General features: G+C 45.2%; 1 protein-coding gene and 1 long non-coding RNA gene across 3 annotated transcripts; both read left to right on the top strand.

The window, feature by feature from the left end:
* The first annotated feature begins 20,743 nt into the window (after positions 1-20,743).
* On the top strand, positions 20,744-21,743 carry LOC122478042. The gene is made up of 3 exons (XR_006295822.1): positions 20,744-20,843; positions 21,235-21,280; positions 21,358-21,743. It is a non-coding gene; the product is annotated as an uncharacterized LOC122478042 (long non-coding RNA).
* A 10,754-nt stretch (positions 21,744-32,497) lies between these two features.
* Positions 32,498-55,055, top strand: ZNF449 (zinc finger protein 449). Of its 2 annotated transcripts, none has more exons than XM_043569754.1 (5): positions 32,498-32,587; positions 34,712-35,160; positions 36,745-36,949; positions 51,828-51,941; positions 52,130-55,055. In XM_043569754.1, the coding sequence occupies exons 2-5, from the start codon at positions 34,807-34,809 to the stop codon at positions 53,011-53,013; spliced, it is 1,557 nt and encodes a 518-aa protein (XP_043425689.1). In that variant the 5' UTR covers positions 32,498-32,587; positions 34,712-34,806; the 3' UTR covers positions 53,014-55,055. The 2 variants fall into 2 exon arrangements, with proteins under 2 accessions (XP_043425689.1, XP_043425690.1); XM_043569755.1 differs by having other exon boundaries at positions 32,575-33,011.
* Positions 55,056-71,705: the final 16,650 nt, after the last annotated feature.

Below are 71,705 nucleotides of genomic sequence, written 5' to 3' on the forward strand. Positions count from 1 at the left end.
TAATGTCTATTTTCTGAGGCCCAAAGGCCCTCCATGTAGACCATACACTTCTCGCTGCCACTTAAAGTCTCTGTGGGAGAGCAAGGGTGCCAGGTGAACCAGTCCTATATTCGCCTTGAGTCCTGAAGGGTGACGGCTCAGAAGACAGAAGTTCCTTCCTAAGTGTATCCCTGGCTTTCTGAGACCATGGCTGCCTCAACTCACACACTCTGTCATATAAAGCCAGCCCAAGGCTTTGCACTTAAGCCTATGCTCTTGGCCAACCTCTCCCATCAGCCGAGTCAGGGGTGGTGGGCAGTGAAGCCAGGCATGGAAGCCATTTGTGAATTCTGACAAAGATTCATTACTGGGTTCTCATTTCTTGTTTAAGGAGGCATTCTGAGGCCATCACTGGCTGTTCAGATTCTGGACAGTTTCTCTGCAGGAACTCTGCTCGGAGTTCCTGGGCAAGTTATGCAACTTTCTCAGACAGCAGATAGTATCTGGCTCCCCAGCTTTCCATAAGCATGCAGGCAGATGATAAGGGCAAATTGCTTAGCACAGAGCCCATCAGAAGCAGGCAACAGTCTTTGTGGGTATTCACAATTGGGAGCTTTAGAATTTTCAGATGTCACTGGTACATTTTGAGTTTCATTCTTGGTCTCATTTGCCCGGAGCTCGGAGGGGTGGGTGTAAAGTTGGCCGTGCTTCCGGACTTCGTGTTTAGCTGTGGAAGGTAACAGCATAGGATGCCTCAGAGGAAAACGTGTTCTTCGAATCTTCCCTGTAGCCCCTGTTGGATGCCGGAACCCCTTGGGAGCTCAACTATTGGCTACTTCCCACTGGATGGTGCGCACTCATTAGAATTATTGTGAGAATTCAACTCAAAGGTGGGTCTCTGATCAACATTGACCTCTCTACTGTGTGAAATATGCCTTTAAAAAGAAGGATGGTGGGGCGCCTGGGTGGCCCAGTCGGTTAAGTGTCCGACTTCAGCTCAGGTCACGATCTCGCAGTCCGTGGGTTTGAGCCCCGCGTCGGGCTCTGGGCTGATGGCTCGGAGCCTGGAGCCTGCTTCCGATTCTGTGTCTCCTTCTCGCTCCGCCCCTACCCCAACTCATGCTCTGTTTCTCTCTGTCTCAAAAATAAATAAACATAAAATTTTTTTTTTTTTAAAGTCATACTCTACTAAAGCCCTATAGGGGCTTCTTTGTAATTAATCACACACCGATGTCATTAGCTCATTGGGGACTTCCTCTAATCAAACACCTGGTGACAAAGCCCTGAATGAAAGTTGATTATGAAAAGAAAAGCAAATGAGAAGTTTGAAGCTAGGGGCACCGTCTGAGGGGGAGAATCACAAGTGTAGGAATCTGCACTGGCATCTTCCTGGGCATCTGGAAGGCAAGGGGGTCAAGGAGTTTACCCAGTTTCCTGCTGGTAAAAACCAGCTGACCTGGCACTCACTTCTCTCAGCTGCCAAGTTGCCCAAAGGTCACGATTTCTCTTCCTGCTGTCGCCGCTTCATTGTCGGAGGGAGCTGATTTCACCGGTTACCATGTGCCAGGCACAGTGTCAGGTTGGACTCTGTATTTGCTGACAGGCCTGGACCGAGGTACCTGGGATAGTATCAGGAACCAACACATGTCTGATGCTTGGGGAAGGCAAGGCCTGGCACATGAAAAGCCTCACTGCATTCAAGAAATCCCCCAGTCCGAAGAGTCACTGGTGTCACCGAAAACAAAGAAAATACCCTTGTCATTTTTTGTGTTTATTGGCATGAAAAAGAAACACACAGGCTGCCTTGTCGACCTACCTCTCTGTCTTTGTGGAAAACTGATGTCAGAAGCACACCCCCATCATCTGGCGGAGTTTTCTTTCAGTTCTCGCCCTGTAGGAGCTACCTTAATGCAATTTAGGGCCGGGATAGGAAACACCTCAGAAAACCTTGTCGCGTTCTAATGTATCCTCATCAGTAAAATGCACACCTTCACGGGTATCCATTGAGCAGCCACAAAGTGCCAGATTTTCGAGTGGTTCCCGCCTGCTGCCAGCCTACAAATATGCCACTCATCCATGTGGCTTCCGAAGATCTGCCTGTCTCACTCCCCAATCAGAACGATTCTCTACTATTAGAAATATTGAAAGGATGCCTTTCAAGGCGACTGCATCACAAAACTTTCTATCACGAAGGAACCTTTTATGTCCCTGAGAAGGTGAAATATCAAACCATACCTGTAAGACACATTATCCGTGCCCCGCTGGCTGGATTTGGGGGCCGGGCAGCCAGTTTGGGGGCAGTTAGACGAGGCGTGCGAGGTGGCCCTGGGAGACTCAGCTGCCGGCCAGGGGGAGCTCAGGGTGGCTGGTGTGACAGGCTCTGACTGCAGCTGTGACGGCCTGTGCGGATGCCCTCTCGAACCAGCCTGGCTGCTGGAATCCCCACTAGTAAAGTGAAATGCTTAAGGTTCTCCAGTACAGACTATGGCTACATTGACCTTCAGTTTAAGAAAAGCCCTTTGAAGATCCCACAGAGGGCCCTTGAGCTTGTTACATGGCTCCTGGCCCCTTTCTCATTATCGTAGGCAGGCAAGGAGGGGGTGTGAAGAGGCCGGACCCATCCTGATCCTTGCTGGTCTGACCTTTGGCATCCCGGTGTTCCGCGGGGGTGGGGGTGGGGGTGGCATTTTACCACTGGGGAGTCACTTTACATCCAAATGCCCCTGGGGTACTCCTGACATTCCAGACTTTGAAGATTAGCACCCACCTTAGCTCTAGCAGAAGAGTCACAGTTGGGCAGGCAGGCAGTTCCTTAAGACACTGAGCAGAGCCAGGGATGATGCAATTCTGGATATTGCAGATAGTTAACAAGCAACAAGTTCACTGTGAAGGTGTCAACTGACCGCAAGTTTACAATTCGCTGGTTACACTCTTTTAAGCTCTATTTTTCACCTCCTGGCCCTGGCAAAGGCTCCTGAGCGGGTTCGGCCATTTAAATACATATCCTAGAATGGGGCTCCTGAGTGGCTCAGTGCTTCAGCTCAGGCCATGATTTCACGGTTCATGGGGGTTCATGGGTTCGAGACCCGCGTCGCGTCAGGCTCTGTGATGACAGCTCAGAGCCTGGAGCCTGTGGAAACATTCTGTGTCTCTCCCTCTCTGCCCCCTCCCCCACTCATGCTCTGTCTCTCTCTCTCAAAAATAAGTAAAACATTAAAAAAAATTTAAATATATATCCTGGAAGAGCAGCCCTATTACCGGTACAGGAAATTTGGAGGTTATTCTGGAGACCACCAATTATAGGTTTGAGTCTTTCTTTTAAATAGTCCTTATTGTCCGTTTGTTGTAGTGGCGAATGGAAGAATGTACTGTGTCACATTTCTTATTACTAAGGAATGTATTTTGAAACTATCTAGGAATCTTATCCCTGGCCCCCACCTCTGTGTTCTGGTGGAAGGCTCTGGCAAAATCCAGTATCAGCGTAGGTGCATCTGAAATATGTTTTACATGCTTTCTTTTTGCTGGTAACTGGGAATTGTTAAAACTCCAGAGCCAGTTTTCCAAACGTAAACACTTTCTGTTCACCAGCCCTTGTCCAGCTCTAACCTGATTAACCAACACATTGGCCGGCATATAATTTGGGTCATTCTGTCCTTTGTCGATCAAGATGTTCTGTGTATCATGCCTTTAATGACTAGACTCCTGAGAGTCTTCTAAGGGGAAAATGTAGGTAAGTGATTATTATTTAAAGATTAGAAACCTGTCCTTAGCACCTTGTATTAGGATGCCACCCCACTGAAGGTGGCAAGCTATGGCCTGGACTCCTAGAAGACTAGACTACCACGGCTTGATTCTATGTCCTAGCTTGCAAAGAGTGATATATTCCAAAGTAACTAAATGGTCAAAATCTAAACCAACCAACCAACAAACAAAAATTCCCACATCTTTTTTTTTTTTAATTTTTTTTCAACGTTTTTTATTTATTTTTGGGACAGAGAGAGACAGAGCATGAACGGGGGAGGGCCAGAGAGAGAGGGAGACACAGAATCGGAAACAGGCTCCAGGCTCCGAGCCATCAGCCCAGAGCCTGACGCGGGGCTCGAACTCACGGACCGCGAGATCGTGACCTGGCTGAAGTCGGACGCTTAACCGACTGCGCCACCCAGGCGCCCCATAAATTCCCACATCTTTAGGCTGAAGGTTTCATGAGAAGTGCAGAGTTTAAACCGTGATGAGCAAATAATGCTGACTAACAGGTCTCCTTGGAAATATTACCATTTTCAACCACCCTTATAATTATTTAGGAGGAGAGCATTGATGGATGCGAAAATCACTGAGTGAAAAATTGTAAGGAAATCAGGCATTTACACACGCTTAGATTCTTTATTATAAAGAGGAAATTCTCCATTAATTCCAATGGAGAAATCTTGAGACGATTTAATGTTTACCTTTGGCCTGATAATGAAGAAAAATCAGACAAATCAAAATTCAGAGGCATTCTACTTAGAATGAACTTTTCAAAAACATCACACTATCTTACAAGAAAAAAAGATACTGGAGAACAGTGGATATTTTCTATATCAAATTAGACTATGGAGATATGACAAGTAAATGTCTTGTCTAGTCTTTGATTAGAAATAAGGTACAAAGAATGATATGGGGGTAATTGGGAATTTTTGATTGTGGACAGATAGTAGAATTCTAACTATAAAGAATATGTCTGTGTAAGAGAGAGACAGAGACAGAGAAACAGAGACAGAGAAACAGAATGAGAGACAGAAGATCAAATATACATTTGGCCCTTGAACAACATGGTGTTTGGGGCACCAACCACCCCTCCCCCAGGCATAGTCAAAAATTCGAGTAAAACTATTGACTCCCCAGTAGTGAAATTATTGGATCATATGGGATTTCTATTTTTAATTTTTTGAGGAAACTCCATAGTGTTTTGAAGAGTGGCTGTGCCAATTTATGTGAACAAGGGTTCCCTTTTCTCGTCATCCTCGGCAACGCTTGTTGTTCCTTGTCTTTTGGATTTTGGCCATTCTGAGAGGTGTAAGGTCATGTCTCGTTGTGGTTTTGACTTGTATTTCCCCGATGATTAATGGTGTGGAGCATCTTTTCATGTGCACATTGGAATATGATGCTGCCATGAAAAGAATGAGATCTTGCCATTTGCTACAGCATAAATGGACCTAGCGGTGATCACGCAAAGTGAAATAAGTCAGTCTGGGAAGTAAATACCATACGATTTCACGCATACGTGGAGCCTAAAACAGCAAAAGAAGTGAAAAACAAACAAAAAGGGGAACCAGACCTATAAATACAGAGAAGAAACTGATGGCTGCCAGAGGTGTGGGGGGGAGGTGAGGGGATGGGCAAAATGGATGACGGGGAGTGGGAGAAACAGGCTTCCAATTATGGAATGACTAGGTCACAGGAATAAAAGGCATGGCATAAGGAATATAGTCAATAATATTATAATAGCACTTGTGGTGAGCACAGCATAACATATAAACTTGTCAAATCACTATGTTGTGCACCTGAAAGTAATGTAACATTGTGTGTCAACTACACTCAAAAAACAAAAAAACTTTTCACACCCCCAGACTCAACTGATAGCCTACTGTTGACCAGAAGCCTTACTGATAGCATAAACAATCAATGAACACGTATTTTATTTTATTTTATCTATTTATTTATTTTTAGAGAGACAGAGAGCAAGTGAGAGCAGGGGAGAGGCAGAGGGAGAGGGAGAATCCCAAGCAGGCTCCAGGCTCAGCACGGAGCCTGACATGGGACTCCATCTCAAGACCCTGAGATCATGACCTGAGCCAAAATCAAGAGTCAGTCACTTACCTGACTGAGCTACCCAGGTGCCCCAACACATATCTTATATGTTTTATGTATTATATACTGTATTCTTACAATAAAGCAAGCTAGAGAAAAGAAAACGTTATTAAGAAAGTCATAAGGAAGAGAGAGTACATTTACACACCACTGCACTGTATTTATTTTTTAAAAAAAATCTGCGGGGCGCCTGGGCGGCTCAGTCAGTTAAGCGTCCAACTTCAGCTCAGGTCGTGATCTCGCAGTTCATGGGTTCGAGCCTCACGTCGGGCCCTGCACTGACAGTTCAGAGCCTGGAGCCTGCTTCAGACTCTGTCTCTCTCTCTCTCTGCCCCTCCCCTGCTCATGCTCTCTCTCTCTCTCAAAAATAAATAAAAACATTAAAAAATAAAAATAAATTTAAAAATCTGCTTCTGTGTGGACCTACACAGTTCAAACCCACACTGTTCGAGGATCAATAAGCTTGGAACAATTGCCGAGTCTAGGTAAATGATCTATGGGTGTTCACTGTGCTACACTCTCAACTCTTCCATAGGTTTGGAAGCTTTAAAACCTAAAAGTTGGAAGAAAAATCAGGGTATGCAGAAAGACACAGGCAGAAGGTAACAGTAGGCTCATCCGCGGTGCGCCTGGGTGGCGCAGTCGGTTAGGCGTCCGACTTCAGCCAGGTCACGATCTCGCGGTCCGGGAGTTCGAGCCCCGCGTCAGGCTCTGGGCTGATGGCTCGGAGCCTGGAGCTTGTTTCCGATTCTGTGTCTCCCTCTCTCTCTGCCCCTCCCCCGCTCATGCTCTGTCTCTCTCTGTCCCAAAAATAAATAAAAATGTTGAAAAAAAAAATTAAAAAAAAAAAAAGTAGGCTCATCCTGCATATAACTTTCATTAGTTTCAGAACCACCTCTGGAGCTCCACCCTGGGTTGTGAGCTCTGGAGAATGACTCATGTCCTTTCCAAAATTGCGTCTCGAGTATCCTGGCATGGTCTTCAGAATGTATGTCAGCTATCGAGTGTGGGAGAGTGACTTCTTTCCAGGATACGCTCCAGAAGAGCAAGGGTAGAGGCATCTCTAGAGACAAACAAACCAAATGGTGTTCCCAGGCATCACGTCTTGAGGCCTTTGGGTTTCTAGAAGAACCAGATGACTGGAACTGCATCAACATAGATGTTACCGTAGAGCTGAATATCTGTGGCTGGATATTGTTCCCTGGCAATGCCCTTTGAGCCTCACCTGCCTTCTTCAGCAGGAAATAGCAGAGCTTTGCAGGTCGTCTTTGCTGTCTTTCTTCCTCTTGCAGTTGGCCCTAAAGAGTCCATGAAACCCAAACTTGGCTAAAGGGCTTGACTCTCTTCATTGTACCCCCCAGTATGGGACCAGGTTTTCCGTTGCCACCCCCCTCCTTGATGTTATCAGGACTACACGAGTCAATCTTCAAATGTTGAATGAGTGTTGCATACCCGAAGTAGGTTTTTGACATCGGTGAGCCAAGACATTCCCGGAGCTCTTTACCCCAATGTCACAAACCCTAGATAAGAACTTTTTGTTGCTGCCATTGGCTGGACCAGATGGCCAGACCATTGTCAACGGCCGAAGAGTCTGTCATTGCAGATTCAGGAGATTGTTGGCAAGGGCATCTGGTCCCAGGGAAACTATCTGAAATGCAATCACATGGGTTGATCCTTGAGTCCCATCCTTTTTAGAAACTTCTTGGTCAAGCTCCATTGCATAGGATGGTGGTGATAAGGTAGAAATATGCCTTTGCTTTTCAGTCAGTTGATCCCATGGGCTTCCCCATTAGGTCAAGGGTTCCAGGATAAAGATGACCTACTTCAGCACTATGACATCGGGCAAGATAGTGAAGGCAGAGAATGCTACCCTGTCCTGCAGGTAGGATATGCCAGAGGGGCCAGGTTTGGCTTTACCATGTAGCAAGGAGATCTTGGTATCCATACCCAGTTTGTAGGGGGCTGCTTCCATGACCCAAGGCATAATTGGTACCTGGGTATGGAGAGTCACAGGCTCACGGCCTATTTCCAGGACAGCCAGGGTGTGGCCACCGATTGCCTCCCTTATGGCATTGAGCATGTGGCCAAGTGCTTGCATCAGAAGATCATGGACTCACCGATGGTCCAGAGACTCCCAGCAATAAAGAAAGAAAAGAAGTATTCTAAAGCTTCCACAGTGAAAGGGCTTCTGGGGGAGGCATTAATAGGAATGCCTGTTATATTACAATTATATTAACCCTGATTCCAATTGGGGTTAAAAGTGGGTTTAAAGCTCAACTTTATAACAGTGCCTCATACTGCATTAATAAAAGTGTATTTTCTTGTCTGAGGACCCACATGTACCTCTCTGCCACCAGTGACACTGTAGATGAAGGGTGAAGTTTGGTGTGTCTGTAGGCTATGGAATCTCACGGTCTTGTCCCTGACTTGGGGTCATGACTCCCTAAGCACCATCAGTATCACCGGCATCAGCTGGTGCTTCACCTACCAGACTGGTACCCGTCTGGGTCACAGGCAGACCTCGGGATCCCCAGTCGCCATAACTGGAATTGGGCTCATGCATGGCTTCAAGGGTAGGTAGGTTCCTAGCTCTCTGGGAACATGGCACATGCTGAGTTGTCCAGCTCAGTTTCTCAATGGCAGATGCTGGCAGAACTTTCAGGGACACAGATAGAATGTTCTGTCTCGTGAACACGAATAACTGCATAGCCAAAGACATGACCATCAGCCATGGCGTAGAGACCAGTTTAAGACTCAGGAGCCCTGTGTCTTCCGATACTGTGAGGATCATGAGCATTGTCTTACCCCAAGCCCTCTTCTTTGGAAATGGGATGAAGGAGTGGAACCGGGCCACTTGGGTGGTGAACTTTGCAGGGACTGAATATACCTCCACCTGAGACCGTTCAAATGAGAGAGTCGACCGAGATGGCGGCACTGGTAAATGTTGTCACCCGAGCACTTCCTACCTGGGAAATCAAACAACCACTGTATTCCTTGTCGTTCAGGTTTACGGACACTCGTTGCCACTGTGGAAAATCACTTGTTCCGAGTGTTTTACTACTACCATTGTCAGTTCATCCTCACAGACTCCTAAGGGAGGAAGTCTGGTTGTCATCCCCACTTTCACAGGGCGGTGGGGAGCCTGCGGATCAGAGAGGCTAAAGGACTTGCCCAAGGTCACACTAACTGGGACCGCGAATCAAACTGCCTGTCCCTTGAGCTCATGCTCCTAACCACTCCGTGCAGCAGCAGTTTACTACCATGGGCAAATGTGAGTCCTCCTCACATTTTACAACTATTACCCAGCGGGGTTGAGGCTCATCAAGTCAATTCACTTTATGATGGCAGATGAAGATGTGACATTAACTAGCTGTGTTTTACCCGGGCCACAGGAGCTATTTGGGCTAGCCATGATGAGGTTTTTGGGGTGATGGTAGGGGTCCGGAGCCGACGGCCAAGAAAGAATTCTTGAAGACGTCTTTTGTGCAAAAAAGGTGATTTCATTAAAGCACGGGGAGGGGACCCGTGGACTGGAAGAGCTGCTCTGGGGTTGTGAAAAATGGTTGTATACTCCGGAGTTGGGGAGGTAAAGTCAAATGGGAGGCTTCCAGAGGGACTTTGATATGCTGAAGAGGACTCAGCTATACCAGAGGCCTGGCTATTGTCAATCAAGACTGTGTTCCCTCCAGTAAGGCATTAACATTAGAACGGTAGGGGGGTTCCTGGAGAAAGGTTGCACTCTGTATGTGCCTGAAGGATGTGTCAATGGGCTGCAGGTTACAAGGAAATTTAATTTGACGGCCACTTCCTTCTTGCCTTTGTTCCCCACATCACTATGGAGGGGAAGGTAATGTTGGGGCTTGAGGGGGCAGCTAATAACAGATATTTGGGTACCATCTCCATATCTGCTCCCTGTAAATTCAGCTATCTTGTCTTAGAGCCCTTTGCTGGATGATGCAAAATCTCGCCGTTCAAACTTTCCCTGTGCGGGTCACCAAAATGTCCTGATGGTGTTCATTGCGTTTCAACAGGTCCACTGAGCAATGGTCAGTGACTCTGGCCTCAAGATACAATCACCCAGTGAAAGCTGCAAGGGAACTCAGTCCCAGGTAGGATTCTCTACTCTTTCCCAAACTCTGGATCCAGCCTTGGCCATGACTCTTGGCTGCCTACTTTTTAAATCCCAGCTCACAGAGGGGCGCCTGGGTGGCTCAGTCGGTTAAACATCTGTTCAGGTCATGATCTCACAGTTCGTGAGTTCAAGCCCCGAGTTGGGCTCTGTGCTAACAGTTCAGAGCCTGGAGCCTGCTTCCAATTCTGTGTCTCCTTCTCTCTCTGCCCCCTGCCCTGATCACACTCTGTCTCTCTCAAAAAGTGAATAAACGTTAAAAAAAATAAAAAAAAATTAATCCCAGTTCACAGAAATGGCTGAAAATGATTTCAGCTGAGTAGGTTATATAGCTATATCATTAACATGAAAGTGTGACCCGTGTGGTTATTGTCTAGAGGTATGATGTGGATTTTCACAGGATGTTGGAGGTCTAACGGTGAGGACGGGGTTTTAGGTGAGTTATAGTGCTACTCTCCTGAGGAACAAAAAGGACTATCATATCATGAGATATGATTTGCCCCCACACCGGCTACCCCGCTCAGTCTCCCATGACAACTGAGGAAACTGAGGCACAGATGCCTGTAAGGGGGACCCCGTCACACACTGCTTTTCTTGAGTGGCAGGAAATGCTCAGTCGTCTGGGTTTCTCCCCTTCCCGGATAGAACCACGTAAAGACACAAAAATACTGTGTGCCATGACCAAAACCAATAGAAGGGTGAGAACTGTCTCCTTGACTTCCACAAGGATCAAGGGGAAGAATCCTGAATGGCCGTGACCATTGTCAACGGCCAAAGAGTCTGTCATTGCAGATTCAGGAGATTGTTGGCAAGGGCATCTGGTCCCAGGGAAACTATCTGAAATGCAATCACATGGGTTGATCCTTCTGTCCTGGAAGCAGACAAGTTGGGTTCATATCCTGGTTGTGCCACATACTAGCTATGTGACCTTGGGTCAGTTACATACCTCTCCTGTGCCTCAGTTCCCTGACCTGGATAAATGGGTGTGACAGTGGCACCCACCACAGTTGTGAGAAGCGAAATGAGCTATTGTATGTAAAGCCCTTGGTGAGGTACCTAGCAGGCAGATAACCCTGAGCCCCTTATAATCTGTGAGAGACCAGAGAGTGGGTGTCAGCACATCCTTTTTCCCTCCTACGAACCCCTTAAAGTCACAGACAAGGGTAGAGAATCTTTTCTGGCCAAGTTGGCTCTCCTGCCTTGAGCTCCATTTACAGGTCGGCTCGCTGTTGGTTTGACTTGGGTTTTGGTGCCTTGTTTCTGAGCTCCGGTGCCCTTCCCTTGGAGGAAACAGGTTGAGCAGATGAGACTGAGTCAACCCGCCTTGGGGTCTGCACCTCTCTCTGTCTCAAATTTATGCTTCTGAGCAATCTTGTTGCTTAGTACCTAAAGACTTTTACAGAATTTGCTTCCATGCATTTTTGCATTCTTGTTGGAAAAAAAATACAAGACTTACATTCGTAGAGATCATATGACCCCCTCCTCTCCTATACTCCACCGTCTCACACCCCCGACCAGAAGAACTGGCATCTGCAGTTTGCGGTAAACTTTTCAGATCTTACCCTTCGCATTTATCTGTATAGACGACTCTGTGAAGAAAAGACAGAGGGGATAAGATACATACTGTTTTTCAAGTTTCTTCAATTGCCACTTCTTGGAAGTCATTTCCATGTTGGTACATAGAGGATATTTCTCCAAGAATAAAATATGAAATAATAGAAATAATATATCCGGTTCACACTGGCCACAAAACACACATGAATTTCTTTCTCTTTCTTTCTTTCTTTCTTTCCTTCCTATTATTTTAAATAGTTTTTTTAATGTTTATTTTATTGTGAGAGAGAGAGCACAAGTAGAGGAAGGGGCAGAGAGGGGGGAGAGAGAGAATCCCAAGCAGGCTCCGTGCTGCCAGCGCAGAGCCCGACGCGGGGCTCGATCCCACGAACCATGAGATCATGACCTGAGGGACAGAACCCTGCTTCAGGCTCTGCACTGGCAATGAAGGGCCTGCTTGGGATTCTCTCGCTCGCTTTCTGCCCCTCCCCCACTGGCGTCCACACACTCTCAAAATAAATAAACATTTAGAGGTTAGAGTGGGAGAGAGCCAAAGCATAAGAGACTCTGAAAAACTGAGAACAAACTGAAGGTTGATGGGGGGGGTGGGTGGGAAGGAGGGAAGGGGAGGTGATGGGCATTGAAGAGGGCATCTTTTGGGATGAGCACTGGGTGTTGTATGGAAACCAATTTGACAATAAATTTCATATATTAAAAAAATAAAATAAAGTACATTTCTTACTGTGTATAGCACTTTAAAGAAAAAGGAAATAAATACTGAAGAGTGCCTACTATCATAAAAAATATATATAAATAAATAAACATTTAAACAAAATAGAGGGAAATACGCATGAAACTGTTTTAGGAGTCGACTGTTTTGATGCTAAAAATACCATTTCTTGTCGGATAGGAAAATTAGTTATTGTGATCCTATGAATTCTTCCCAAGATAAATCTATGAATTCAGTGCAAGCACAGTCATGAACCTTAACAGGATTTCGCCATGAAATGAAACGAGCTGATTGTTCAATTAAATGGGAGAGAACCTATGTGGGAGTAGCCGTGATGGTGAGCTGGCCACACGAGATATGAAAATCTACACTGCAGACTTAGCGATTAAAACAGGAACAGACAATCTGTCAATGGGAGCAGATTAGAGATTCTAGACACAGACCTGTGTACATGACAGAACGGAAAAAATGATAAGGCTGGCATTTCAAAACGCATGATTCTACAAAGCAACATCCTCTGGCTACCCTGGAAACGGGTGCATGTGGTGTGGGGGGTGGGGGGAAGAGGCCCCCCGGGTCCACTGGCTCAACTGGGTTTCATCATCTTTTTCAGGCTTCTTCAGTTGTGCTCCTTCCGAAGCCATCTGTAGTGTTAGCCAGTCATGGACAAGGACACTCGGAAGTCAGTCCCAGCATACCCATACTGAGCATCAAGAAGAAGGCAGATGAATACTCAAAATCCAACCAGGCCTCCAAAAATGTGCTGAGCTTTTTCCTGGGTAGGCAACTAGGGAGCCACGGAAATGATCTGGATCTGTCAAAGTGGCTGTGGACGCTGACATGAGCCACACCAGGGTGGAGGTGGCCCTTGACAAAAAAATCACATAACTTCCCTGCTTATGCCTACCCCCAGTTTTGGAAAAGGCAGAAAGAATGCTTTAGAATAACAAACTCCTGCCTTGTTTCAGCTGTTAAAATAAAAGCTGCATTTTCACTCCTACGGTGTGATACGTTTTTTTTTTGTGCCCGAGCAGCTTTCTTGGGTTAGTTACACTGGACAATGGAATGGAACGGAGCCAGTGCTAACGTCATGTGCAGGAGCTCTCACGTACTGGGGGATGGTGAGCTCACACTGCGAGGCATGTCTCTCGCGACGCTAACCTGGAACAAAAGCAAGGGAACAGTGATGTAGAAACAGGTCCCTCCAGGAACTGAGACTCCTCTCCCTAGCGTTTGCAAAGACACCCACTGTGTTCCCCTGGAAAACCCAGTTGCTACCCTGGTGAAAGACACTGGTTTAAGAACAGGCCTTGGGCTGGTTGGGAAATTTAGGATACGCACTTTTTAAAATTCTGATGCTCATGAGAATATCCTGTAGACACTACAGCCTTGTGTCTTTGTTGGTTCTATTTCATATAGAAAATCAGAGCACGAGGCGTTTTAATATGGGAACATCATACCGAAACAGCACTCCAACCGGTCTTAAGGGTTAACGTGCGTGAAGCTTATGCACTCCTTACTTACTGACCTAAGTCCCTTGGTCTGTAGTGGAACTAACGTACTTGCCTTGAGATTTGCAGACCAGTGGCCTCGAGGAGTGAAGGGCCAGACTTTCTCAGAAGATAAGGCCTGACTGCATTCGAAAACAGCCATTGCAAACGCAAATCTGTTCAAGGACGTGTCAACACCCGACTGACCACCCGGGCACCTGCTTCTCCTGTGCACAGCCCCCCCTCCCTTTTCCCAAGCCTTCCCCTTTAAAACCCTCAGGCTGCCCCTGGATGGGAAGATGGTCATTGAGACGTATGCCCACCATCCTCCCAGGTTGCTGGCCTCCTGAATAAAGCAACCTTTCCTTACCCACCATCACTTGTCTCCCGAGTATTGATTTTTTTTTTTTTTTTTTAATTTTTTTTTCAACGTTTGTTTATTTTGGGGACAGAGAGAGACAGAGCATGAACGGGGGAGGGGCAGAGAGAGAGGGAGACACAGAATCGGAAACAGGCTCCAGGCTCTGAGCCATCAGCCCAGAGCCTGACGCGGGGCTCGAACTCACGGACCGCGAGATCGTGACCTGGCTGAAGTCGGACGCTTAACCGACGGCGCCACCCAGGCGCCCCCCGAGTATTGATTTTTCACTGGTGAGCAGCTGAACTGGAGTTTGGAGCTTGTTCCCTGTCCAGTACCAATACCCTCAAAGCCTCCTGAAGGGAATGGCTCTTCTCACTGTCCCCAGACCCTTATCTGGCCGGGTGGGGAAAACCTGGTAGGCAGTGGCGGCTGGAAGCCGAGAATGTACTGGACTGAAGGCCCCAGCCCATCTTGGCAGTACGGGGCCCCGGATCCCCTGCAAGAGCCTACAGGGCTCGACAGTCCCTCAGGGAAGTCGGATGGGAGTGAGAACATTGGGCATTGAGAAGCAAGCTGAGGCCCAGGGGAGAGCGCCCTGGGTACAAGGCCAGCTCAGGGGACCAGCCAGGGACCAGCGAGAGAAGGTGCAGGAGCAGCGAGGCACGGGCAAGACTGTCCCGGGCAGTGAGGACAGCTGCCTGACCCCAGCCCCACTGCTGGTAGGGGAAGGCCCCCACCTCCCCCCACCTGCCCGCAGGTCGGGGCGCCTGCTGCTCCCCTTGCCTCCGACCTTGGGTTACGCAAGACAACTCAAGCCCTCTGCATCCCACCCCCTCCGCCCCGAGCCTGTGCCCTCCCCGAGTGCAACCTGACTCGGCCTCTAGTGTTCCTGGAGGGCGGCTTCTGGCATCCTACCTCTCACGACTCACAGCAAATGGAGCTGCTATGGGCCGCGAACCTTGGGACGAAGGGGGCCACGTTCCAACAGGGAGGAAACTCACGGATAGCACCTTGAGCGACAGCACGAGCGGCGCAGAGGGACGTCGCAGTGTACCCTCTGGACCGGGTGCAGCAGGTGGCACCGTCGCTCCTGGGACTCGGGACCCCGTGCAGCGGCTGGCACCGCCTACCCTGCATCTCCCGGGGGTGCCTGAGCCAAGCAGCAGCCCAGCTGAGGCTCCACAGAGGCCCAGCCCTGGGCAGTGACACTGCGGTAGCAAATGTGACAGGTCCGCCACTGAGGGGCCTGCTGTGAGGGGGAGGGGGGAAGAGGGGGGGCTTGGAGGTCACAGAGGCCTCCCCATGAGCCCCCATGGTGTGCAGATCGGACTGGAGGGACATCCCTCCACCACAATGTTACTGGAGGGATGCATTTCAGCGTCATTTGTGTCTCCAGAAGTCAGAAGCACAAGTAAGACATCCAAAGGGGTGGCGGCGGGCAGAGAGAGACCGAGACGGAGGAGAGGGAGCCAGAAAGGGGGAAGGAAAGAGAGATTGGCCCCAGAAGTCGATCCTGGGCCCCCTGCACAGGACCAGCCAAGTCCACACCCATCCCCCTTAGGAGCCTCCCGCCTTCTGGTTTGTCCAGGGGCTCAGACCCTCTTCTAGAAGAGTCCTTCCTGGGGAGCTTGACAGCATCCCCTGTCTAGTGCCTGGAGAAGCAGCGCCAAATGGCCAGGGAAGACCCTCCATCGTTCCCAAAGGCTCTGGAAGAGGGGACACAATGCCCACCCCTCCTCTGTCTTCCTGGGGTGGGGACAGGAACAGGAAGTGAAAATGTAACCAGCAAGGGGTGGGCCACCTCTTTTTCCCTCTACTCAATTGGCTGCCCTCCTCCCCTCCCCCCCCCCCCCATTAGAGCGGCCAGAAGGAGAGAGGAGGCAGGGCTCCCTGATGTGTGTAAAGGGGCCTGTGCTCTCAAGGACACCAGAGACCCTTCAACAGAATGGTGCACGGACACGATGCTTGTGCATTACGAATACACTTATAATCGGAAGGAATCTTGCAAAAGAAAACATACATCTGTCCAGGAACAAAAGTTCTATTAGCATCAGACTCTGACACTATGACTTCTCTCTGGAAGCAAAATTGCCATAAAAAGTACTTTGTTCCTTGGGACAGGCAGTTCTCATTGACACAGGTCAACGTGAGGCCATCAGTCAAACAAACAAACGTTGGCAACATACTTTTGCCTGTTCAATCTCCTACACATAGCACACTTAGAGAAACCTTTCAAAAAGTGTCCCTCTTCCCTGAAATAATTCAATTGTGGTTCATGCAATCACATTTACTGTTGTAACATTTTAGAACTGTGGAAGGCTTAGAACGGACTTCCTCTAACCCCTTCATGTTACACGCAAGGAAGCTGAGACCTGAGCAGGGCGTAGTGACTTGGGGCTGTCCCTGGTCTGTGGCTCAAACGTCCTGATGGAAGCACTCAGTCATGCTGCCTAGAGCTGTATACTGTGTTCCTCCATGAGGTTTCAGCAGGTATTTTTAGTTTCCCCAACTTGCCTCCCAGTGGCTTTTTGTAGAATAGGGAGTAGAGACTCATTGTGATAGCTGTGGGCCAAAAGTTAAAATATTGGGAATGAAATTCCATTTGCAATAATAGTAGGAATAGAATCAGACACAAACCACATATAGAGGAAGGATGCGGAGCTCTGACAAGATCTGCAGGTATTATACGACGTACAGATGTCATTAAATGCAAGAAGGGGGCGCCTGGCTGGCGCAGTTGGAGAAGCATGCAAGCCTTGATCTCGGGGCTGGGAGTTCAAGCCCCACGTCGGGTGTAGAGATTACTTAAATAAATAAACTTTGAAAAAAAAACAAGAGAAGGAGACATTAAGGCAGGCAGGCGGGCGGGCAGGGAGCCCTCTAGATTCTAGCGCCAACAAAAGCGAGCAAAATCGGGGGCGCCTGGGTGGCTCAGTCCGTTAAGCGTCCGACTTTGGCTCAGGTCAGGATCTCAGGGTTTGTGAGTTTGAGCCCCTTTGGATCCTGTCTCCCTCTCCCTGCCCCTCCCCCACTCGTGCATGCAAGTACTCTGTCTCTTAAAAATAAAAATAAAAACATAAAGGGGAGTAAAATCAGAAGTGGGAATCACATAAGAACTACCTGTTTAACTACCAGTGACCCTCCCTGTGTTCACACTCCCCGCCCCGCAATCTGTTATTAAGCAGTGTCGGGCTGAGTTAAGGTTGCTGTAATTGAAATCAAGTAGTAAGCAGAAGTTTAAATAAATGAGATGGGGGGTTGATGCTATCAGAAAAAAGGAAGAAAGGAAGAAAGAAGAAAGGGAACAAAGTAACACAACAAAAAAATACAAAAGGCAGAGAAAGTATCATTCTCTACATACCAGGTAGTGTAAGAGAAAGTTACGCATACTCTTTTTTTAATAGCACTAAGAAATTTTAAATAATGGAAAAAATGAAAATAAAGGAGAAATGATAAGATAAAGAAGGAAATAAACAGATAACAATGAGCTGGCAAAGTTCATGTAAAAATAGGAAGAAATAGGGGTTCAGTCCGTTTGAGTGTCTGACTCTTGATTTTGGCTCAGGGCATGATCCCAGGGTCATGGGTCAAACCGTGCCTCTGGACCCCGTGCTGAGCATGGAGCCTGCTTGGGATTCTCTCTCTCTCTCTCTCTCTCTCTCTCTCCCTCCCTCCCTTTCTCTGCCCCTTTCCCCCTCCTGCAATGCTCTCTCTCTAAAATAAAAAATAAATAAATAAATAAAATAAAAAATACTTCTTAAAAAAACAGTAAGAAATAAAGCCATTGCTGAAATGAAGCCACATTAGAAACGTCAGGAATCAGAATGAACTGGTACAAGCAAATAGAATAGGAAAGAAAAAACACCTAAGAGATAACAGCCGCTTTAAAAACGGCCATAAACGTGGAAGAAAAGAACAGTGCGTTAACCTCTGGGTGTTTGTTATCCTCGCAACAATTGGGAACTGGGGAACTCAGTTTTACAAGGGGGAAAGAGCAGGCTGCTTTTTAAATTCTCTTCTGCGACTTGTAGCCACAAACTCAGTGGAGGAAATAGCAGAAACGTATGGAGTCACAGTTCTGGAGACGAGAAGTCAGAGGTCATGAGTGGGCAGCGTTGTTCCTTCTGAGGGCTGGGAGGGAGAACGTGTTCCAGGCCCTTGCCTAGCTTGCTGGCAAGATTTGGCATTTCTTACAGCATTAGTCAGGGTTCTCTGAAGAGACAGACCGAATAGGATGGACAGACAGACAGGTAGGTAGGTAGGTTGATAGAGTCAGATTTATGAGAAAGAATTAGGTCGTGGGGAGCCTTAATAAACAGTATTTATGGGATGCTTGGCTGGCTCAGTCGGTAGAGCGTGCAGCTCTTGATCTCAGGGTCGTGAGTTTGAGCCCCACATTGGGCATGGAGCCTAATTAGAAAAAAGCATAAATTAAAACAGTAAACCAAAAAGCAACAGAAACAGAATTGGCTTGTGTTCTTATGGAGGCTGAGAAGTCCCAAGATCTCCAGTCCGCAGTGAGCCCACGACAATGTAGGTGTAGGTTGTAGTCTGTAAGGCAGCAGGCTTGACACCCCAGAGAAGCCAATGTTTATGCCTCCGCTGCCTCCCAGCTCAGGCCTGGCCCGGGCTGAAGGCCTAAGTAGGAAAGGGGGACCAGGTGTGGCACGTTCATCCCACTGCGACTCAGCCAGAATATGCCTCCCTCCCCGTTTCCAACCATTAGACCCCCACATGGAGAACTGTCCTCATTCCCCCCAGCCCCCCCCTTTCGAAACTTATTTGGATTCTGACTTCTTCCCACTGTCCCCCGCACACTCTGAGACCTCCGAGCGGCCTCCTGCAAGACCCGTCTCCTTAGTAAGTTGGAGGTGTGAGGCCTTTTCGCTCGTAAACTCAGCAGCCTTTCCAGCCTCTCCAAAGGGGGCCCCTCTCGATTCCAAATCCCCCAGACGCTGCCGTGTTAGTTAGGAAATGCCGTCTGAGGGTGAATAGCAGGACTTGACACGTTGGTGGCCTTTGGCTGGCACAGAGTCGGAAGCACGGAGAGCACGAGAACAAGCAACACACGAACCCACGAGAAGTGAAATCAATGTTCCAACTTGAGTGGTTTCCTCAGGGGAAGGATTCGTGGACCCACACCATCTCCTGGGATTTTTCACGACCCCCGAGGATCTTGGGTGGGTCAGTCCCATGGCTTTTTGGCAAAGGCCACGTCCACCCTGGTGACCGTTGTGTGAGTGTCCACGGCCACCGGGTCAGAGCCTCATCCTTCTTGTGCCTCCCCAGCTGCCGCTCCAGTAAAAAGCTCAGCACGTTTTAACAGGCCCAGGTGGGTTTCAGGTATTCGCCTGCCTTCTTGATGCTCTGCGAGGGCGCGCTGGGACCGACTTCTCCGTGCCCTTTCTCCATGACTGGTCGACACCAGAGCCGGCTTCGGGAAGAAGCACGACTGAAAAAGCCCGTAAAAGTTGACGGGATCGAGAATTACCTCTAGGAGAGATAACAAGTGGCCCCAGAAGCTCCTCCGCACTTTAAGAACACACGCAACATGGGTACGCAAGGGCGCGCACGCACGCACACACACACACACCAACTTAGTCATGACATACTGCTTAAAGGTGACACCTGATGTGAAACGCCAGCTTTATCACTTACTTGATCCCCACATCTATATGAAAATATGTCTAGACTCTCCAGTTTGTTCCACTGACGTGTTTGTCAATTCCTGTTTCATTGCTAATCCTATAGAGTAAGTTTTAATATCCAGTAGGGAAAACTCCCCCGTTTGGATAATCCCTCGCATTTTCTCTTCAAGGTCATTGTATACCCCAGGTACTGGTTCCAAGTATACACTCAAATTCCTGTTGTGGTTTATGATTGCGATCACACTGAAATCACACATTTAGAGGGGAATTTAGAGCAGAATCGATAACATTTCAAAGATTAGCCTTCCTTTCCCCCCCCCCAAAATAAATAAAAATGTTATTTCAGTGTCCAAACAGGAAGCTCATGAAAAGGTTCATGGACATTTTCCCTAGGTTTTTTTTTTAAGTTAATTATATTTGTAGGTATTTTACAATGCTCATGACGTGTTTGAATAAGACATTTTCTTTGTATTGTATTTCCTAATAGAAGTGTCTACAAAACTTATTTTCTTATGTGTTTAACTGATGTCAGCCAACCTTTCCTGATCTACTTCCTGGGTGTTTACTTTGGTTCTCCTAAGGAAATCCATTAAGACAAAGGCAGTTTTGCCACTGTCTTGTGTTAGTCGGACACTAATAATAGTTCTCATCCCTTTCTGAGGTCTTTTAGAGACTGAACTCTGGATCTTAGTGTCTTGACGTGGTTCTACTAGGTTTGGGACGATAGCTTGGAGGCTGGGCCCTCCCTGCCTCTCAGGCAAAGGAGGTCTGACCTGGTTCTCATAGTCCTCAACTAATCCAGGTGTCACTGAATGTGGGTGACAACTGACCCCCCCCTCCCCCGGCCCCGGCACCACTGGCCCACTTGCAGTTTTCAGCCGTGAACCGGTAGTAACCAAGGTGATCGTGTCCCGCGCTCGGAACTTGTGTGTGGTCAAAAGGTTCTGAGAGCCATTGTGAGTCACCGTGACACCTCTGGGCTTAGCCAGTCAGGCCCTGGGACTCAGGGCAGGAAGGATAAGACAAGGAGGAGAAGAATCCTCTCTCTCACTCCTTGACCTCTCTTCCAGACGTTCCTGAAGCGAGCTCGGTGGTCTGAGAGGTAAGACGTCCATATCCACCAATAACATGTAATAGTTCTTTGTGACGTTACCTCGCCCACCCACCTGACGACCCCCAACCCTACTGGATAAAACGGGCACTGTGTCGGGTTCAGAAATACAGCACAAAGCTTTTGGGGGGGGGGCAGTCTGGGGGTCGTGGTAGGGATCAGGGGTGTGGGGGTCAAGGTCAGGTATTAGGGGTGAGTGCGGTCTCCAAACGCAGTTTGTCATCACACTCACAGCCCTTGTCCTTTGCTCCTCTGGGTCTTACACAGATCCTTTCCTTAGGAAAGGACCCTTTCCTTAGATTCCTAAGGATCCTTTCCTTAGATCCTTTCCTTCTTGAAATGCTTGGAGTGGATTCTCTTTAACTGTTCTCGCCTGTTGCAGGGAACAAGGCAGATAAAGCGATCTCTGAGGACTACCCTGGAAACAGGTGCATGTGGTGGGGGGGTGGGGGGGGAAGAGCCCCCCGGGTCCCCTGGGTCGATTGACTTTCATCATCTTTTCCAGGAGTCGTGCTCCTTCGTGAAGCCGTCTGTGGCGTCAGCGAGTGATGGAGAAAGAAAAACCTGAAGTGAAACCCAGCACACCCGCACCCAGCAGCGAGGAGAAGACAACTAGACCCTCAAGACGCCCCAGGCCTTCCCAAAATGTCCTGTGCTTTTTACTGAATAGGCAGCTGGGGAGGCACAGAAGTGACGTGGACCTGTCCATGTGGGTGTGGATGCTGGACTGAGCCACGCCCCGGTGCAGGTGGCCCCTTCCAAACAACCATGGGTCTTGCCTGCTCACCCCCACCCCCGCCCCCACCTCTTGAAAATGCGAAAGAAAAATTGATTTAAAATAACAAACACCTCTCTCGTGTCAGCTCTTGAAATAAAAGCTGCGTTTTCCTCCTTTTGGTTCGATGTGTTCTTATTGCCCGAACAGCATTCTTAGGTCAGTTACACTGGACAGGGGATCGTACTCATGGTCACACGGAGTGCAGGAGCTCTCCCACACCGGGGGATGGCGAGGTCACACTGCGGGGCAGGTCTCTTCCACCTTTCACCCGGGACAAAAGGGAACCGCGATGTGGAGGAGGGTCCCTCCAGGAAGGGAGACTCCTCTCCCTAGGCGGTTTTGAGACACCCTCTGGGTTCCCCTGGAAAACCCAGGTACTAGCCTAGGGACACACATTGTTTCAGAACAGGCCACCAGCAGGGCGGGAAGTTGAGGACACTCCTTTGGGGTTTCTTATTCTGATGCTCAGATTATCATTTAGACACGACAGCCTTGTGTCATTGTTGGTTCTATTTCACATTTTAAAAGTCAGAGCACAGGGCATTTTAATAGGGGAATGTCACACCCTCTGGGCCCCCTGAAGGGAATGACTTTTCTCACTGTCCCCAAAGTCTGGACCGGTCAAGCCCTTATCTGGCCGGGTGGGGAAAACCTGGCAGTCGGTGGTGGTGGTGGCTGGAAGCTGAGAATGTACTGGACTGAAGGCCCCAGCCCATCTCGGCAGTTCTGGGATGCGGGGTCCCCTGGAAGAGATGCTGGGGAGAGGGTGCAGGGCGCGACAGTCCCCTGGGTAAGTCGGCATGGGAGTGAGGACTTTGGCATCGAGAAGCAAGCTAAGCGGGGAGGGTGCCCTGGCGACATGGCCAGCCCCGGGGACCAGCCAGGAGACAGGGAGAGAGAGGGCGGAGCCACGAGAGCAGTGCAGCTGCAGGCACGACTGTCCTGGGCAGTGGGGACAGCTGCCTGACCCCAGCCCCGCTTTTGGTCGAGGATGGTCCCCCGTCACCCTCCACCTGCCCGCACATCAGGGCTCCTGCTCCCCACCCCACCCCCAACCTTGGGTTATGCAGGACAACTCTAGCCCTCTGCATCCTGTCACCTCCTCCCCGGGCCTGTCCCCTTGCCATGTGAGTTCTGACTCAGCTTCTCGTGTCCCCGGAGGGGCGATTTCGTGCACCCTCTCCCACGCAGCTCACAGAAAAAGGAGGCAAGACGATCCATAAGTCTTGGGACCTAGAGGCCCATGACAACGGGGAGGAATCTCACAGATAGCACCTTGAGAGACAGCACGAGCAGTGCAGAGGGACCTAACAGGTAGCAGGGGGTACCTCCCAAATCTTCATGTGGGTTCTTGGTCAACTCCCCGGTCTAAGGTATCTCATTGTCGTTTTGATTCGCTTTTTCCTGATGACTAATCACGTTGAACATCTTGTCATCTGGGTGTTGGCCATGGAGACTCCTTGGAGAAATGTCCATTCAAGTCCTTTGACCATTTACAAATATTGCATTGTTTGTCTTTTTGTTGCAATGTAAGAATTCTTTATAGTCTGGACAATACACCTTGTCGTATGATTTGAAGAATTTTTCTTTTATTCTGTGAGTTGTCATTTCCTTCTTATAATAGGGTCCATTGATGGAAAATTTAGAAATTTTTGATAAAGCACAATTTACCTGGCTTTTCCTCTTGTTCGTCGTGCTTTTGGCATCATATCTAAGCCACCACGGCCAAATCCAAAGGTCATGAAAATTCATCTCTACATTTTTTCTAAGAGTTTTATAGTTTTACGACTTACCTTTAGGTCTTTGATCCATTCTGAGATATAATGAACTCTTACAACTAAACAACAAAAAGTCAAACCCCCAATTTACAAATTGGCAAAGGACTTGCATGGAAATGTCTCCAAAAAGATATACACACGGCCAAAAAGCACATGAAAAGATGCTCAACATCGTTAGTTACTAGGGAAATGTAAATAAAAAGCAGACTAAGGTACCACTTCACACTCACTAGGGTAGCCAAAAAAACCCCCAAACAACACGGAAATTAACATGCACTGGAGAGAAATGGAGAAACCGGAATCCTCACGCATTACAGGAATGGAAAATTGTGCAGACACTTTGCAAAACAGCCCCACGGTTTTTCAAACATGTAAACATAACATTACCAATGACCCAGTAATTCGACCTCTAGCATATACCCAAGGAGAAGTGAAAGCATATGGCTACACAAACACTTGCAGACAAATGTGAATTTTACCTTTATTCATACCAGCCAAAAAAGAAACACCCCATACGTCCAACAAATGATTACTGGATAAACAAATTATAGATCCGTGTATGGAATATTATTTGGCCATACCAAGGAATGATGTGACGATACTGCTACAACATGGACAAACGTTGAAAACATTGTGCTAAGTGACAGAAGCCAGAAACAAAGTGCCACATCTTTTATATGGTTCCGTTCATATAAAAGTCCAGAAGAGGGACATCTATAAAATCTTCTTGCCTTGTTTCTGATCATAGGGGTATTTAATCTTTCACCATTAAGTATATTAGCTGTGGGCTTTCAGATGCTCTTTACCAGGTTGAGGAATAAATTGAGGATATTAATGTTTACTGGAAGATTTATCAGGTTTCTTTTTGGTGTAGTATTAGTATTTTTCATCCGCAACCATTTTGCGACACTGTTGAATTTACCTACGTTGTAATGCACATGCTCTGCACACGTCCTTTGTATCACTGTCAGGCAAGGGGTAACCTTAAGCATTTTCTCTCGTGGAGGAAATGTATATAATCCACTCTTAGTAAGAAATAATATTATCAGAAAGAAATGAGATCTCATTTCAAGAATGGAAAGGAATTTTTATTAAAATTGCTTGCAAGTTAGATCGAAAGCTAAATAAATGTTTCAGGGCACCTGGGTGGCTCAGTCAGTTGAGCATCCAACTCGATTTCAGCTGGAGTCATGATCCCAAGGTGGTGGGATAGAGCCCCATGTCAGGCTCCCTGCTGAGGGGCTCTCTTTCAAATAGTAAGATAGGATAGGATAGGGTAAGATAAGATGTTAAATTAAACATGTCTTAAAATATATGCATTTTTTTCCTTCAACTGTTCTTGCTATTTTTTTTTTAATTAAAAATTTTTTTTTCAACGTTTATTTATTTTTGGGACAGAGAGAGACAGAGCATGAACGGGGGAGGGGCAGAGAGAGAGGGAGACACAGAATCGGAAACAGGCTCCAGGCTCTGAGCCATCAGCCCAGAGCCTGACGCGGGGCTCGAACTCCCGGACCGCGAGATCGTGACCTGGCTGAAGTCGGACGCTTAACCGACTGCGCCACCCAGGCGCCCCTATTTTTTTTTTTTTAAGTAGGTGTCAAGCCCAGCGTGGGGCCTGAACTCAGGGCCCTGAGATCCAGACCTGAGCTGAGATCAAGAAGAATAAGTTGGTTACTGGACTGGGCCACCCACGCACCTTGCTATTCTTGAGTCCTGACATTCAGAGTTAGGAATACTTCTAATGTTAAGAAACGTGCTGGTAGGTTTTCCGGTAATACATATCAAGAATTAGTTATCTCAACTCTTATGAAACGTTTAGATAGATTGTAACTCTTACACCAGCAGTGGCGATTTGGGGCATTCTAAAATTGTGTGTTGATGTAGTGATTCGGCAGCAATCTTTCTAACCTCCTCTTAAAAGGCTGCTGAGTCTAAAACCTCAAATTTCTGATTATGACATTCAGATCCATACATTCCTTTACTGCTCCAGTAAAAATTTTTAGATAAAGTGACTTCCTGAAAAAAATCATACAATTCAGGGATTTTTGTCGTTATACAACAATATAACCTCCCTGCCCCAGGTCTGGTACTAGGACTTTGTTTCCATCAGTGTAGAAATGTGGCACTGATTCTCTACCCAGCAGCCTTCCGCCCCTCTCTCACACTACCTCTGCCGCAAAGAGGCATGGCTCCTGCTCAGGGTCGGCCCATGTCTCACAGACACTCTTTTGTGGCCCCTGTGGTCCTTACTGTCCCCAGCATCAACCTCACTTTTGGATAAAACCAGTTGAAATCTGTTCTGGTTTCCTTTACAGACATGTCAGAGCATAACAGCGTGTAGTACGTGATGTAAACGTAGGAACATAAAAGGTATGAACTCAGCTGCCTCTTTGCTGTGCAGTGGTTTGGTATTATCTCAAATCCACTTGCTTCTGACAAGACAAAAGAGTTGTTTTGAGAGAAGAATGGGCAGATTGTGTCGGGACGTCATCATCTGTCTGTTCTCACTGATAAGCACGCAGCAGCTCAGCTGCTGAAAGCCCTCGCTGGGGGCTTATCTATAAAAAACGTACGAAGAAGCAACATGTCCAGATAAGGGGACATTTTGGCTATCATTACGCAGAGTTTGGGAGGGCAATCCAAAAGTGTTTGGCCTGGGCCAGGCCACACTTCGCTGATCTAAACAGTTCTCCAGAGACCTTGGGGGCAATTAGCTACTGCCACAGTAAAGGCGCCTCTTTTTCCAACAGTGATGAAAGCCACCCACTGGCCCTGGGAAGGCCATCCTCTTGCCCAGCAACACCGGTAGCCGCATTGGTTCTCTAGCAACCTGCTCTAGCCACGGGGGCTTTTGCTTTTGCGGTGGTAGCTGCATGCCAGCTGTCAGCTGGCTAAGTCATCTCTGCCTAGTACCAACTCATAGAAAGGTACAGCTCAACTAAATCTGCGCCTGGTTCCTCTCATCTCCCTTACCTGGAACAACAGTGTGATCGATTTGGATCATGATGCTTCTGTATTCATTTATTAAGAGACATTACCCTGGGGGCACCTGGGGGCCTCCGTTGGTTCAGCGTCTGACTTCGGCTCGGGTCGTGATTTCGTGGTCAGTGAGTTCGAGCCCGGCGTCCGGCTCTGTGCTGCCAGCCCAGAGCCTGGGGCCTGCTTCAGAGTCTGTGGCTCCTCTCTCTCTGCCTCTCCCTCACTTGTGTTCTCTCTCTCTCTCAAAAATAAATTTAAAAACTTTTTAAAAGACATTACCCTGTATGCGAGCGGCTTATGAAATTCCCAAGCGAACCTGTGTTAAATACATTGCTCAGTCTCTGAGCACAATTTGCTTCCCAAAACAAAACACCGTCGCAGGGACCTCATGGGGTCCTCCAGGAAGGGGCTTGGGCCTGCTGTATGAAATACCACTACGAGAGCATGGGGCCCATCGATCCTGCCTTCCCATAGCTGGTTATCACCACAAAGTCCGGCCAGTGTTATCTGACATTGACCCCAGGGCCAGGGACTAATAAGAAAGGAAATCAATCGGCCAGCTTACTTGTCCCCGGTCAGCACAGACACACGTGTGCACCTGGCCCATGTTTTACGTGTGATGTTTTGTAGTGACATCATCTCATGAAAACAGCAGAGAATAGCTATGCCGGTGACGTTTGCCAGTAACGGCACAAGATTGGGGCTGGGTGAGGCCTCTCATCCGGGTGACTTTCTAGTGCCTCTCAAGTATCTGGGGCTCCTCACTGTTCTAGGTTCAAGACACAAGGCCTCAAGGAAGAGCCACATCAGTTTGATGACAGGGGAAGGTCTGCCTGGGGGAGGCGACAGTGGGGAGAGACGGTACGTTCCTTGAAGCGTGGGTTTAATGTGATAAAAGAGCCTTAACTCTCATGTGTCGATATCAACCAAAACTGTATGTGACTGGGAAACTCCAGAAGGAGAAAAAAAGATGGGTAACCAGAAAAGGACCTGGGGTTCAGAGGAAAATGAGGTCAAGAATCAAAACTCCAACTGGTGTGTGCTATGCTACAAAGAGAAACAGCAAACCTCCCTCCATCGCCTGCAGACAGAGACTTCGGACAAGCCCGATGGCAAGAAGCGGGGATCTGGACTCCCCTCCGTATCTGGTGCTCCCTGAAGGGGCTGGGCTCCACCTTGGGCACCGCAGCGGTTGAAGAGTGACATGGTGACAGTGGAGATGGTCCCAGTAAAAGGAAACAGAAACTGTGACCCCTTTGCAGAATTAGTGTCGATGTTTTCACAGTTGTGACCACTTCGTGTACTTGATGCATGAAAGCAGGTTGAAGGGTGATTCTTCCTTCCCCTGTACTTCAATGTGCTTGTGATCATAAGGTACACGGGTCTTGTTTTATGAGGTTTCCCCTTTTTTGTGTGTGTCCCTGGGTGGGCATGAACCATGGTATTTTTAAAAGACTTTCCCCAACTCTTTCTCATGAGGATTGTCTACACACAGAAAAGTTGGAAAACTTGGACAGTGCACAGTGTATGCCCTCCACCAAAATCCAGGGATGAGCTTTGTGTCATAGTTGATCATGGTGTCCCTTGAAGAGAAGCAAATGGACAGTCTACTAAATTCTTACTTGAGCTATTTAAGTGGAAGTGTTCCCGGTTGAGTGTGCAGAAGTGGAAATTGATTGACCAAAACAGTCACAGCCCCTCAACCGACTGCCAGATTTGAGCCAGTTTTTTAAAAATTCTTTTAAATGTTTATTTATTTTTGACACACAGAGAGACAGAGACAGAGCATGAACGGGGGAGGGTCTGAGCGAGAGGGAGACACAGAATCCGAGGCAGGCTCCAGTCTCTGAGCTGTCAGCACAGAGCCCGACGCGGGGCTCGAACTCACAGACCGTGGGATCAAGACCTGAGCCGAAGTCGGACACTCAACCGACTGAGCCACTCAGGTGCCCTGAGCCAGTTTTTATACCCAGCTCCCTTTGAATGAAGGGGACACAGGCTCCTAAGGAAAGACCTCACTACACTGCCAAAAATATAGAATGTTAATCTTTCTGCCAGCCTTCCCCCGAAGGGACCTACGGCCTATTACCAGGGTGACTGTGCATTAGGGAAAAGGAGATGAGCAGACCTTTGGGGGAGTAATGAACACTGCTTCTGAGCTGACACTAATTCCAGCAGACCCGAAGCATTGCTGTGGCCCACCAGTCAGAGTGGGGGCTCATGGAGGTCAGGTGATTAATGCAGTTTTAGCTTAGTACTGTCTCACAGAGGGCCCATTAAGTCCCCAAATGCACCCTATGATTATTTCCCCCGTTTCAGACTATAACTGGAACAGGTATACCCACACTTCTTCCCTGACCTATGGAGTGACAGCTATTATGGTGAGAAAGGCCAAGTGGAAACCACTAGAACTTCCTTTATTTACGAAAAGTAGTAATCCAGAAGCAATGCCACATTCTTAGAGGGATTTCAGGGGTGAGTGCCACCACCAAGGACCTGAAACACGTAGGAATGGCAATTCCCACTGCGCCCCAATTCACTTTGCTGATTTAGCCTGTGTAGACACCAGATGCATCCTGGAGGATGACAGTGCCTTCCTTACCGTAAACTCGCCCAGGTGGGGGCCACAGTTACAGATACTATTTCAGATGTGGTTTCATTGCTGGTACCTGGTATGCAGCTCCTGGCAAATGTGTTTCCTCGATAACTGTTAGTAAATACCACCAGAAGCCATTTGATTTCAGCCAGCAAGGCCAGCAATACATTTTCATTGTCCCACCTCGGGCATTTGTCAACTTCTAAATCTGTGTCCTCATTTAGTCCCTGGAACTTTTTTTTAAATTTATTTTTTTTAAGCTTTTAAAAAAAGTTTATATATTTTTATTTTTTTTTCAACGTTTATTTATTTTTGGGACAGAGAGAGACAGAGCATGAACGGGGGAGGGGCAGAGAGAGAGGGAGACACAGAATCGGAAGCGGGCTCCAGGCTCTGAGCCATCAGCCCAGAGCCCGACGCGGGGCTCAAACTCACGGACCGCGAGACCGTGACCTGGCTGAAGTCGGACGCTTAACCGACTGCGCCATCCAGGCGCCCCAAAAAGTTTATATATTAGAGAGAGAGAGTGCATGAGCGAGCAGGGGAGGGGCAGAGAGACAGGGAGAGAGAATCTTAAGCAGGCTCCAAAGTCTCAATGCAGAGCCCGACACGGGACTCGAACCCATGAACCGCGAGACCGGGACCTGAGCCAAAATCAAGAGCTGGACGTTCAATCGACTAAGTCACCGAGGCACCTCTAGTTCCGGGAATCTTGATCAACCTTCCCTTCCACAAGACATCACCAAGAACTACTATATTGATGATGATAAGCTGATTAGACCTAACGAACCAGAAGTAGCAACTACTCTAGGCTTCAGGGCTTCCCTGAGTGTCCACTGGCCACAGCTTGAAGCTCAGTGATGTTAACGCTGTTCCCTGAGGCAAAGTTTCCCTGGAAAGCATGTCTGTTCCCAGCCCATTGTTTGTGACCTAAAAGCCAACCTGCCATCACTTATCATAAAAGGGCCAAACAGCAAGGGAAATTCTTACAGGGATCTGAGGACAAACTTTCATAACAGACGACCGGTTTGTCACTTTGGACCCCACGAGAGCTTCAAATGGCTTCAAGAGTGGAAATGTGTGCATGTGATTGTATGTGGAGCGTGTGGGGAGACGTTCCCAGTGCACACCTTCCCCCCATACATCTTCCGATGTACTCCACTCCCTCTTTCCTTCCCCCACCAGTTCTCCCATTCCTCACTGCTGGATAACCTGACTTGGGGGGGGGGTGTGGGGGTAATGACTTCAGCGCCTCAAGCCAAACTGCTTTTCTGGGCTCACCGTCAACTGAGACCCAGCTCTGCGGACGGGACCGGACTGCTGACCCTAAGGTAACAACGGCTAACCGTTGTGTTTGTCTAGAGACGGGTCTCCCTATGTTGCCCAGGATGGAGGGCGGAGGTCATTCACAGGCACAAGTCCACTGCTGGTCCACCTGTGAATTTTCACCTGCTCAGTTTCCGGCCTGGGTGGGTTCGCCTCTCCTCGGGTAACCTGGTGGTCTCTCGCTTCTGAGAGATTAACCAAAGAGATGGCGACCTTGGCCCACGCACCCCGCCAGCATAGCTCTCTCCAGCCCAGAACTCCTGCGCTCCAGTGATCCTCCTTGGCTCAGCCTCCGGGGCAGCTGGACCTACAGGTTTGGCCACCAGGCCAGGCCAGCTAACAGTTTTAAGCACCAACATGCCAGCAGTGCCGTCAAATGTACACGGTGCTCCCCCTTTAGTCCTCAAAACCACCACATAAGCCTTTGAGCCACGCGGGAAGCGAGGCCCAAGGGGCAACGGTCACCTGCCCAAAGTCACATCGTCAGTGGGCAGTGAGCAGAGCCAGGACCTGAACCCCTAGGATCTACCTCGAGTGGACACTGACCATTGTAGCAGCAACGCTGCCTCCCTGTGGAACAAGCCCTCTTCCCCGTTCACTCTGCGCCTGGGGAAAATCTGGAGGATCACAGTTCCAGACGAAAGGAGAAAAAGTCACTTGCCCAAGTAAGCTCTACTCCGGGGAATCAAGAAAATCCGAATGGGGAAGTAAGTCTCCGTGGTGTCCCAGTCTTCGGGGCCAACCACACCAGATAAAAGCACTCTCTCTGTCCCTCTCTCTCACCTATTCCCTCATCTCTCAAGCTCTCTGCATAGACGCTGCAAGAGGCAGAAACAGCTTCTGCACCTGGCTGTGGATGTCCGGGGACAGGAGGGCCAGGGACCGCTCGGACACCAACAGATCTAGGGCCTGCTCCAGGGTGCGCGTCTCAGGCCAAAGCCACCCACGAGTGACACAGCTCCAGGAGCCGCCTGACGGTTTCCAGGGACCTAGCGCCAGGAGCCACAGAAACGCAAGTGGGAGGCCACCAGTCTGGGCCATCAGGTGCGGGGGGCAAGCGGGTGGGTGGGCAGGGCAGGTCCTCACTGTAGGCACAGTAACTCCTGGGGTGTCACAACAGGGGCCCTTTTTGCTCCTGGGAGCCTGGGCCAGATGCCATGGTCAGGTTCCTAGACATCCTGACCCCGAAACCAGCCGCGACCTCCGGCAAAGGTGTCCGGAGCCCCGTGCGACAATAAACAGCATGTGCAGGATCCGCATGCCCCTGGCCCCCAGTCCCAGCCCACCAGCCCAACTCTGACCCGGGGGGAGCTGTCTCCAGTGCCCGGGCCTCTGCGTGTTCGGGGCGGTGGGGCGCCTGGCCCCTCATCTCACTTCCGCCCAGGTCTGGGAGGCACAATCACAGGAGGCTCTCCGTCCAGGGCCCACGCAGGACTAGGCCCTGGTCCCACGAGGGAAGTACCAGCACTAAAGTCTGGCGTCCGAACACCATCAGCACTAACTGAGGACCAATGTGAGGACTAGATCTCCCAGGAACAGCATCCCCTCTGGCCTTGGGCCAACTCACCCAGGAGGGGAAATGTGACCTAAGCGCGGGGCTCGGGAGGCACGAATCAGAAGACAAGAGGCAGGGCCACTGGGCGAACCCAAAGTCCCAGAAGCCCGTGGGTGGCGGCGGTAGGCAGAGAGGAGCACACAGGGTAGCGAGGTTGAAGCTCGGGTGTTCAAGAGAAGAAACTAGAAAGGTAGCCCAAGGCCACTGCGATCTGTGAGAGCCTGACCAGAGTCATAAGCCCAGGAAAGGTTGTTAAAATGCGAATTCTCGAGCTCATGCAAGCTGCGGTGCTTCAGGGTGTTGGGAAGGGGCCCAGAAATCTGAAGTTTTCCCAGGCTCTCCCAAGAAATTCTTCCTGCACAGAGAGGTTTGGGAATCAGTGACCCAGTCCTAACAGAGTTAACGGAGGTCCCTACCGCTCTGATTTCTGTAGGGTTACGGGGAGCGAAGCCCTCCCTAGAATAGGAACCGGGAACGTCCCACCCAAGCCCCTGGGCTCCAGAGGCACTTAAGACCGGAAACGGGAAGGCTTCCATAGCGGCTGGAGGCCCAGGGGAGGCCAAGGAAGTGGCGACCCCTCCCACGTCAGCTTGCTAAGGGGCCCAGACGGCTGGCGGGTGTTTCGGGGCCTGCCGGGAAATGTAGTCCAAAAGGCGGGCGCGCGCCTGCGCCCTGCGCAGCTGCCCCGGGGAGCCTGGGAGAGCCGTGGGCGCCGAGGCGGTGAGTCCCCGAGCGGCCAGAGGGCGTGGCCGTCCCTGGGGCGCGGGCGCGGGCGGAGGTGCTCGGGTGCTGCTGGGGCTACGGCAACCGTCCATCGCCAGCTCTGACCCCGCGGCGTGTGCAGGGGCGAGCGACGGGCGGCGGGCCGCTGTCCGGCCGGGACCGTACCACCGCTCCCTGCGACCGGGCCGGGCCTTCCCGAGGTTGTCCGAGACCGGGATCGCCCCTCGAGGCGGCGGGACATCGTGGGCGGGAGCGCGCTGGGGCCATGCTCGCGCCCCAGGCAGCCGATTTGTGACTGGCTTTTAGACGTTCCCACGACGTGTCCCCCCTCGCCTTTCTCCGAGTGCCCGCTCTGCAAACACCTCTCTATCCGTGGGCCGGGCGAGAGCAGGCTCGCTCTGGCGGCTTTTGGGGAGAAGCCGTGAGTCCCGGGGTGCAGTGACGTTTCTTTGCGGAAGGGCGGATGGGGGGACAGCGGGAGGGTCAGGGCCCTGGTGGACGTGGTGGAGGGTTCGGCGCGTCTGGGGAGGGCTGCGGGCTGCGAGGCTGAGCGCGGTAAGGGCGGGTCCACAGCCCCAGCCGGCCGAGTTCCTGGATGCCCTCCAGCGACGGTTAGGTGCCTAGGCGGGAGATGGGGAAGCTTTCTAGGAATCAGTGCTCGGGACAATAACCTTTCCTGAGTGCTTCCTCTGTGCCCCGCGTGCTGTCGTTCGCTTCCGTGCAGTTGCATCCGACACAGGAAATTTTGTGAAATCGACGCTATCATCATTTTCATGTTACAGACAGAAGCGCTGGGTGTCAGGCTCACAAAGCGAGCAGGTTATCCCGCCTGGATGGTCTGCCGCTGAAGTCCAGGTTACCATCGAGATAAGGGGTGATAGGATCACAGTGTACATTTGGGATGACTAGGTAGGAAGATCATGAGTAGTTTTTTCTTTGTCCCACTCCAGGGAAGAGGACAGGTACCTGAAGCATCTTGGCAAATGCGGAGAGAGAGAGAGAGGACCCATAGCTTAGGGTGGGTGCTGGTATTGAGACACGTCTGTGACCTCAGGCATTGCCCTAAGAACATTTGGATGTTTTTAGACATGAGCGTTGCAGGAATCTGTTCATTCTAACCTTGTCACCATTTCTGTCTGGCATTTACTGGGTGACATGGGACAAGTTATTCAGTCCTCTTGAGCCTCAACTTTCAGTTCCCTCATCTGAATTCATGGCACAATACTAGTCCCCACCTCCTCTCTTTGGGTGAGGGCTACCTGACCTAATAAATGCAGGAAGCCGAGAACAGCACTTGGACTTAGCAACATGAATGCCATCAGTGGTCTTCGGAATTAATGCAGCCCAGATGGCTGATGGCCTGCCCTGATGTAGTGTATTTTTCTCATGAGAAAGCCAGCAGGCATGCCATAGCAGGATGAGGGTCACGCTGATGTGGGCTGAAGTACACACGCCTTGAGTGGAGAAGAATGAAAGGTTGCAGATTTGGAACCTTTGGAGGTGTGGTTCTCCTAAGATGCCTGTTATTTAAGGCAACCAAGCGTTCCTCAATAGCACAGGGACTTTCAGGGTGGTTCACCACTGCTCCCCTATTTCTTTTGTGGCCTGTATATATTCAGAGACAGAAAATAGCTTGTATTAGCTTGGGAGTATAGTCACAGGGCAGCACATCTAGGGTGGTTCATTTAAGGGAAGAGGTTCTTAGCCTTGGGTCAATGGAATTCTAGAGTCGCACTATCGAGTAGAACTTTCTACAGCAATGTCTGTGGAGCACTTGAAATGTGACTAGTATGAATGAGAGACTGCATTTTTAATTTCAATGACTTTGAACTGAATCTACCACATGGGACTTGTGACTACCATATTGGGCAGCACAGTTCTAGAGGGTCCGTGTAGGGCGTAGAACATTTTGTAAATGTTTGGAAAATGGATGCAGCATTAGATGTGTATGTGTCTTTTTCTAGGAAGTGATTCCCTGGCCTTCGTTAGAGTCTCAGAATCACCAGAAAAGATTAAGGTCTGCTGCTTTAGGGCTTTGGCGGAATGTAAACAAGTTAAGGGAAGTAAGTATGGCTTCTGGTAATCACTGCTGTTTCTCCTTTCCTTTTGTCCTGTCCTCAGCTGTGGGTGGCTCCCCCTTGACACACGTACACAAAGAAATACTGGAATCTGAGACTTCAGGCCCCAGAGAAATTGCACACGGCCAGAAGGGGGCGATGGCTGTGGCCCTGGGTTGTGCAATCCAGGCTTCCTTGAATCAGGGCTCTGTGTTTCAAGACTATGACGCGGACTGTGAAGTCTTCCGCCAGCGCTTCAGGCAGTTCCAGTACAAAGAAGCAGCCGGGCCTCATGAAGCCTTCAACAAACTCTGGGAGCTTTGCTGTCAATGGCTCAAGCCAAAGATGCGCTCTAAGGAACAAATCCTGGAGCTGTTGGTGTTGGAGCAGTTCCTAACCATCCTGCCCACAGAGATCGAGACCTGGGTGAGGGAACATTGCCCAGAGAATAGAGAAAGAGTTGTGTCGCTGATAGAAGACTTACAGAGAGAACTTGAGATTCCAGATCAGCAGGTGAGAAGAGTTTGGGATCTTGGTAATTAGACGGAAGTAGCAGAGACGTCTGATACTAGATCAGACATTTCAATTCCAACCCTGTGCTTTCCCTGAAATGATTTTCATTTTTTCCTTCTGCTGGAATTGGCATATGGTTCCGTGATTCTCAACTATTAAACCCAGCTTCTATTCTGTAACAAATACTTAGTAATGTCTCTTCTGCTGTCCTGAAATGAAATTTACATATAATGTAACCTTACATACACACAAAATCAAAAACAATACTACAATAAGTGGTCTGTGGGCCAAATGCAGCGCCAGGCCTGTTGTTATGCAGGCCATGAGCTAATAATGGTTATTGCCTTTTTAAAAGGTTGTTAAATACAAGAAGTGTAGGTGATAGACCAACATGACCCATAAAGTGTAAATTATTTAATATATGACTATAAGAAAATGTTGCCAGCCCGGGTCAGGTGGAGTCTAGAAAGGATATCAAGGAAAGGGGACATAGTTTGCCATAACCGAATCAGCATTTGAACACACTCCCTTTTCGGGCTTGACTGCACAGAAGACTTGAAGTTGTCAGATGCCCGCATCTGTGCATAAAGTCACCGGGAAGGCGACAGGCACCAGTTCAGACTGGGACAGCTCAAACACTGGGTGGCACCGCTGGTCGTGTGATTTTCCACAGTGGCGACGAGTGTCAGTCAATCTGAACAACAAGGAATACAGTGGTTGTCTGATTTCCCAGGTAGGGCTTTCCTAGAAAATTCAGGTCACGCTACCATATGCAAAACTGTTTGGTGTGTATATGAGCCACAGTGTGAAGTCCTTGACAGGTTCTTTTTACCTGGATGGAAGTTTGAGGGGGAACTACAGAGTTGGCGGGGACCCGGAGCAGTGCCGCACCGTGAACGGTATATACTCCCGTCTCTGCCCACTGAATGCCGCCGGCCACCTGCCTTCATGCCACGTCACCCTGTGGTGGTGGCGCTGCTGTCCCCTGCTCAGAAGGGCACAGGGCAGAACCTGTGGCAGGAGGGAGAAAGGGCTTCGAGTTGGGCCTTAGGTGCCCGGTGTTGTGTGTTGACGGGGCTGTGCAGTGAGCCTCACTGAACCGGAGCCTTGCAAAATTTCCTGCGCCCGCCCCAGGGCGCAAGGAATTTATGGTTTCCCTTCCTCTCTCTGTCCTCTGGGTTTGGCTTACGATAGCAGATTTGACGTGCCTGCGGCCTAATCGTGCACTGCCCAGTACGGCCGCCACCAGCCAAGTGTGGGTGGCCCTTGAGCGCTAGCGATGTGACCAGGGCAAACTGAGATGCGCTCTAAGTGGAAAATGCTGGCCACATTCAGAAGACTGAGCATGAGAAATCAAGTGGGTGAGATATCTCCCTAGTAATGGTTGGCGTTGATTACGTTCTGAACTTAGGGTATTTTAGCGGTACTGGGTTAACCGAGGCATGTTATTAAGATTGACTTCATCGCTTTCTTCTTTGTTTATGCGGGTACTGCAAACGCAAAATGACGTACACGGGTCACACTGTCGCTACCGGGCATTGCTGGTCTAGACTTTAGAGTGATGGGTTCTGCCATTTGCCCCAGATCGATAGGCAGGAAATGCTCTTGGAAGAACTGGCACCGGTGGGAACGGCACACGTACCACCAAACATCCACCTGGAGTCACCCCCACTCCAAGTAATGGGACCTGCCCCGGAGGGCCCAGTGGCAGAGCCTTGGATCCCACAGGCAGGGCTGCAGGAGCTGAGCTATGGTGCCGCTGAGGAGTGCCAGCCCTTCCTGGACCCCGGTAAGGCAGGGGTTTTATTTCCTTTCTGAGGTTTGTACTTTGAGAGCTGAAGCGCTCTCCAGGTCTGGGGGTGGGTCAGAAACACCCACTGCTGGATGGAAGGGGACCACTGTGATGAAGCGTGGGAGGAGGGACGCCTCTCTGGGAGGAGCCGAGAACAAAGCACGGTACATCAGATGGGATTAAAAACCCTGTAAGCTAATGACCCTGCTCAAGAAGCCTGTTTTCCCCTTTTCAGTTGTTTTTATTGTTATAAAATGCACGTAACATAAAATTTACCATCTTAATCATTGTCACGTGTATAGTCCAGTGGTATTGAGTGCATTATTAATGTCAAACCACTACTAACATCCGTTTCTATAACTGTTTTCACCTCGTAAAACTGAAACCCCATACTCATTTAAACAAATAATTGCCCGTGTCTCTAGCCCTGGAAACCACCAGTCAGCTTTCTGTCTCTATGAATTTGACCACTCTGCGTACCTCATCTACATGGACTCATACAGTATTTGTCTTTTTGTGACTGGCTTATTTCACTTAACCCATGTTCTGAGGGTTCCTCCATTTTGTAGCATATGGCAGTATTTCCGTCCAAGTAAAGGCTACATAATATGCCATTGTACGTACCTACTGCATTTTCTCTATTTTCCATAAATGTATGCTTAGTTTTCTCCCATGTTTTAGCTACTATGCCAATATCTCTTTGAGACCCTGATTTTACTTCTTTTGGGTATACAACTAGAGGTGGAAATGCCGAATCATACGGCAATTCTGTTTTTAATTTTTTGAGGAACAGCCGCACCGGTTTCCACAGTAGTTGTACCATTTTGCTTTCCCGCCAATGGTGCGTAACTTTTCTAGTTTGTCCACAGCCTCATCAACACTTGTTATTTTCTGTTGCTTATTGGATGTGAGGTGGTATCTCACTGTAATTTGGAATTGTGTTTCCCAAATGTTAGTGACATGGAACATCTTTTCAAGTGCTTATTGGCCATTTGTATATCTTCTTTGGAGAATGTGTATTCAAATCCTTGAGCATTTCCTTTTCTTTAAGGTTTATTTGTTTATTTTGAGAGAGGGAGCGTGAGCCTGAGCATGAGTGGGGGAGGGGCAGAGAGAGGGAGAGACAGAGAATCCCAAGCAGGCTTCATGCTGTCAGCATAGAGCCTGCCACTGGGCTCGAACTCACAAACCACGGGATCATGACCTGAGCCCACACCAAGAGTTGGATACTTAACCGACTGAGCCACCCGGGTGCCCCATTTTTTTTTTTTAAAGTTTATTTCTCTTTGTACATTTCAAACACGGAATGTGCTTTGTTGTTGAATTTTAGAATTCTCTGTATATTCTAGATATTAATCCCTTATCAGATATGATTTGCAGATATTCTTCCCATTTGTGGGTTGCCTTTTTACTCTGTTGAAACTGTCTTTTGATGGATAAATTTTTAAATTTTTCATGAGCTACTCTGTGTCTACCTTTTCTTTTGTTGCCTATACTTTAGGTGTCATATCCAAGAAATAATTGCCAAATCCAGTGTCATGAAGCTTTCCCCTATGTTTTCTTCTAAGAGTTTCATAATTTTAGGTCCTGACTTTAGGTTTTTGATCTGTTTTGTGTTAATTTTTTTTTCAACGTTTATTTATTTTTGGGACAGAGAGAGACAGAGCATGAACGGGGGAGGGGCAGAGAGAGAGGGAGACACAGAATCGGAAACAGGCTCCAGGCTCCGAGCCGTCAGCCCAGAGCCTGATGCGGGGCTCGAACTCACGGACCGCGAGATCGTGACCTGGCTGAAGTCGGACGCTTAACCGACTGCGCCACCCAGGCGCCCCTGTTTTGTGTTAATTTTTGCACGTGCTGTTATGTAAGGTTCTAACTTCATTCATTTGCACACACATATCCAGTTTTTCCAGCACCATTTGTTGAAAAGTATTGTTTCTCCATTGAATAATCTTGGTATCATTGTTAAAAATCATTTCACCATATATATTAAGGTTTATGTATGGGCTGTCTGTTCTATTCCATTAGTCTATATGCTAGTAAGTTTTGAAATCAGGAAGTGTGAGTCCTGTAGCTTTGTTCTTCCTTTCCGCGAATTTTTGTCTGTTTGGGCGTCCCTGTAGAGTCCATATCATTTTAGGTATGGGTTTTGCTATTAATGCAAACAAAGTACCATTGGGATTTTCATAGAGATTGTATTGAATCTGTAGATCACTTTTGGTAGTATTGACATCTTAATAGTATCAAGTCTTCCAATCCATGAACATGGGATGTGATCTTCTTTCTTTATTTTTTTTTTGTTTTAAAAAATATTTATTTATTTTTGAGAGAGAGAGAGACACACAGAGTGAGAGCAGGGGAGGGGCAGAGAGAGAGGGAGACACAGAATCAAAGCAGGCTCCAGGCTCTGAGCTGTCAGCACAGAGCCCGATGTGGGGCTCAAACTCACAGACCACGAGATCATGACCTGAACCAAAGTCAGATGCTCAACCAACTGAGCCACCCAGGCGCTCCTATTTATATCTTCTTTAATTTATTCTACCAATGCTTTGTCATTTTTGTGGTACAAGTCTTTGATGTACTTAATTCCTAAGTATTTTATTCTTTCTGATGCTATTGTAAATGGCACTGTTTTCATAATTTCTGGAATTGTTCATTGTTCATCGTTAGTATATAGAAATGGAACTGATGTTTGCAGGTTCATTTTGTATCCTGGTACTTTGATGAATTCATTTATTTATGTTAACAGTTTTTTAATGGAATCTTCAAGGTTTCTACATACTAGATCATATAATCTGCCAATAGAGATCATTTTACTTTTTCCTTTTCAATTTCAATTCCTTTTACTTCTTTTTCTTGCCTAATTTCTCTGGCTAGAACTTTCAGTACTGTGTCGAACAGAGTGGCCAAAGCAGGCATCCTCGCCTTCTACCTCAACTTAGAGGGAAAGTTTTCGGCCTTTTACCACTGAGTGTGATGTTCCCGGTGGGTTTTTCATATATGGCTTTTATTTATGTGGAGGTAATTTCCTTCTGTTCCTATTGTGTTGAGTGTTTTTTTTTTTTTTTTCATCATGAAAGGATGTTGAATTTTGTCAAAATGCTTTTTCCACATCATTTGAAATGGTGTGTTTTTTTTCCCTTCATTCTGTTAAGGTGGTATATTACATTGACCGATTTTCATATGTTGAAGCAGCCTTGCATTCTAGAAGCAAATATCACTTGGTCATGTTATATAATCCTTTTAATATGTTGCTGAATTCAGTTTGCTAATATTTTGTTCAGGGTTTTTTGTATCAATGTTCATAAGGGATATTGTTGTGTCATTTTCTTATAGTGTCTTTTCTGGCTTTGGTATCAGGGTAATGTTAGCCTCAGAGGATGAGGAAAGTGCTTCCCCCCCTTCATTTTTTTTTTTGGAAAAGTTTGAGAAAGATTTATATTAGTTCTTCCCTAAATGTTTGGTAGAATCCACCAGTGAAGCCATCAGGTCTAGGGCTTTTCTTTGTCAGGAGATTTTTGATTACTGCTTCACTCTCTCTACTAGTTTACTGAATAGGTCTATTCAGATCTTTCTGTTTCTTTGTTATGTAGTCTTGGTAGGTTTTGTGGTTCTGGTAATTTATCCATTTCATCTAGGTTATCCAATTGGTTTGTATACGGTTGTTCATAGTGCTGTCTTGTAATTGTTTTTATTTCTGGAGAATGATTGGAAATATCCCGACTTTAATTTTAATTTTAACAATTTTTGCCTTCTCTTTGTCTCTTTGTCTTAGTTCATCTGGCTAAAGGTTTGTCAAGTTCATTCATCTTTTCAAAAAGCCAATGTTTGGTTTCATTGATTTTCTCTATTGTCTTTCTAGTCTTTATTTTGTTTATCTCTGACTGATCTTTATTGTTTCCTTCCTTCTGCTTTGGGCTTAGTGTTTTTCTTTTCTTATTAGTTCCTTAAGTTGTAAAGTTATGTTACTGTTTTGGGCTTTTTTTGTTTACTAATGTAAGTATTTATAGCTATAAATTCCCTACTTAGCCCTGCATTCATTATGTCTCAAAAGTTTTGGTACTTTGCATTTTCATTTTCATTGATCTCTAAGTATTTTCTAATTTTCTTTGTGACTTCTTCTTGCATCCATTGGTTATTTAACAGGGTGTTATTTAATTTTCACAAATTTGTCAATTTTCCAATTTTCCTTCTGTTCTGATTTCTAACTTCATTCCATTGTGGTCAGAGTAAGTACTTTGAATGAGATCTGTGTTTTTAAATATATAGAAACGAATTTGTGGCCTAACATACCATCTGCATCCCAGAAACTGTCTCATATGCACTTGAGAAGAATCTGAGATTCTTATTCTGGCCATCTTAGTGGGTGTGAAGTGTTTCTTCAAAGACTATAATGGTGTTGAGCATCGTTTCATGGGCTTATTGGGCGTTTGTGTATCTTCACTGGAGAAATGCCTATTTAGATTTTTTGCCTTTTTTTGTTTTTTATTTTTTTTATTTTTTTTAAGTAGGCTTCACACTCAACGTGGGCCTTGAACTCCGGTCCCTGAGATCAAGAGTTGGATGCTCTAACAACTGAGCCAGCTGGGCACCCCTGCCTATTTTTAAGTAGGATTATATGTGTTTTTATTATTGAGTTGTGTATGATCTTTTTATATTCTAGATAAAAGTCTATTATTAGATATATGACTTATAAGTAGTCTTTCATGTTTTGTGACTGTCTTTTAACTTTCTTAATAGTGTCCTTTGTGGCACGCAAGTTCTTTTTTTTTTTTAATTTTGATGCGGTCCAGTTTAACTATTTTTTGTTTTGTTGCTTGTGCTTTTTATGTCATACCTAAGAAACCATTGCCTGATACAAGGTCATGAAAATTTACCCCTAAATTTTCTCCTAGGAGTTTTATAGTTTTAGCTTGCATTTAATGCTTTGATTCATTTTCAATTAATTTTTGTATAAGTTGCACAGTAGCGGCCCAAATAATATGTATATTTACATATATTCTCGCATATTCAGTTGTTTCAGCATGGTTTGCTAAAAGGCTCATTCTTTTCACATTGAATGGACTTGGAACTCTTGTCCAAAATCAGTTGACTACAGGTATATGGGTTTACTGCTGGACGGTCAGCTCTAGTCTAGTGATCTATATGTCTATTCTTATGGAAATACCACACTGTCTTTATTATTGCTTTCCAGTAAGTTTGGAAATATGAGAGTGTGAGGGCTCCAACTTTGCTTTTGTTTTTCAAGATTGTCTTGGCTGTTCTGAGTTTGATACAATTCCATGTGATATTTAGCATCAGCTTATCGGTTTCTACAAAGAAGTCAGTTGGGATTCTCATAGGGGTTGTGTTGAATCTGTAGATAAGTTTGGGGAGTATTGCCATGTTAACAGTGTTAAATTTGTGATGCATACACATGTGGTGCTTTTCCATTTATTTAGATTTTCTTTCTTTCTTTTTTTTTTTTACATTTTTTATAGTTGTCCAAGTATAAGTTTTTACACTGCTGTTATGAAATTTGTTCCCAAGTATTCTTTTTAATAGTTCTTCCAGAGGAACTGTTTTCTTAATTTCATCTTTGGGTTGTTCATTAAAAATATATAGGATTACAGGGTGCCTGGGTGGCTCAGTCGGTTAAGCATCTGACTCTTGGTTTCAGCTCAGGTCATGATCTCACGGTTTGTGAATTCTAGCCCCGCATTGGGCTATGCACTGAGCATGGAGCCTGCTTGGGATTCTCTCTCTCCCTTTCTCTCTCTGCCCTTCCCGTGCATGTGCTCTCTTTCTCTCAAAATAAATAAACTTAATGTCTCTCTATATAGGATTATAATTAATTTTTGCATATTGATCTTGAGTCCTGTAATCCTACTTGTTTAATAGTTCAAATTATTTTTTAGTGGGTTCCTTAGGATTTTCTATATCAAAGATTATGTCATCTGAAAAAAGAGATAGCTTTACTTATCTTGTTCTAATCTAGATACCTTTTCTTCCTTTTCCTTGCCAAATTACCCTGGCTAGAACCTCCAGTACAATATTCAATGTAAGTGGTGAGACCGGACATCCTTGTCTTGTTTCTGATCTCAGGGGAAATGTATTTAGTCTTTTACTGTTATTTATGATGTTAGCTGTGGGCCTTTCCTCGATTCCTTTTATTAGGGTGAGGAAGTTCCCTTCTATTCATGGATTATTGAGTGTTTTTATCAAAAAAACTCTTGAATTTTGTCACATGCTTTTTGTGCGTCTATTGAGATGATCATGGTTTTACTTTTTATTCTCTTGTAATGGTGTATTTCCTTAACTTTTGAATGTTAAACCAACATTGCATTCCTGATGCAAATATTACTTGATCCTGGTATATAATTCATATTATATGTTGCTGGATTTGGTTTGCTAGTATTTTGTTGAAGATTTTTACATCTATTTTCATCGGAGATACTGTCTGTAGGTGTTTTTTTTTTTCTTTGCTCCTGTCTTTATCTGGTTTTGTTATCAGGGTACTATTGGCCTCATAGACTGAGTGGGAAAGTCTTTGTTCCTTTTCTATTTTTTGGATGTGTTTGTGAAGAATTTCTGTTTTTTTTTCTTTTGTTGTTTATGCCTTGGATGTCACATTTAAGAAACTGTTGCCTAATTCAAGGTCATGAAGATTTATAGCCATGTTTCCTTCTTTTTTTAAATATATTTTTAAGTTTATTTCTTTTGAGAGAGAGAGAAGCACGAACAGGGAGGGGCAGAGAGAGGAGAGATAGTGAGAATCCCAAGCAGGCTCCACACTGACAGCATGGAGCTGGACATGGGGCTTGAGCCCACGAACTGTGAGATCATGACCGGAGCCAAAGTCAGATGCTTAACTAACTGAGCCACCCAGGTGCCCCTCTTTTTTTTTTTTTTTTAAGAGAGAGAGAAAGCGTGAGTCAGGGGAGGGCCAGAGGGGGAGAGAGAGAGAGAGAGAGAGAGAGAGAGAGAGAATCTTACTCAGACTCCAGGCTCAATGCAGAGCCCAGCAGAGGGCTCAGTCCCATGACCCTGGGATCATGACCTGAGCCAAAATCAAAAGTTGGATGCTCAACCAATTGAGCCACCAGGTGCCTCTGTACCTATGTTTCCTTCTAAGAGTCTTGTGGATTTAGCTCTTAAATTTAGATCATTGATCCATTATGAATTAACTTTTGTATATGGTGTGAGAAATGGGACTAGCATCATTCTTTTACATGTGCGTATCTAGTTGGCCCAGCACCATTTGTTGAGGAAACTATTCTTTCCCCATTGAATTGTCATGGTACCTTTCTCAAAAATGGATTGACAATAAATGACAGGGCTATTTCTGGCTTATCAATTCTATTCCACTGATACATGTTTCTTTCCTTATGCCAGTACAGTGAGTTGGAAAGTGTTCCATTCTCTTCTGTTTTCAGTGAGAGATTATGCAGAATCGGTGTTAATTCTTTAAATGTTTGGTAGAATTCACCACTGAATCATCCAGACCTGGGCTTTTCTTTGTGAGAAGTGTCTTGATTACTGATTCAGTACCTTTACTTGTTATAGGTCTATTCTGATTTGATATTTCTTCTTGAATCAATTTTGGGTAGTTTTTGTGTTTCCAGGAATTTGTGCATTTCATTTATCTAATTTGTTTCTGTGCAGTTGTTCATACTATTCCTTTATAATCCTTTTTATTTCTGTAAGGTTAGTAGTAATAGTTCCCCTTTCATTTATGATTATAGTAATTTGAGTTTTCTTTCTTCTTTCCTTGGTCAATTTGGCTGAAGATTTGTCAATTTTGTTAATTTTTTTCAAAGAACCAACCTTGGTTTTATTGATTTTCCTCTATTGTTTTACCGTTCTCTGTTTCATTAAATCCTGCTCTAATCTTTATTATTTTCTTCTGGTTGTTTTAGGTTTTGTTTGCTCTTATTTTTCTAATATTTTAAGGTGCAAAGTTGGGTTATTAACTTCAGATTTTTCTTTCTTTTCAATATAGGCATTCATAGCTATAAATTTCTCTTTAAGCAGTGGTTTAGGTACATTCCTAAGTTTTGGTATATTGTGTGTTCATTTTCATTTATCTCAAAGTATTTCTAATTTCTCTTTTGATTTTTTTTATGATTGATTATTTATTTAAGAGTGTGTTGTTTAATGACCTTGTATTTATGAAGTCCTCAAGTTTCTTTCTGTTATTTCTTTTTTAAGTAGGCTCCATACCCAGCGTGAAGCCCAATGCAGGGCTTGAACTCAGAACCCTGAAATCGAGACCTAAGCTGAAATCAAGAGTCGGACACTTAACCAACCTAGCCACCCAGGCACCCTTCTGTTATTTTTTTCTAACTTCATTCCATTTTGGTGGGAGAATATACTTTGAAATTGTGATCCTTTCACATTTTTGAACATTTGTTTTATGGTATAGCATCTTGACTGCCCTGGCGAATTTTCCATGTGCACTTGAGAAGAACACATATTCTGTACTTCTTGGGTGGAATGTTCTATAAATGTCTGTGACATTTAGTAGGATTATAATTTTTCGCCTTCTATTGTTGATCTTCTGCCTAGATATTCTATCCAGTAGTGCAAAGAGGTATTTAAGTCTCTGCTACTGCTCAATTGTCTATTTCTTTTACTCTTTTCTGTCAGTTTTTGCAGTCATGTATTTGGTACTCTGTTTTTAAGTGCACGTATGGTTAGAATTGTCGTATCTTCCTGATTGGTCATTTTACCATTGTAAACTGATCCTGTTTATCTCTAGAAACTTTTTTGTTTTGATGTCCATTTTGTATGATATTAGTGTGATCAGTCTGGCTGTCTTGTGGTTGTTATTTGCATGATATATCTTTTCCCATCCCTTTACTTTCAGTTAGTATCTTTGAATCTAAAGTGTGTCTCCTGTAGACAGCATGTAGATGGATTTTTAAAACCTAGTATGATGATCTCTGCCTTTTGATTGAGCTGTTTAATGCATCTATGTTTAACCTGATTTTTGATATGGTGTAATTTACATCTGCGATTTTACTTTTTGTTTTCTATATTTCTCATATCTTTTTTGTTTCTCTGTCCTTCGTTTGCTGCTTTCTTTTGCACTGAGTAAATGTTTCGAATGTAGCACTTTACTTAAATCAATTTTCACTATTTTTTAAACATTATTTCCTTAGTGGTTACTCTAGAGATTAGCATGTACATCTTAAGGTAATCAGATTTAGGTTTATACTAATTTCATGCTAGTAAAATATAGAAATATTTCTTATATATACCTCTATTTTCTTCCTTTCTTGTGGTGTTACTATCATACATATTGCATTGAAAATGTTAAAACCTCAAAAAATGTTAGAAACCCAAAAATACAGTGTTAAAGATACTACTTTATATAATTTTAAGGCTTCTAAAAGAGCTAGAGAAGAAAGAAATACAAATAGATATTATGACTTTTGTTGTATTAACATTATTTATATTTCCGGTTTTCTTCATCTTCCCTGTGGATTTTAGTTATTAATTAGAGTCATTTTTTTACCCCCATACAGTTTTGCGCTCATCCACCTCATTTGTGCTGTTATTGGCAAATATATTACATTTCTACAGATTATTTGCCCAACAGTGCACTACATATATATTGTTCTATACACTGCTTTTAAAATCTTTTAAGAGAAGAGGGGCACTTAAGTGGCTCAGTCAGTTAAGCAACTGACTTCGGCTCAGGTCATGATCTCAGGGTTCATGAGTTGGAGCCCCGCGTCGGGCTCTGTGCTGACAGCTCCGAGCCTGGAGCCTGCTTCAGATGCTGTGTCTCCCTCTCTCTCTGCCCCTCCCCTGCTTGTTTGTTCGTTCTCTCTCTCTCTCTCTCTCTCTCTCAATCTTTTAAGAGAAGAAAGGAGCAGAAATTAGTATTTATACCGTCTTTTATAATTACCCTCCCTTGTTGTGCCCTTTGTTTTTTCGTGTGGATTTGAATTCCCATTTGGAATCAGTAGCTTTCAGACTGAGGAACTGCCTTTAGTATTTCTTGTTAGGCAAGACTGCTGCCTATGAATTCTCTCAGTTTTTGTTTATTAGAAATATTGTTATTCCAGATTAATTTTTAAATTTTTTTTAATGTTTATTTATTTTGGAGACAGAGACAGAGCGTGAGAGGGGGAGGGGCAGAGAGAGAGGGAGACACAGAATCCAAAGCAGGCTCCAGGCTCTGAGCTGTCAGCACAGAGCCCGATGTGGGGCTCGAACTCATGAATGGGGAGATCATGACCTGAGCTGAAGTTGGACACTTAACCGACTGAGCCACCCAGGCGCCCCTCACAATTCATTTTTTATAGATAGCTCTTCTGGATATAATTTCTCATTTTTCTTTGAGCACTTTGAATATGTTGTCCCACTGTCTTCTGGCCTCCAGTGTTGCTAGTGAGAACTCGGCCTTTAATTTTATTGGAGTTCCCTTGTAAGTGACAAGTCATTTTCCTCTTGCTGTCTTTCAAGGTTTTCTTCTTTTTATGTGACCTTTAGGATTTCTACTATGATATGTCTGGTTTTTTAAAATGTTTATTTTTGAGAGAGAGCAGGAGAGGGGCAGAGAGAGAGAGAGAGGGAGACAGATTATCCCAGGCAGGCTCCTCCGTGCTGACAGCAGAGACCCCGATGTGGGGCTCATACTCACAAACCCGGAGATCATGACCTGAGCCGAATTGGATGCTTAACTGACTGAGCCGCCCAGGCTCTCTGATATGTCTGTTTGAAGATCTCTTTGTGTTTGTCCTGATTGGAATTCATCTAGCTTCCGAGATGTGTAGATGAATGTGTTTTCAACACATTTGGGCAGTTTGGCACCACTGTTTCTTCAATTTGGTTTTTTTTTTTTTTTTCTGCTCCTTACTCTCACCCTCTCCTGGTTCTCTCATTATACATCTATTATAATGGCACCTAGTGGTACCCGACTTTTCTCTGAGGCTCTATTCACTTCCCTTCATTCTTTTTTTCTCTCTGTTCTTCTGATAGTATAATCTCTACTGATCTGTCTTCAAGTTCACTGATTGTTCTGATAGTTCACATCCATTCTTGAGCCATTCTAGGGAATTTTTCATTTCAATTATGGTACTTTTCAGCTCCAGAATTTCCACTGGATTCTTACTATACTTTCTATTTATTGATATTGTCTATTTGATGTGATGTGATGTGATGCTGTTTGTCATCATAATTTACTTCCTTAATCATGGATTGGTTTCGTTCTTGGATACTCATAATGGCTACTTTGAAGTCTTTGCTAAATTCACTATCTAGTCACTCACATAGGCAGAGTCCGGTCCCCACTCTTTTTTTTTTTCTTCTAGTGTATGAGTCATACTTTCCTGTCCACATGCATGGCTCATCATGTTTTGTTGGAAACTGGACATTTTAGATAAAACATTGTAGCAACTCCGGAGTCCTTCTTTCCCCTCCCTAGGGCTTGTTATTGTTATTTGTTTGCTTATTTGTTTGGTAATGGCTGCGTTCCTTCAGTCAACTCTAGTCCACTGTGAAATGTTAACCTTTTGATGTTGCCCCTCAGGGAGCACAGGCTCGGATGTGCACACAGTCACCCTGGAAAGGCAGCACTTTTACAGGGCTTTCTTTGGCTGCCTCTTTCCCTGACCTGACCCTGCCATTAATTTCCAGCTAATTGCTCTATTGTTTTCAGCAATGCCCTGGAGCATAATTTCTCCCTGGACCAATCTAGTCAATTTCAGATACCTTTGTTGGGCTAGCTCCTGAGGTCAGGTTTTGAGATTTGTTGTGATCCCAGGAGGGCTCCTCCCAGCTTGTCTTTTTTCCCCACTTCTCTTCGGCAAGCTAGTCAGCCTGCGGTTTAGGGTGTATAGTCCATAAATCTATCAAACTCTTTCCTGTTGCCTTTCATTATCATCTGTGCTCTTTTTTAGAATATCCTTAGGCTTAAATGTTCATCCTCTGTTGCAAATGAATCAGGTGTTTGGTGTTTTTTTTTTTGAGAATATATTAGGAGCTACCTGTTTTAAGGCCTGCTTCTCGGAGGCCAAATCTCTGATACATTGCTCTGGAGGTGGGGGAAATGGTGTGCTTATCTCTAAGTGAAACTGCCACTTTCCAGCTGAGCACTAGGTCCGGCCCTCAGGTCTTCTTGGGTTGCCTCTCCAGGCTTAGAACCACTGTCTTATAATCACAACTGCCTTACAAGGACAGACAGGGAGTACTCTAGTGTTGTCACCAATAGGACACCCAGGGTAGCTCCTCCATGCCACCAATAGAGACTGGGCAGATAAAAGCTGTCCCCACCTTGCAGCCACGATTGTTTGGACCTTAGAGTCAACAATGGGTAGCTGGGGTAGGATGAGAAATGCTGAGGTCCTGCCCCTTCCAAGAAGATAGCCCTCGGGAGGGTCTGGGGAGAGGCTGCCTCGGTCCCTGTGCCAGTGTAGAGTGGAGCGGGGAGAGGCACCAAAGAGAACTGTTGTGGTTTAAATCCTCAAGAATCTCCCTATTACCGGGGCGCCTGGGTGGCTCAGTCAGTTAAAGGCCTGACTTCGGCTCAGGTCATGATCTCGCTGTTTCCGAGTTGAGTTCGAGCCCTGCATCGGGCTCTGTGCTGACAGCTCAGAGCCTGAAGCCTGCTTCCTGGTTCTGTGTCTCCTTTTCTCTCTGCCCCTTCCCCGCTCGTGCTCTGGCTCTCTCTCAAAAATAAATAAACTTAAAAAAAAAGAATCTCCCTATTACCTGTGAATTTTAGCAGATTAAAAAAAAACAGATGTTTCCTAGTTTGCTGTAGGCCCTTAGGACCAATGTTTGTTTTATTTTTTTAAATTTTTTAAAAAGTTTGTTTATTTATTGAGAGAGAGAACACGAGCAGGAGAGGGGCAGCTGGAGGGAGAAAATCCCAAGCAGGCTCCTAGCTGTCAGCATGGAGCCCATTGCGGGGCTCGATCCCATGAACTGTGAGATCGTGACCTGAGCCCAAATAACGCTTAACTGACTGAGCCACCCAGGTGCCCCTGGTTTTTTTTTTATTTATTAAAACAATTTTTTTAACGTTTATTTATTTTTGAAACAGAGAGAGACAGAGCATGAACGGGGGAGGGTCAGAGAGAGAGGGAGACACAGAATCCGAAACAGGCTCCAGGCTCTGAGCTGCCAGCACAGAGCCCGACGCGGGGCTCGAACTCACAAACCGCGAGATCATGACCTGAGTCAAAGTCGGACACTTAACCGACTGAGCCACCCAGGCGCCCCATCCTGTTTTTTTATTTTTAATAATTGTCACTAGTTTCATTGGGAAGTAGGTCTGCAGAGCTCCTCGTGATATGTTGGAAATCCACCTCCCCGACTACATTTCGGTTATAAATCCACATTTTACACCGAGGCCTTTGCTAGTCTGCCTCTTTCAAGTTTCAGTTTTCCCTCATGGCAGCTTTCCTTTGATCTGGAACCCCCAGTTTTGTTTGACCTGAGCCATGTTACCCTTTGATCCCACTCTTCGCTTTGCAATCTAAACAAAAACAATGCAGTGAATTTATTTTTCATTTTTTGTAAGCTTATGTATTTTGAGCGAAGGAGAGAGCACATGGGGGGAGAGGCAGAGAGACAGGCCCCAGCGATCTGGGGCTCACATTCACTTACAGCAAGACCCTGACTCGAGATGAAATCAAGAGCCAGACACTTCACAGACTGAGCCACCCTGGGCACCTCAATGATATAGTGAACTTAAACAAAATTGTATTTGAAATGCATTTTTGTTTGTCATTCTTAATTTTCCATGAAAATATAAAATAAGGTATTTTAGTCCCCTTCCTATGTTTTGACATAATGTTTTGAAACGTAAATTTTCATTCCTTTGCTAATGTATTTTAATAATGCTACTATTTAAAAAAATATTGCTGATGTTTAAACAGCATCCTGCAGTTAGATTTCAAGAAACAGTTTTCATCCCACACTTTATGGCAGACCAATATACTTTGCCAGACCGAGGAAGGTGAGGAAAGGTCATGGAAAGAGAATGTGAGCCACAGCAGCTGTCAGTGGGGAAAGAGGTGGTAGGACATGGGGACAGTGAGTGTAGGAACTTGTTCTAGTTGTTCTTAGACTGATAGAAATACCGTTGGATGGTTTTTTGGGTTAATTTCAAGAGAGTGCACTTCTAGACTTCCCCTGAAATACACATAAACCCTGCTGTTGCTTGTTGGCAACCTAGTCATTTTCCATTTTATTTGAAAATCTCGATAGAAAAGATTCTAGTAAATAGTTTCATAACGCATACATTTATTTGTTAATTTTTTCAGCGTATTTATTTTTGAGAGAGGGCGTGCATGTGTGCAGGAGCGGGGGAGGGGCAGAGAGGGAGGGAGAGAGAGTATCCCACGCAGGCTCTGAGCTCTCAGCACAGAACCCGACTTGGGGCTCAAACTCACGAACCAAGAGTTCATGACCTGAGCAGAAATCAAGGGTCACGTACTTAACTGACTGAGCCACCCAGGTGCCCCTCCTAACCCCAACTTTTAGCTTTCTCTTCACTCGGTATCAATTGCAGCATTTCTCAGTTTTATGCCAAAATATGCCAAAACTCTATGAAGATTTACTGCCTATTTTGGTTCTGACCTGAATAAATTGAATATCAGACTAGATATAGAAATCATGTAGTGTGTTGATTTCAACACAGAAATGGTTTACTCTCCTCCCATAGAGGAGAATGGCCTTGAATTGAGCACGAAAGGATGTTCTCTCATCACATGTTTTGTTTTTCTCTTTAAAAAAGAGAGTCTCTTGTGAGAGATCTTGGGTGGAGTCATAGTCATTGGGGAGAAAGTAGACCTTAAGCGGCCACATGTCCCAGATGTCGTCAGAGAAAACCCTTGATGACATAAACTATTCTGCTTCTCATCTTTCTTATGGCCAGGGTATCCAATACCAAAGCTGGACGTGAACTTTTCATTGGAGCCTCGAGAAGAGGCATGGGTGAAGGAACTACAAGATTCCAAAGAAATGAAACAGTTACTTGACTCCAAGATAGGTAAGTCATGGTTCATTGACGTCATGGAATAAAGAAAAAAATTCGGCCTTCATCAGGGTAAAGAGTCTGGGATTCTACCAAGGAGTTTCTGTATTCCTGCTGGTGGTTTAATACAATCCTTCCTTTTCCGTCGTGTGTTCCTCTCTGTGGGACGCAGTGACATCTTCGGTTTCTGTTTCTTCTCTCAGGTTTTGAGATGGGGATAGAAAATGAAGAAGATTCTTCAAAACAGAAAAAACTGGAGAATATGTATCCGTTTATTGTTACTTTAGAGGGGAATGCTCTCCATGGGCCCATTTTGCAAAAAGACTATGTACAGTTGGAAAATCAGTGGGAAAGTCCCCCGGAGGATCTACAGACAGATTTAACGAAACTGATAGATCATCCGAACCCCTCTGCAGGAGAGAAACCTGAGAATTCCAACTTAGAAGAGCCTCTCGACCCCAGACCCCAGAAGAAAAAGAGTCCAGGGGACAAACCTCACCGATGCCCTCAGTGTGGAAAATGCTTTGCGCGGAAGTCGCAGCTTACAGGGCACCAGAGAATTCACTCTGGAGAGGAACCGCATAAATGCCCTGAGTGTGGAAAAAGATTCCTCCGTAGTTCAGACCTTTATAGACACCAACGGCTTCATACCGGGGAGAGGCCCTACGAATGCACTGTGTGTAAAAAGCGATTCACTCGACGGTCGCACCTTATAGGGCACCAGAGAACGCATTCTGAAGAAGAAACCTACAAATGTCTTGAGTGTGGGAAAAGCTTTTGTCACGGATCGAGTCTCAAAAGACATCTGAAAACTCATTCGGGTGAAAAACCTCACAGATGTCACAGTTGTGGGAAAAGTTTCAGTAGACTGACAGCTCTTACTTTGCATCAGAGAACTCACACCGAAGAGAGACCTTTTAAATGTAATTACTGTGGGAAAAGCTTTAGACAGAGACCGAGCCTTGTTATTCATTTAAGAATTCACACAGGGGAGAAGCCATACAAGTGTAGTCACTGTTCTAAGAGCTTCAGGCAGAGGGCAGGCCTTATTATGCACCAGGTCACTCACTTTAGAGGACTTCTTTAAGAATCTTGAAGAGAACAGGTTCCCACAGAGATTGACACTAACTAAAAAAAAAAAAAAGTTAACCAACAGTAGCCTGTTTGCCTTGGAAGAATCTTTTTGTTTGAGCTTATGAGAACAGGTTTTAAAAACTATTTAAAAAGCCCTTCTTCCAAAGTATACGAATTCTAGACTATCTGTCTACTCTTGCAACATTCCCAGATTTGATTTATACTGTCTCTCTCCCTTTTTTTTTTTTTACAATGAAATGTTTTGTGTCCTAAGCCAACTATGTCATAGATATAAGCATAAAGCATAGAATTGATGACAATCCTTTTCAGAGTAGGGTCAATATGATGGATGATCATGTCTATCAACATAACTACTAAAGCAGCACCATAATTATTCTGCTGTCATTACGAAAGGGGATGATGTTCGTGCAAAGCTTTATATGTGTCCTCTAAGTAGTAAGCAAGGAGACAGTGTGTTTTGTCAAATAATAAAAATGTGTCGCGAACACATTTGCCTGGTAAGAACTGGGTTATTTCCATTGAGATTGTTTATGTCGAAGGAAATTAAGATTTTAACCTTTACTTATGAATTTTTGCAAAGTTTGCTAGTCTGTTTAGTTGGCGGTCTGGGGTGATGCTGCTTAGAGCTGAGTATCAACTTGATGATTTATTTTGTTCACAGAATAACTAAGCTCTTTGTGGAAGAATCCCTTGGACAATTGATGTCATACAAGTAGAATCTAACTTAATTTAGATGGCAAAACCAGTGTCTGTGGCTTTTTACTGTCCTTTGGTATTCACCGATGTGTCTCTCCGTGCTTTTAAGATTTTGCCCATTCTTTAATTCAGTGTCCCCCCTAACCGTGTGTCATAGAGCACTTAGTTCTACAAGATATTTTACAAATAAGTTCGGGAATCCCTGCTGTCTCCACTTTTCTAGATACACAATGCACATCAGCATACAAGGATCTCTGAGAGGTCCTCCGGTAAAGGCAGAAAAAGCACCTCTTTTGGCTGAGTGTTTTCTAAACTTATTTGACGCCCAGAACCCTTTTTCATGTATACCCGGTAATAACCCACAGAACTAGTATTCTGCAAACATTCCTTGGAACACACCGCCTTTAACCATTTCTATAGCTATCAGTATAGTTTTGTTGCTCCCAAGCCTAGTTATCTTCAGTTGTTTCAAGGGTGTTATGAAAAATTCTTTACGTATATACATTTTTTTTTATATAACACACACATCATTTTAAGGAGGTGAGGGGGTCACCAATCGAGATAATTTATCAGTCGTTCAGTGATTCTCAACCTCTTTGAATTTTACTTATAATCACACACGCATATTGCTACTTATATAAACATTGTATAATCGTGGTAAGGACTCAAATTCCTGTAGCAAGGGAGGCACTCTCTTTGTCAGTTATAGCTGTTAATACATGAAAATATTCATTCAGCCTAGTTCCTTGTTATAAAATACAAGAAGTAGGACATTCAAGTATTTTCCCTTTATGAAGACACCAGTCATTCTTTCCCTAAACTAGGAGTAGGGAAAGTGTATTTTGTTCTATTCCACTGAAGTTCTCGGAAGTGATGTTGAAAATAAGTATTTCGGGGGCAAGTACTCTGTGCCTAATTGGTCCTGTTCTAGGCTTAATGGAAACTAGTAAAGACATGAATCCGTGAGTCCGGTTCATAAGGAGTTTATAGTATCGTTAGTTAAACAAGAGTTGGGAAATAAATGGAGAACAATGCAAGAGAGTTTGTAATTAAGTGCCAAAGCATATCACGTGCTACAGCCAGGACGTATCTTTAATTCCTGTCATCCAGGTCCCTGTATGATGCTGCTATAAGTGTGGGGTTAAAATTGACATCCCAGTAGCAATAAACATGTAACACAGGAGGAGTCTGAATGTAGAGATGAAAAATACGGAATGTAATGGCTTCTCTTTTCTCTCTTGTGGACTTGCATTCAAACCAGAACAGTGCCTTAGAATGGATGTGCCCAACTGCTCTGTATCTATGCAATATTTTAATAAAGTGGAAATGTGTATGCTCTTCCTGCTTCAATCACATTAACTGATGGTTTGAACAACTCAGAAGCACTTCCGACAGCTATGGCAGCAAGTGCCACAGTTGACTGCTGCTCCCACCCAAAGGTGGGATCACTTTACTCCCTGCGGCCGTGGTGCCGGCTTCATGCATCATTCTGAGCATTTCCTACAGGCAAGTTTAGCTAGTAGGCTTAGTTGTGATCATAGTGTGAGCCACATCCTCCCCCTCATCTGTAGCATACACACATAGCCGGGTTTTGCAGGGTAGAAAACATCCGTTACCTGTTGCCTTGTGATACTGTCCCATATGTAACACACACCAATAAGTACTTGTGACATCAAATCAAGAAATATGTGAAAGCTTGGAAACAGACATCCTAGTTAGAACATTGTGTGGATGTGTCTGATGAAATTTCTGAACATTTCAGAAAGGTAAGGGCAAAATATCTACCTACTATGAAGGGCAAAAACCAGTACCCATCTCAGCAGTGCTAAGAAGATTAAATGAGAGATGTATTGTTCAGGCCTTACACAGGATAAGCTTTCAATAAATATTCAGGATATGTCATTCATTCATTCATTCATTCATTCGTTTATGTGTTTATTTTTGGGAGAGTGCAAGTGGGGGAGGGGCAGAGAGAGAGAGAGAGAGAGAGAGAGAGAGAGAGAGAGAAGCCCAAGCAGGCTCCACACTGTCAGTGCAGAGTCCAATGCAGGGCTCGGGCCCATGAACCATGAGATCATGACCTGAGCCAAAATCAAGAGTCAGACACTTAACTGCCTGAGCCACCCAGGTGCCCCAGGATACTGTCTTTTAATTCTTTGCTGTTTAATTATAAAAAACATTTCAGTTGATTTTCCTCTAAATATGGTTTTAGTCCTAGTCACATTCTATAGTTTTATATATAATGTCTGCATTAGGATTTTCTAGAGAAAAAACCAATTTTATATATATATATATATATATATATATAAAGAAAGAGAGAGAGAGAGAGAGATTATAGGAATTGGCTCATGCAGTTATGAAGATTGGGAAGTCCCATAATCTATCTGCCAGCTGAAGAGGCAGGAAGGCTGGTGGTATAATTCAGCCCGGGTTGGAACACGTAAGAACCAGGGGAGCCGATGGTGTAACTCCCAGTCCTAAGTGGAAGGCCTGGGAACCGGGGGGTTGCAGGTGTAAGTAAGTCCCAGGGTCTGAGAATCGGAGAAGCAGAAGCTTTTAATGGTCAAGAGCAAGAAAAGATGGACATCCTAGCTCAAGAACAGAGCAAGGGAATTCACTCTTCTTCACCTGTTTGTTCTATTCAGGCCCTCAAGATTGGATGCTTGTCCGTGCACTTGGTGAGTGCAGAACGCTTTACTCAGTCACTGTGTCAAATGTGGATCTCTTCTGGTAACACCCTCATGGACAGGCCCAGAAGTGATGTTTTGCCAGCTATCCAGGCATCCCTTAGTCAAGTTGACATGTTGAGTTAATCATCCCATCGTTACGACTGATGATTTCAAAATTATTTGTTACTGCACTTTTCGTTACAAGTCCCCTTGATCCAAAGCTATACGATACTGCAGTGTTCCTTTTAACTTTTGGTTTCGCCCCATTGAGACTAGAAAATGAGGTTCATTCTATTTCTGCTTTTAAAGTTCATTTTAGACTTTTAAAAAATTTAAGCTTCTGTGTGATAAAATTTGGGAGGTATCCCAAAGCCCTAGACAATCAGGATCCTGGATGTAAGGCACACATTTAGAATACAGTCTCGGACCTCTCCATTACTTTAATGTCTTTGGGGGCGTTCTTGGTGTTTGTGAAGGGAGCAGTGACACAGAAGAGATTGGTTTCCTCCTCATTCTGCCTCCCTTCATTTTTGCACTCCTTGCTCCCTCGGTAAGAAGTGGTTTTGGGAATACGTTCTGGGTGTTACATAGCAGTTGTTAATAGCTGCCCAGCTGTCAAGGCCGGCAGTGCAAGCAGGAGGCCAAATGACCTAGGAGAGACCTAGAGTCTCCATACCCAGCCGAGAATCTGAGCCCTCCATAGTGGTCTATCCCCCTGAAAGCAGAGAGCCTGCACTGGATGCCTTGAGGTGTTTGAGACTGTGGCCCTGCTGAATCAGCGGGGATTGCTTCAGAGTGTGCCGACGAGGCTACCCAGGTTCAAGTCCAGGCAATCGGGACACACAGGTGAATCGGCCCCTAGTGGCTCACTGGCAGGTTGTGAAGCCTGCTGTCATTTCTAGCCTAGGGATATGGGCTGAATCATCTCGTCCATAACCAAAGCTCACACTTAAACCCTGGGCAGCCCCGGCTTCTTTTCTAGTCCCTCTGTAACAGATGTGGAACACATGTGCAGACAGTTCACCTCCTAGCCTCTCCTTAGCATTAATCAGTGTACTCCGCCCCTTCCTTCCCCCCCCCACTCCCCGTCGCCTGCCCCGAGTTCTGGAATTTTAACTACTGGGACTGAAGGGTGGTCGTAGATTCTTTTCTCACCGGTGTGATGACGGGTAAGTTATTCTCTCTTCAGCTTTTCCATCTTGGTTTGCCAGACAGGACTTCTCAGAGGTCTAGCAAGGCCTAAGTTCACATGTTTTGAGGATCCAAAGATAACGAAAATACTCATCTTTCCTCTGGGTGAGCGGAACCCATCACAATCCCTGATACACATGAAACACTGATTTTCAACACTGAAATTTTGTCTTCAAGGATTACCTGGAAACCTGATTCATATATTAGAAAACGAGTTTACGTTCAAAAGATACAGAACTACTGAGTCACTGAAGAATTTCTCGAGATTTTTACTCGAAGTGAACAATGTGAGTAGTTTGTGTTGAATGTACGCAGTCGCCGCGGCACTCAGAATTTCCTTTCAACAGGGCCATGGCGGATTCCATCCGTGACCCTCGCTCTCCTGGACACTCCCACCACTGTCCTCACCTTTCAACATGGCTTGCATTTTGAAGTGCTACATGCCGTGGAAGAAAGTCCAGGATGAATAATACTCTGTACCTCATTCCAGGCTTTTCCATATTCCTTAAACTACTCCCCTTGTCTTACTGCCTTTCAAAACAAAATTCCTTTTCTCTTAGTTTTACCAAAGCCCCCGCTCTGACTCCCACCTAAACTGACCCAGAGCTCAAGCGTCTAGAGAAGACAAAACAGTGAAATAGAGAAACCTAACCACCCCTCTGAATGCAACTTCCACCTTATCCTTCCACCACTCCAGCTGCCGAAGAACTACAAGAAGTTGAATAAATCTCTCTGTTGTGTCCACGACACCTTCCATGCGAGTGGTAAGTCCAAACCAGGATGCTCCTTCTAGCCACCTCAATCTTCAAGTTCCATTCTGATCTCCTTGGTGCACTGAGTTCTGGCAATAGTGTCTCCAAACTTTGGAATCTGGTTTTTCCCCTTAGAGGGCGTGTCTTAACTTTCTCATGCCCCTACAGTCTGATTTACCTTTTCAAAGTCCCCTGGGATTAAAAACATCAACGAGTTGTTGGATTAATACAGCCGTACCAAGACCTTACCCCATACACAGGGGAGGGGTCACCCCTATTGGTAACGGTGGGACTGAAAGTCAATTCTTCCACGTGATGCCAGACAGCCTCTTAGTACAAGTCATTTGCTCATAGTAAAGGTGCATGTTGCTACAGGATTTAGTTTTTGAACATCTTTAGTATGGAGAAGTGGGTTCGTCCTCAAGAAAACGGCTCTCTCCTTGTTTCTCTGCTAAAAGCCGTTGGCTGTTGGTAGTCTGAACCCATTTGCCATTTTGGTTTTCTCATAGGGGCACTTCCATTGCCTCAAAGGGGTGTTGCTTACCAGAACTTTATCTCTGAAGCCTCGGGGAGCCCTCTGCATTTCACTTTACAAAAGTCATTCAGGTTTCCCTTTCTTCTCTGTACCTGATAATGTGATGACCTAGTTCCCTCAAGGAGTAAACGATCCATGGTTTCAAGCATTTGAGTGTCTTACTTTTGATTTGAAACCTCATCACGTAAACTTGTACAGAGGTAGTCTGCTTCTTGGTCATGGCCTAAGGAGTGGTTCCTGGGATAAGTATACTTGATTGGATCTCTATGTGATTCAGGGACTTAGTAATTCTCCCGATATCAAGCATATGCCGTTTGGAGCCTCTTCCTTGAGGCAGCGTGCAGGTATATGCCTTCTTAGGCATTCAGGAATAGTAGGGTCAGGCTGCCAGCCTGGACACCTGGGCACCCAGTGTTGTCTACAGGTGCCCATTAGGATTCTAGCCTGGAAAGGGTAAGTTTCACTATAAGACGTGGCACGAAGCACACCTGGGAATAAGTTTACGTTCAAAGTGAGATAAGGGGCGCCTGGGTGGCTCAGTCGGTTAAGCGACCGACTTCAGCTCAGGTCATGCTCTCGCGGTCTGTGAGTTCGAGCCCCGCATTGGGCTCTGTGCTCACAGCTCGGAGCCTGGAGCCTGCTTCTGATTCTGTGTCTCCCTCTCTCTCTCTGCCCCTCCCCCTCTCGTGCTCTGCCTCTACCTGTCCTAAATAAATAAACATTAATTTTTTTTTTTTAAAGGACTGCTACCAGTCTCGGTTGGTGTGGAGGTTGGGGGGGGGGGGGAGAAGTGCGCCTACGCCTTAGAGCTGACTTGGGGGCCTGAGCACCCTTCCCAAGGGGCAGTGGGCTCTCATCTCTACCTCCTCTGTTTACACTCAGTGACCAGGTCCTTTACAGAAATCACATCGCACTGGATAATTGAGGAATGAAACGGGGAAGGAGCAAAGCATTGATTGCAAACGGCTTAGTAGTGGGCAAAGGTGGCAGGATAAATTCTATTAAAACAAGTGATCGTGGAAATCATTGACTCTCAGTGGGATGGAACATTCTGTGGAACAGATTCTGGTGGCAGAGAATGAATCTGCTCATATGCAGATTCAGACTGGTCAAAATTCAAGCCCTGCTTCAGCTCGCATTTCTGTAGCAGGATCAGGCACTGGACACGGCTCCTAAGCTATAAGTCTAGTGTGCAGTTACCTTCAGGCCCAACTGTGTGTGAGCAGGGAGCAAGTGAGACACCACAGCATTGCATGCATGCACAGTCTGATGTGGTACATTCCTGGCTGTACGTCTTCTCTGGTTACATGGCCGCATCCCGGGTTTGACGTTAAATTATTCCGTTTAAAAACGCATCATGAATGCCTGCTATGTATATCATAAAATGAAATGTGAATGTTACGGTGAGAACTTCATACTGAGAGCTGTCATACGCTTTTGAAAAGTAAAAAGTTTTATCACTGAATACAGAAGAAAGTTTGCGGCAAAAAGAAACAAGGGACAGTTTTTTCTATTTATATGTATTTTTAATATCAAAGTATAATTGACATAGAATGTTATATTAGTTTCAGGTGTACAACATAGTCAACAATTCTATACAATATTCAGTGCTCACCATAAGTGTAGTCCCCGAACAACGTTATATTACAATATACTATTGACTATATTCTTTATGCTGTACTTTTCATCTACATGACTTATTTTTTTTATAACTGTACATTTGTATCTCTTATTCCCTGTCATCTATTTTGCCCATCTTCCCATCTTCCATTCTTCTGGCAACCACCAGTTTATTCTCTGTATTTAAGAGTCTGTTTTTGTTTGTTTGTTCATTTTAGATCCCACATGTAAGTGCAAATCATGTGATATTTTGTCTAAAAATCATATGGTATCTTGTCTTTGTCTGACTTACTTCACTTAGCAGAATTCCCTATAGGTTCATCCATGTTGTCACAAATGGCAAGATAGCATTCTTTTTTATGGCTGGGTAATATTCCAGTGTGTGTGTGTGTGTGTGTGAGAGAGAGAGAGAGAGAGAGACAGAGAGAGAGACAGAGAGAGAGAGAGATCTTTATCCATTCATCTGTTGGTGGACACTTGGGCTGCTTCCATAACTTGGCTATTGTAGACAATGCTGCATTAAACATAGGGGTGCATATATCTTTTTGAATTAGTGTTTTTGTTTTCTTTGGATAAATAACCAGTAGTGGAATTACTGAATCGTATGCTATTTCTATGTTTAATTTTTTTGAGGAACCTCCACACTGTTTTCCACAGTGGCTGTATCAATTTACGTTCCCACCAATAGCGTACCAGGGTTTTCTGTTCTCCACATCCTCGCCAACACTTGTTATTTCTTGTCTTTTTGATACTAGCCATTCTGACTGGTGGGAGATGGAATCTCATCATGGTTTTTATTTACATTTCCCTGATGATTAGTGATGCTGAGCATCTTTTCACGTGTCTACATACAGCCATCTGCATGTCTTCTTTGGGAAAATGTCTATTTAAGCCTCCTGCCCATTTTTTAATCAGACTGGTTTTTTGGTGTTGAGTTGTATAAGTTCTGTATATTTTTAGATATTAGCTCCTCATCAGATATATCATTTGCAAATATCTTCTCCCATTTAGTATGTTGCCTTGTTGTTTTGTTGATGGTTTCCTTTGCTGTGCAGAAGCTTTTTATTTTGGTGTAGTCCCAGTAGTTTATGTTTGCTTTTGTTTCCCTTGCCCAAGGAGACAGATCCATAAATATATTGCTAAGGCTGATGTCCCAGAAATAACTGCCTATGTTTTCTTTTAGGAGTTTTATGGTTTCAGGTCTCACATTTAGGTATTTAATCCATTTTGAGTTTATTCTCATGTATGATGTAAGAAAATAGTCTGTTTATATGTTTATATTCATCTCCTGGAAAAGTTTAAAACATGTTTTTATTTTTTATGATGCATGCAAACACAATAAAACGCAAATGTTTGTGTTTGTGTTTTATTTGTGTTGGGTTTTGTTACCAGCAATTACATATCATACTTACTAACCTACTATGAGTATGTTTGTTTTCTAAATATATATATATATATTTATGTTTTTGTTTATATTATATTTTATTATATATTTTCATATGTTGTTTTTAACTCCCAACAAACAAGAGTCCAGGGCCACGTGGCTTTCCAGAGGAATCCTACCAAACATTTAAAGAAGAGTAAACACCTATTCTTTTGAAGCTGTTCCAAAAAATAGAATGGGAGGGAAAACTTCCAAACTCATTCTACAAGGCCAGCATTACCTTGATTCCAAAACCAGACAAAGACCCCACTAAAAAGGAGAACTATAGACCAATTTCCCTGATGAACATGGATGCAAAAATTCTCAACAAGATACAGCAAACCAGATCCAACAATACATTAAGAGAATTATTCACCACAATCAAGTGGGATTTATACCTGGGATGCAGGGCTGGTTCAATATGTGCAAGTCAATCAATGTGATACATCACATTAATAAATGAAAGGATAAGAACCACATAATCCTCTCAATAGATGCAGAGAAAGCATTTGACAAAATACAGCATCCTTTCTTGATTAAAAACCCTTAAGAAAGTAGGGATGGAAGAAACACACCTCAACATCATAAAAGCCATATATGAAAGACCCATGGCTAATATCATCCTCAATGGGGAAAACCTGAGAGCTTTCCCCCCTAAGGTCAGGAACATGACAAGGATGTCCACCCTCACCACTGTTGTTTAACATAGTGTTGAAAGGCCTGGCTTCAGCAATCAGACAACAAAAAGAAGTAAAAGGCATCCACATCGGCAAGGAAGAAGTCAAACTTTCACTCTTTGCAGATAACATGATACACTATGCGGAAAACCCAAAAGACTCCACAAAAAAAACTGCTAGAACTGATCCATGAATTCAGCAAAGTTGCAGGATATAAAATCAATGTACAGAAATCAGTTGCATTTCTATACACTAATAATGAAGCAGAAGAAAGAGAAATCAAGGAGTCGATCCCATTTACAACTGCACCAAAAAACGTAGAATACCTAGGAATAAACCTAACCAAAGAGGTGACAAATATATACACTGAAAATTATAGAAAGTTTATGAAAGAAAGTGAAGAAGACACACAAAAAAATAGAAAAACATTCCATGCTCATGGATTGAAAGAATGAATATTTAAAATGTTGACACTACCCAAAGCAATCTACATATTCAATGCAATCCCTATCAAAATAACACTAACATTCTTCACAGAGCAAGAACAAACAATTCTAATATTTGTATGGAACAAGTAAAGACCTTGAATAGCCAAGGCAATGTTGAAAAAGAAAACCAAAGCTGGATGCATCACAATTCTGGACTTCAAGCTGTATTACAAAGCTCTAATCATCAAGACAATATGGTACTGACACAAAGCAGACACATAGATCAATGGAACTGAACAGAGAACTCAGAAGTGGACCTACCAACGTATGACCAACTAATCTTCGACAAAACAGGAAAGAGTATCCAATGGAAAAAAAGACAGTCTCTTCAGCAAATGGTAGTGGGAAAACTGGACAGCAACACGCAGAAGAATGAACCTGGACCACTTTCTTACACCAGACACAGAAATAAACTCAAAATGGATGAAGGATTTAAACGTAAGACAGGAGGCCATCAAAATCCCAGAGGAGAAAACAGGCAACAACCTCTTTGACCTCAGCTGCAGCAACTTCTTGACATGTCTTTGGAGGCAAGGGAAACAAAAGCAAAAATGAACTTTTGGGACCTCATTAACATGAAAAGCTTCTGCACAGTGAAGGAAACAATCAGCAAAACTAAAGGGCAACCGACAGAATGGGAGAAGATATTTGCAAATGACGTATTCAATAAAGGGTTAGTATCCAAAATCTATAAAGAACTTACCAAACTCAACACCCAAAGAACAAATAATCCCGTGAAGAAATGGGCAGAAGACATGAATAGACACTTTTCCAAAGAAGACCTCCAGATGGCCAACAGACACATGAAAAGATGCTCAACGTCACTTATCATCAGGGAAATACAAATCAAAACCACATTGAGATACCTCCTCAACCTGTCAGAATGGCTAACATTAACAACTCAGGCAACAACAGATGTTGGTGAGGATGCGGAGAAAGGGGAACCCTTTTGCGTTGTTGGTGGGAATGCAAGCTGGTGCAGCCACTCCGGAAAACAGTATGGAGGTTCCTCAAAAAATTAAAAATAGAACTACCCTATGATTCAGCAATTGTACTATTAGGTATTTATCCAAAGGATATAAAAATGCTGATTCGAAGGGGGACATGCATCCCAATGTTTATAGCAGCACTATCCACAGTAGTCAAAGCATGGAAAGAGCCCAAATGTCCATCGACTGATGAATGGATAAAGAAGATGTGGCATACATATACAATGGAATATTACTCAGTGATCAAAAAGAATGAAATCTTGGCATTTCCAACAATGTCGATGGAACTGGACTGTAGTATGCTAACTGAGCAAAGTCAGTCAGTCAGAGAAAATATCAGATGATTCCACTCATATGTGGAATTTAAGAAACAAACAGGTGAACATAGAGGAAGTGAAGCAAAAAACAGACAGACAAACCATAAGAGACTTTTAAATGCAGACAACAAACTGAGGGTTGCTGGTGAGGTGTTGGGTGGGGTGATGGGCTACATGGGCGACGGGCATTAAGGAGGGCACTTGTTGGGGTGAGCCCTGGGTGTTCTATGTAAGTGATGAATCACTAAATTCTATTCCTGAAATCATTATTACACTATGTGTTAACTAACTCAGATTTAAATTAAAAAATTTTAAAGTTAAAAAACATTTTTTTAAGATTTTGTTTTTAAATAATCTCTACACCCAATGTGGCGTTTGAACTTACAACCCTGACATCAAGAGTTGCATGCTCTATCAACTGAGCCAGCCAGGCACCCCTGCTTTCTAGATGTATTTTAAATGTAATTCTGTTTTCACTGAGTTGATTTGTGCTAAAAGAGAATGGAAAAATTTGTTTTTTTTAAGTTTATTTTTTATTTTGAGAGAGAGAGCAGAGGAGGGGCAGACAGAATGGGAGAGAGAGAGAATCCCAAGCAGGTTCCATGTTGCCAGTGCAGAGCCTGATGTGGGGCTGGAACTCATGAACTGTGAGATCATGACCTGAGCCAAAACCAAATGTCGGATGCTTAACGGACTGAGCCACCCAGGCGCACTGGAAAACTTTATTTTTATTAAAAAAAATTTTTTTAACGTTTATTTATTTTTGAGAGACAGAGAGAGACAGAGAACAAGCAGGGGAGGAACAGAGAAACTGTCAGCGCAGAGCCCGATGCGGGGCTTGAACCCACGAGCCTTGAGATCATGACCTGAGTCGAAGTCAGTTGCTTAACCGACTGAGCCACCCAGGTGCCCTGGAAAATTTAATTTTTAAACTATAACAATTCAGGAGATTGTTTTATTTTAAATGTTTAGCACCAAACAAATGCATCCACATTTACTTTTTAAAATGACTTCCAGGGGCGCCTGGGTGGCTCAGTCGGTTAAGCAGCCGACTCTGGCTCAGGTCACGATCTCGCGGTCCGTGAGTTCGAGCCCCGCGTCGGGCTCTGTGCTGACAGCTCAGAGCCTGGAGCCTGTTTCCGATTCTGTGTCTCCCTCTCTCTCTGACCCTCCCCCGTTCATGCTCTGTCTCTCTCTGTCTCAAAAATAAATAAACGTTAAAAAAATTTTTTTAAAAATGACTTCCATGAGTATGTTAATGTTCAGAGCGAGACAGCATGTATGGATGGCGTTTGAAATAAGGTGAGGGTTCAGTGTTCGATACCAGGCTTAGAGACCTGACTGGTGGACTAGTCGGAGGGTGCAGCATTACTTCTGCAGGTGACCACTGGAGCGAAATTAAGATCCAGGTTGAAAGCGGAAGCCTGAGGATGACCGTTTGTTCATTGTACTACAAAAGCAGGCAACTCTCGCTGGGAAAAGGTTATGGTTCAGTACGAGACACCAAGTTCAGTACGATGAGTGCTGAAATAAGGCTGTCCTCGGTGTCAGCCCTGAAGGTGTCTGTAGGAATGAAGTTGAGGTTCACCGGGCAGGTTAAGCAATTAGATGGCCTCTCAGAAAAGGATTGTTTCAGTTTAACACGAGGATGGTGACAAATGCCACAGTGAGTTTGTTCCTGAGTGTGAGACGAAGAGCATCCAAGCTGACTGGTGGGTGAGGTTGGGTTTGGTGTGCAACAAGAAAGAAGATCCCTGGGGGAATAAAGTTTAGTGTGACACAACAACCATGGACTTGACGGCTGGAGTAAGGCAAAGGCTTTGAGTGTGACCACAAGCTGGAAGGTCACTGCAGGCATAGGATAACATTCGGTGTGACACAGCAACCAAGAAAATGGCTGAGAGATTATGGTGAAGGATCAGAGTGTGACAATAGTGTGAAGAGTGGCGACTGGAGTACGGTTAATGTTCAGCGTGAGTTGGTGACTGTAGAGACAACCCCTGAATTAAGGTGATTCCAAGTGCACAACAGAAAGCTGGGATGAGAGGCCCAGGTTTCCAGTTATGGGATGAATGTTATATGCATGGAAGGTACAGCATAGGGAACGTAGTCAGTGATATTGTAATAGAGCTTCATGGGGACAGATGGGAGCTACACTTGTGGTGAGCGCAGCGGGATGTATAGACTTGTCCAATCATTATGTTGTACACCTGAAACTAATGTAACAATGTATGTCAACTAGACTTCAATTAAAAATAAAGAGAGAGAGAGTTCTTGGCGTGCCTGGGTGGCTCAGTCAGCTAAACGTCTGACTCTTGGTTTTGGTTCAGGTCATGAGGTCAGGCCCCTCGTCTGGCTCCTCGCTATCAGCTTGGGAGCCTGCTTAGGATTCTTGCTCTCCTCTCTCTCTGCCCATATGCTCACTTGCATGCGCGCTCTTGCTCTCAAAATAAGTAAGTAACCATTAAAAAAAAAAGAGTTCTGGAACTAGAAGAAATAATTCGAGTAATACATAAGCTATGCTTAAAATGAATACAAAGCTAGGAATTGGGTGTTGGAGTAAAGTTACAGTCAATGTGAGGAATGAAGGTTCAGCATGATGCTCAGGCATGTTGACGACAGTTATAACAGGTCAGAACAAGATGACAAACCTGAAATATGATTAGTGCTCCACATGTGGCAATTTGTCTGAAGACATCTGCTGGGATAAGGGCAAGGTTCAGTGTGCAACACTAAACAAGTGGGTGAATTACAAAAGTGTTTAAGCTTCAGTGTGAGGCAACAAGCATAAAATGCTTGCTGGAAAAACGTTAGGGTTCAGTCTAAGAAAACAAATGTGAAGATCCTCTGGAGGAAGGACATGTTTGGTGTGAGACTACAGTTACAAAAAGGACCACTGGAAGGTGGATAAGGTTGATTGTGAGGCATCAAACATGAAGCTGACACCCCCCCCCCCACTATCAGGCTGTTGTTCAGTGGGAGTCCGCAGACCTGAAGATGACCACTGGGGTAAGTGTCATAAGATTGAACAGTGTCAGGGTCATGATTGCTTGAATAAGATTATGCTTGAGTGAGGGACAACAAGTGTAGTGGTGGCCATAGGAATTAGATTAAAGATCCTTATGAGACAACCAACATGATGGGGACTGCTGGAACAAGGTGAAGATTCAGTATGATACAAGGTTCTCCACCAGTACTCTTCTTGCTTGTGTTGGCTTGGTGATATCAAGCATTCAGTTGATCGCTGGAGTAAAGTGAATCAACAGTCTGCAACAAAAGCATCAAGAGGACACTGGAATACCTTTGAGGTTCAGTGAGGGGCAACCAGGATGAAGATGAGAGCCGAGGTACAGTTAGGGTTCACCAAGCCAACACAAGCAAGAAGAGTACTGGTGGAGAACGGCTGGAGTTCAGTGTGACCCAACAACCATTAACGTCACTGGAATAAGGTTTGATTTAAGGTGTGTCCACAATCTAGAATATTACTGATGGACTAGGTCAAGATTCAGTATGGCACAACTACCAAGAAGATGTCTTTGAATAAGGACGACATGCAGGTGAGACAATCAGCCTGAAGATGGAGAGGACCACTGGAGTTGAATCAGCATCGTGTCAGATAATAACTAGGTGAATGACCACCAGATTAAGCTGAAGTTGTATGCATGACCACAGCATGATGATGAAGGCTGAAGTAAGGCAATTGTTCAGTGTGAGACATTAGGTATGAAGACAGCTACTTCAAAGGGTCATATGGCAGTGTGGGCCAAGAACAAAGATGACTGCCACGATAAGATTGTTTCAGGGTGAGGCAACCACATAGTGTTGGCTCCTGAATAAGACTCCTAAATAATAAACTTTGGTGGGAAATAGCAAACATGATGAGAAAGGCAGCAATAAGGTGAAGGTTTGATGTAACACGAGAGGCATGACAATGGCTGCTGGAATAATTTTAAGGTGCCATGTTAGACTATGGGCAACAAAATGGCCCCTAGAGAAGCTAAAGTTTCGGTGTGTGAACAACTAGCATGAAGATGGTGACAGAAACAAGGTGTAGCGTCAGCTATGATGATGAATGCTGGAATAATCAATCTCTTCTGTGAAACTGGAGGTGAGAGTAGTTACTTATCCCATAGGGTTTTTGAGAAGATGGAGTCAGATGAAATGCTGGGCACAGTTCTTGGTCCTGGTCAGGCTTTAAGTCATTGGGGGCTCTGGCTGTGTGCTCATTACCATCTCCTCCACAACCAGCAACAATGACTTGGTCATTTCCAACAAGTTAGTGCCTCTTCCAAAAGGACTGTTGCTGCTTGGGTACCTGTATCGGCTGGTTTAACGGGAATGCTTTTTCTTACAGGAAAGAATACACACAGCTACATTTTTTTCTCATGGCGAATGTCTCCCATCTGTGGTTGGAACCTAGGCTCCAAAAAAACAACCTAGTCACTAGGAGAACTGAGGATGGCACTTGAGGGTCAAGTACAGGCCTGAAATTTCCAGCAGGGGGCAGAGGGAAGGAGTGCCTTTCCCCATCCATATATATATATATATATTACGTTTATTTATTTTGAGAAAGACAGAGATAACACGAGTAGGGGAGAGGCAGAGAGAGACAGAGGGAGAGAGAGAATCCCAAGCAGGCTCCGTGCTGCCAGCACAGAACCCAACGCGGGGCTCAATCTCACAAACCAGGAGATCATGACCTGAGGGAAAATCAAGAGTCAGATGCTTAACTGACTGACCCACCCAGGTGCCCTCCACCAATAATTTTTTTTAAAATAGGGCTTCTCTTCTGTTGTTGGCACAGATCCTCACTTCACAAAGACCCTGAGAGAGGAAGCCACTTAGCATCCAAGGGGGACGTAGTGAAAAGAAGAAATTGGGTTTGTTGGGTCAATTGTTTGTTTGGTTGGTTGTTTATATTATTTTTTAAGTAGGCTCCACACCCGACATGGGGCTCAAACTCATGACCCCGAGATTAAGAGTCCCAGGCTCCATGACTGGGCTAGCCAGGTGCCCCATAGAGAGTACATTTAGAGAAGGGATGAAGCTGCCCTCTGAATGGGAGGCTACACAGGTTCCTTTGTGTACTAAGAACAGTCCTGTTCTCCCTCTGCTCCTTTCTCATCATACTTCCAGCTGGCATCTCTTAACTCTGCCCCCTCCGGTGAATTCCTTGCCCAGACATCAATTACTGCATCATCAGATGGAGAAGGGTCCAAGCAAAGTCTGACTCTGTGAGGCAACCTCTAGCAGAAGCTCATAGGTCTGCTCTTTGGAAATCTGCCAGTAACTAGGCTCTTCTGTGCCACTTAATGTAATAGTGTGGTAGAGACACCCAGACTTTCTGCCCAGTCTAGCTAGGGAGTTAGGGAAGCTTAACTACAAATTCACTAAAATGCTACCAGTATAATTCTAGGTAGGTGGATTTTCAGTGATCTTAAATCTGATTGTATACTTCTGAAGTCTCTAGACCTTTTACATTAGCACATATCACATCTATTGTTTGAACAGTCATTTCGAATAGAACAGAAATTTAGCATATCCAGCCTTTTTTTTTTTAATTTTTTTTTTTCAATTTTATTTATTTTGGGGACAGAGAGAGACAGAGCATGAACGGGGGAGGGGCAGAGAGAGAGGGAGACACAGAATCGGAAACAGGTTCCAGGCTCTGAGCCATCAGCCCAGAGCCCGACGCGGGGCTCGAACTCCCGGACCGCGAGATCGTGACCTGGCTGAAGTCGGACGCTTAACCGACTGCGCCACCCAGGGGCCCCATATCCAGCCTTTTTATATGTTGTGCTTTTTCATCAATTACTAGCAAAAGTGCCTCCTCCAGAGGTAGTCCACAGGGTTTAAGTCAATGGCCTTGCCTTAAAGTTCCAATGACAATTCATTCTCTTTTCAATAAGGACAATAACAAGGAGAAAGAAAACACTTCGTTTGATGCGGAATACATCACTCCTAATTTATAGCAAATATTTTGTCCCGCCTAGAAGTCAACTCAAGAATGATCCAAGGAGCCAGACTTCATAAATTTGGAGGAGAGTAACCTTCCCCTTCCTTGCGTGAGTACTTTTCCACGTTTGGAGATTACCACCAATTAGAGTCACCCTTCTTGGACTCCTTTGCCCTTTTTAAATGCCTCTTCTCAGTGAGGTTGCTCATTAAACCAAATAACTCACAGATGTCTTCCCCCAGCCTACAATAAAGGCATTCAAGATGACAGGGTTTCTAAGGTAAGAGAAGTTTTATAGATATAGTTCACCTTCACAACTTTCTTGGTTGAGCAAATAAGCAACATTTTGGTCAAGAGCAGATTATAAATCTGGGTAATGACTGGCCCTTGGTCACCATCAAATCACCTGGTAAAAGAACTTGAGTGCCATGGCTCAGATAAACGGTTTGGGGTTACACTTTTTCTAAACATGTAAGGCCTCAGTATGTCACAGATAGAAAATAACAATGATCCCCACATTCCTAGATTTTTACATTATGTAATAAATTATGGTAAATGTTGGAATGTCAACGTGCTCTACAAAAGCGAGGTTGGGTGTTTGGTTTCTAACCAAATAGAAATTTAGGGGTTTGAATCTTAGGTGTGGGGCTGGCCTCATGAATGTACATCCTGTGCATTCAAACAAAGCCCGGGTTTGGTCTGAACCTTTGCTCTTGTTATCTTGAAATTCTTAATAGGTTTTGAATGAGAGACTTATCTGCATTTTGCACTGAAGCCCCGCAAATTATGTAGCTTTTCCTGACATCAGATGCATGATACCACCCTGGTGATCAAACCTGTGCATATAGAAAAAGAGAATAACCAGAGATGTCTGTTGAGAATGAAGGTCAAAGTCTCTTTGAGTGGAGTGCCTGGGTGGCTCAGTTGGTTAAGCGTCCGACTTCGACTCAGGTCACGATCCCATGGTTCGTGACTTCGAGCCCTGGGTCAGACTCTCTGCACTGACAGCTCAGACCTGGAACCTGCTTCGGATTCAGTGTTTCTCTCTCTCTCTCTCTCTCTCTCTCTCTCCCTCCCCTGCTTACACTGTCTTTCTCTCTCTCTCTCAAAAATAAACTTAAGAAAAATTTTTTTAAAAAGTCTCTTTGAGAACATTTTCTAATAGTTCATATTTGTATTTGGTCATCTCCACCCTCCACCCCTCAGTCTCTAATTGTCAAGTCTTCGCCTGATCTTCAATGATTTAATCACTGCTCAGAAAAGAAGTGACCTTATACAAGAAAAGACAGGGCAGAAAGCTTTCTGCCACTGTCAACTGTCAGGCATGGTCAGCATGCACAATATTCACATCCTGGGCAGTCCTCACAGGCG

This window comes from Prionailurus bengalensis, chromosome X, assembly GCF_016509475.1.
Source record: "Prionailurus bengalensis isolate Pbe53 chromosome X, Fcat_Pben_1.1_paternal_pri, whole genome shotgun sequence".
NCBI classification, from domain to species: domain Eukaryota; kingdom Metazoa; phylum Chordata; class Mammalia; order Carnivora; family Felidae; genus Prionailurus; species Prionailurus bengalensis.

Bases quoted from the DNA above. Each gene is read 5' to 3' on its own strand.
- ZNF449 (XM_043569754.1), top strand. From the start codon at position 34,807: ATGGCTGTGGCCCTGGGTTGTGCAATCCAGGCTTCCTTGAATCAGGGC. The intron at 36,950-51,827 runs GTAAGGCAGGGG...TCTTATGGCCAG, and splicing joins CCAGCCCTTCCTGGACCCCG to GGTATCCAATACCAAAGCTG. The intron at 51,942-52,129 runs GTAAGTCATGGT...TTCTTCTCTCAG, and splicing joins GTTACTTGACTCCAAGATAG to GTTTTGAGATGGGGATAGAA.